General features: G+C 36.2%; 1 protein-coding gene across 6 annotated transcripts; it reads left to right on the top strand.

Annotated features, from left to right (window-relative positions):
- The first annotated feature begins 17,837 nt into the window (after positions 1 to 17,837).
- LOC149837334 (RAF-like serine/threonine-protein kinase 20) lies at positions 17,838 to 41,852 on the top strand. 6 transcript variants are annotated; one of them, XM_090005970.1, is made up of 10 exons: positions 17,838 to 18,033; positions 18,251 to 21,109; positions 21,217 to 21,303; positions 21,395 to 21,547; positions 31,620 to 31,783; positions 31,921 to 32,068; positions 38,015 to 38,137; positions 38,962 to 39,049; positions 40,928 to 41,389; positions 41,499 to 41,852. In XM_090005970.1, exons 2-9 carry the CDS (start codon positions 18,446 to 18,448, stop codon positions 41,092 to 41,094), a joined length of 3,594 nt encoding a protein of 1,197 aa, XP_089862096.1. In that variant the 5' UTR covers positions 17,838 to 18,033; positions 18,251 to 18,445; the 3' UTR covers positions 41,095 to 41,389; positions 41,499 to 41,852. The 6 variants fall into 6 exon arrangements, with proteins under 6 accessions (XP_089862096.1, XP_089862094.1, XP_089862093.1 ...); XM_090005968.1 differs by having other exon boundaries at positions 17,880 to 18,033; positions 18,254 to 21,109; positions 40,910 to 41,389; XM_090005967.1 differs by having other exon boundaries at positions 17,880 to 18,033; positions 40,910 to 41,389.
- Positions 41,853 to 72,089: the final 30,237 nt, after the last annotated feature.

Here is a 72,089-nt window from a genome sequence, read left to right as displayed (position 1 = left end):
ACAATTTTGGGGATAACGCATTGAAGTTGATGTTGTTCTCATTCTCTTTCAAGGACAAAGCCAAGCACTGACTGAAAGCCCTCGATACTATTCAGATTACCACTTGGGAACACATGTAGCGCGAGTTCCTTAAGAAATATTTTCCAATTGGTAAGATAAACTAGTTTCAAAAAGCCATTATCAGTTTCTCTCATATTGATGGAGAACAATTCTATGAGACCTGGGAGAGGATGAAAGATCTTCTCCAAAAGTGTCTCGTTAGCAACTGGTGCATTACTTTTATGATGGCCTGACCAAGAAAAGACAGACAAATGGTTGATTCTTTGTGTGGGGGCACGTTCATGCTCAAGAGCGAGGATGTGGCAGGGATATTTGATACAATGAGCAAAAATGACATGCATCATGCCCTGTCCCCGCGTACTGATAGGACCACACATGTTCCTAGTGGTCCTAAGAAGGGAGAGATTTTCGAAGTTGGGTCCGGACATGAGTTGCAAATCAAAGTGGACCAGTTGACCAGAAAAGTTGATCAATTACTGGCCAACCCAGCTTCGCTAAATCTAGTAGAAAAAGCGTGTGAGCTATGTGCTAGCCCTATACACTCAGTTTCTAAGTGTCCGACAACACCACTCTAGGAGCAAGTACATGCTGCCTAAGGTTTCTCCAGACCAGTGCATGATCCATATGCACCCACCTATAACTCGAGATGACAAAATCATCCTAACTTTGTGTGGAGAAATCCATAAGAGCCACCCCACATGCATCCTCAGATACAACACAAACAGGGTAACCTCCCACAAGGTTACCCGCGTCCCATATTTCCACAGGCTCATCCCCAGCTTAGCTTACCTTCTTCTCAGGAGCCTACATCGAGCATATATTTTCAAAAGAAGCTGCTCGAGGCCTTTTTTGACATTAAAGCCAACCTCAGTTCTCACACACAATCGATGATGAAGCTAGAGACTTAGATGAGACAGTTGGCTAAGGCCTTGATCAGGTGAAGCGAGGGAAGCCTCTCAAGTTAGTTTGTCATCAACCCGAAGGGTAAGGAACCCATATATCATGGCCTACACCTCACAGAGTCCCACCAAGAGCAGGTCAACGTTGTTATGACCCTTCAGAGTGAGAAGGCATTCCACCCTACTTAGGAGTTGTCTAGCGAGCCCACTGCCACACCTACCACTACAAGAAAAATGTCAATTAGCGACAAAAATTTGTGACAGAAATAATCCATCACAATTTTGTGACAGAAATAATCTGTCACAATTTTGCGACAGATTAGCGAGAGAAAATGAGTCATTCTTAAAATTTGATTTAGTTATGGGATTTGTGATGAAACAATTTCGTTGCCAAATTCATCGCTAAGTAGTGACAGAATTACATTCATCGCAAACTATGTCGCAACTTAGCGACAGAATAGCGACGACTTTTTCCCATCGCTACTTCATCGCTGATTAGCGACAGTGTTTGCGACAGAATGTTTCTGTCGTGAATTTGTCGCTAAGTAGCGTCGGTGTTGGCGACAAAATTATTTTGTTGTGAATCCATCGCTAATTTTCGATGTAAAATGCCCATCTAGGGCACGAAATTAACTCTGCTCTGTTCTCTCTCTCTCTCTCTCTCTCACACACACACACACACATGCTGCTCGCCCCGGCCACCTACCTCTTTTCGGCGACCGCCCCAACCACCTACCGCCCTCTAGCGACTGCCCCGCCCACCTCCCGCCATCTGGCGACCGCCCCAGGCCACCTCATCCTCCCTGTCTCCTCTCATTTCCCCAGCGGCCACCAACGACTAGAGTCGTCGACGACTGCGCCAACAATCTCCCCATCACCATCCCTCTCTGATCTCTCTCTCCAGAAGGCTCCCTCTGCCGACAACCTCTTTTTCTCGGTGACACCTCCCCCTTCGGCTCAGGTAACCCCTGACTCCCCTCTCTCTTTCTGTTGCATTGTCGGCCATTTCATTTTTCGCTAGGAAGGGGTTGAGCCTCTCTGTCTTATGGGATGCGAGGGAGAGGCTCGGCCCCCTCCCTGTGCTTTTTTTGTCGGGGAGGGGCCGAGCCCCCTCCTTGTCTCCTTGTCTTATGGGTTGCGCTGGAGAGGCTCGACCCCTCCCCTTTTTTCGCTAGGGAGGGGCTGAGCCTCCTCCCTGTTTTTTTTCGTCAGGGAGGGGCTGAGCCCCCTCCCTATCTCCCTGTCTTACGAGATGCGCGGGAGGGGATTGGCCCCCTCCCCTATTTTTTTTTTTTTGCCAGGGAGGGGTCGAGCCCTCTCCCTGTCTCCCTGTCTTACGGGATGCGAGGGAGTGACTCGGCCCCCTCCCATGTTTTTTTTTTGTCAGGGAGGAGCCGAGCCCCCTCTCTGTTATTTTTTTCACCTGGGAGGGGTTGTGCCCCCTCTCTGTCTCCCTGTCTTACGGAATGAGAGGGAGTGGCTGATCCCCCTCACTTTTTTTTTGCCAGAGAGGGGCTGAGCCCCCTCCCTGTCTTACAGATGCGAGGGAGGGACTCCGACCCCTCCCTGTTTCCTTTTTCGCCAGGGTGGGGTCGAGCCTCCTTCCTATATTGTTTTGTATATTTATGCTTTGCAGGTACGTTGCTGAGCTAATTACGCAATGCTTAGTGCTAAGCATCGCGTGCAGCTAAAAATGCAATGCAAAAAGAAATAAAAAAAATGCAAAGGCAAAAGCAATTCAAATTGGGTAAATACCTATGGTGAGTAAGTGATGCAAGCACATCACATGTTATTTAATTTCTTGGATGCAACATTTTTCTGTTCACACACTCACTTAGTTATGGATATTTAAGACTGCTTTGATAGAGTTTGGAGATCATGCTGAGCATGATTTTAATGTATGAAAATAGAAGTGTTTTTATTTTTGGAGTGCGGATTCCATACTAGGCATGATAATAGTTAGCAGGATATTGGAGTGTGTTTGCTGCAGGTACATGTTTGACATTGTTTTGATATGAATGTATTGCAATGTTTGATATGTCTGTATCCATGTTTGCACGAAGTTATTTTTCATTTGATTATGCCTTCCATATAAAATTGTATCATGAAAACATACTTCAAATGAATGTATCATTTTATGGAATGTGATTTCATATTTCTAAATATCCTCGTGATGTGTAGAAATATGATGTGATGGTGTTACACACAAAAATATTGAATTATCAATGCATGCATAATAGTTCATGGAATTGCATTTTATGTTAAACATGTTTGTGGTATAGAGGGGAAGAAAATTTATGCATTAATTGAAACAAAAAATTGCTCACAAACAATCACCAAACAAGAATTAATAGATAAATTAGATATTTTTTTCATCATAGCATTATTAAGATTCTCTTTTAACTAGTGATGATAATATCCATAACATTATAGGATAAACTGACTGCAAACCATGAATGGATGTACCATAGGATAGTTGATAATGAGGTATCGTATGAATATATGTATGATGTTGACAGTTTTATTGAATTCGTAACGGCAAGTGTCAGTACAGTGAATCCCACCGGTTGGATCAGATGCCTCTGCACGATGTGTAAGAGCAATCGATTTGTAGAACCACATGGCATTAGACATCACCTATAAAGGAAGGACTTTGTTAGTGGTTATCAGAATTAGATGCTTCATGGTGAAGAATTTTGGAATAATTTTGACGCACGGGTGGATGTAGTGCATGATAATCTATATGTGGATTTGATATTTGATGTCGCAGGACCAGAAATGGGTTCTGCTATGGGACATAGTGATGCACCAACTGGGTAGAGGAAGAAGCAATAAACGATACAGCTAGTAGATTTTATGACTTACTTAGAGATGTTGATGAGCCACTATGGAATGGTTGTGAGAGTCACACTATCTTGTCTGCAGTTCTTCAACTACTGAATTTGAAGTCAAAGTATAATTTGAGTCAATCATGTTTTGACCGTCTGTGCTCTATTGTATAGAGTATGTTGCCCAAAGATGAGAAATTGCCAAAAAATTTCTATGGTCAACTCTTTAGGTATGAGGTATCAAAAGATAGATGCTTGTCCAAATCACTGCATGTTGTATTTTAAAGATCAAGAAAATAGCAGATCATGTTCGTCATGTGGGCATCCTCGGTTCAAGCCAAAGACAAGGGGAAATGGTAGCACGAGGTCAAAAGAAGTGTCATATAAGTCACTCTGCTACTTCTCTCTCACCCCTAAATTGCAACGACTATATATGTCTTCGAGTATAGCTAAACAAATGATATGACATACAAATAAAGTTCAACATGATGAAGACAAGATCACACATCTTGTTGATGCGGAAGCTTGGAGGCACTTTGATCGTACTCATCAGAACTTTGCAATGGAAGTAAGAAATGTTAGGCTAGGTTTATGTACAGATGGATTTAATCCATTTGGGGGTAGATCAACTCCATACTCGTGTTGGTCGGTATTTGTCACCCCATACAACCTTCCTCCAAGCTTGTGTATGAAGCGTCAAAATTTTTTCTTGTCTCTATTGATCCATGGTCCGACTTCTCCGGGCCAAAATCTTGATGTATATTTAAGGCCATTGATTGACGAACTAAAAATAATGTGGGATGACAGTGTTTTCATGTACGATGCCCACAAAAAACAAAAATTCAATATGAAGGTTGTTGTTCTATAAACAATCAGTGACTTGCCTGCATATGGTATGTTATCTGGTTGAAGCACACATGGGAGGTTGGCATGTCCTTACTGCATAGAGGATACAAAATCTTTTAGATTGACGCATGGAAGGAAGCTGTGCTAGTTTGATTGTCATCGTTAATTTCTACCCAACGACCATCTATTCTGACGACAAAAGAATATGTTTCGAGCAGGTACAATTGAAATGGAAGGTCCACCCACAAGATTGTCTGGCATAGAGATTTTAAGAAGATTTTGATACTTTTCATGTGGACTTACAGATGCCCGTAGCCCGACGTCCTTTCTTGGATTTGAGAAGGATTACAATTGGACAAAGAAATTTATATTTTGGGAACTACCATATTGTTCGACCTTATTGATATAACATAATTTGGATGTGATGCATATGGAGAAAAATGTATTTGATAATGTGTTCAATACGATAATGAATGTGAAAGGAAAAATGAAGGATAATCTGAAGGCCCGTATGGATTTAAAAGTAATATGTAAAAGACCAGAATTGAGACTCAAAGAGTACAATGGCAAAATACTGAAACCAAAGGCAAGGTACGTGCTTTGACCAGATCAAGTAAAACAGGTATGTCAATGGTTGCGACAATTGAAATTTCCAGATGGATGCGTCTCTAACATTGCTCGGGCTATGAAGATAAACGATGGACAATTATATGGGTTGAAGAGCCATGATTGTCATGTCATTATGCAACAGTTGATACCCCTAGCATTCTATGATATGTTAGACAAACCTATGGGGGTATTGTCAGAGTTGAGTATATTTTTTAGAACATTGTGCGCATCTGAAGTTGTAGTATCTGAGGTAAAGAATCTCGAGGATTCTGTTGTCATTACTATTTGTCAGCTAGAGAAGATATTTCCGTCAACATTTTTTGATGTTATGGAACATGTGAAGAGAGTGATTACTATCAATCAGATGATATATATGACTTCTCTTATGGTCACGATGTCACATATGGTCTGTATGTCACATATCTATTATCCGATGGCATATGTATGAAAGAATATGATCCAAATGATATACCAAGTGGATAAGCACCCAATATAGAAGAAGATGAAGAGAACGAAGAGGAGGAGGAAGAAGAAGAATATGAAAGTGAAACAAGTGATGAGGAAGCATACTCGATCTAGTGAAATACATGTTTGAGTGTTATGAATGATTTGAATATATTGCCATATTTGATGAGGTAGTAGTTAGATGAATATTGAAGTGTGTTTGTTGCAGATACATGTCTGACATTAATATGCTATGAATGATTTGAATGTATTGCCACGTTTGATGTGACTATATCCATGCTTGCATGAAGTTATTTTCGGTTTGAATATATATCCATGAAATTGCACATCATGTAACTGATCTAAAAAACATTTTTATTTGTTAAAATATGGTTTGTGGAGGTCATAGTGGTCGAGGACCAAGTGGAGGCCATGGGACATCATTAGGTAAATGTCTTTATGTTATATTTAAATATAGGCATTCATTATGTTTTTGCTTATATGTTGATATAAACATTGTTACTTGTTAATCGTCTTTATAGGATCCCAGCTCAGTGATAGGCAGACTCAGCCTTCGTCTTCACACAATGCTTTGATAGGTATATCATTTAAATAATTATATATTTGATTAGTTTAAATATGCATTGTGTGAATTTCTAACTCATTGTTCTGTAGGTGATGTTTCGCCTACACATGACCCACCTACACCAACTACTCATACACATCACGAGACAACGTTGGATGCAGGGTTTTCTCAGTGTGACACATAATGACTCATTCAAATAGTATATATCGATAGTCGACCATAAGTATTTCATTGTCACTTGTCCAATATTTGTCTTATAAATAGTGTATATCGACATTCCATTGTTAATGTGTATCAATTCATGTGCAGTGCGAGGTTCGAGCAGCAAGAAGTAATACAAAAAATTAAGAATTCACTACTGTAGCATCTTCCAGGATCAGTCGCGCAATGGAAAGAGTACCCGACCGAGGTGTTGGACAAATTAATGTCCTTATTCATGGTATGCAATCATTTATCATAACTAATGTGTTTCATATTTAATTTTTTGTTATACTCATGTGTGCTAACTTTCTGAAAGTATTTGTAGGGTTCACATTGCTTTGCGACTGCAAACGAGGAGAAAGACGCCAGGGTAGTGTGGTAGAAGGTGGCTGCCAATCGATTTGCCGACATGCTGCACAATATGAAGACTGCAGCAAAAAAACAGTTGGTGGGATAGATGATCCACTGCAGTGGAAGGGCCATGAGCCTTCTACTATCAGGAGAGATTATTGGGAGGGCATGCGCGACAAGTAGGCGAGCAATGAATTTCGAAACTACTCAGCAAAGGCTGCACAAAACCGAACAAAAATGCCTGATGCTTATCTACACATAGGTGGATCTAGGACTTTTGGGAGCCACTAGAAGAAAATAGTAACTCATCAATATATATATATAGTCAAATTTGTAAGTATTTCTGCATACTTATTAATTGATTTTTTTATCATTTAACATTGCAGGAAGTAGAAAAAGAAGACATTGTGCCTTACAAGGATGTATTTGTTGAAACACATAAATATAAAAGCACGAAATATTTTATATCAAAGAAGGCGAGAGCGACATCAATATGTATTTATTGTATTAATAAACATTGTAATATATAAGTTGCAATGAATTATGTTATCATAAACATTATAATTCTTAATTATTAATTCATATTCTAATCGTTACTTTGTAAAAGTCATATGAGCAACAAATGGTAAAGCGATATGACGATGACTCCACTCAGCATCCGCCTTTTGATCCTACAGCATGGGTGATTGCAACTGATGAACCCAAAAAGGGTCGTGTGTTTGGGTTTGAGAGTAACATGAACACCACAGCAGTCGTTGCCTCCTGCAGCCATGGCTCTCAGAGTTCTCCTGCCAGTATCAACTCTCAACGTCCAATTGACCCTTCTATGTCTTGGGATGGTGTCTGACAGCGTCTTGAGGACAAAATACAGTATTTTTTAAATGAAGTTAGTCCCAACATTGTCCATAATGAGTTGTGTAACTTTTTTTGGGACAGAAGAACATCGTCTGTATTCAACATGAGCTTCAGTGCCCGTCAGGTATAAAGATTCATGTCATTTGTTTTATGTTGTTAAATTTCAAGCTAGTATATGCATGATTGAATACATATATGCATGATTGAATACATATATGCATGATTGCCTCACTATAAAATTGTTTAACACCTTTAGAACACATATATGCATGATTGATTCACTATAAAATTTTTATGACACCCTTATAACACATATACGCATGATTAAATCACTATGAAAGTTTTTTTATAACCTTACAACACATATATGCATGATTTCATCACTATAAAATTTTCTTAGTACCTTATAACACATATACGCATGATTGAATCACTATGAAAGTTTTTTGACAACCTTAGAACACATACACGCATGCTTTTATCACTATGACAACCTTAGAACACATATGAGCTTGATATTAGTATATATGAAAGTTTTTTAATGCCTTATAACACATATTTACATGATTGAATCACTATAAAAAATTTTGACTGCCTTAGAACATGATACACATGATTGAATCACATATAAAGTTTTTTGATTGCCTTAGAACACATATGAGCATGATTGAATCACTATGAAAGTTTTTTGACTGCCTTATAACACATATGAGCATGATATTAACATATATGATTTTTTTTTACTGCCTTATAACACATATATGCATGATTGAATCAATATGAAAGTTTTTTGACAACATTAGAACACATATAAACATGCTTTCATCACTATGAAATTGTTTTACTACCATAGAACACACATATGTATAATTGAATTACTATACAAAAATTTTTAGAACACATATATGCATGATTGAATCAATATGAAAGTTTTTTGACTGCCTTAGAATACATATGAGCATAATTGAATCACTATGAAAGTTTTTTTAAAATATTAGAACACATATAAGCATGATTTCATCACTATGGAAGTTTTTTGACTGTCTTGTAACACATATATGCATGATTGTGATACATAACACATTTATTTGATAGCCTTATAAACCATATATGCATCTGTGAATCACTGTGAATTTTTTTGACAACCTTGGAACACATATCTGCATGATTGAATCACTATAATTTTTTTTCCAATCTTAGAACACATATCTGAATTCTGTTAATGTCCTTCAGTTTATTGCTAGTCTATGTGTCATTCAACCATTTACTTTGTTGCATTAGATTAGGTGCATTGCATATAATTTATTTCATTATATTTTGTTTATAAATACTAACATTTTGGTTCTCTTATAGAATGTTGAAGATGATCAACGTAGAGGAGCTGATGGAGGCATGGAGGGAGGGGCAGATCGAGAAAATAAAGAGGATGATGCCCAAAATCTTGGCGAGAATTAGATTCATGTGTTTAATTTGTTTGACGTACCTATAACTAATTATAACTTGGCAATGCTTGTATTTGGTTGTTAAAGTTGTTTAACTTAAAACTTGTGTTAAATTTGTTTCACCTGTATATGTATTTTTTATGTGTACTTTGTTTTTTATAAGTAGGTTATTTGAATTGTATAACGAGAAATTTTTCTTGAGTTTTAGAATATTTAAAAAAAAATTATATTTTTTTTAAAATTAGCGACGGATTAGCTACTCCGTCGCCAATTTAAATTAGTCATTGATTTGCAACAGAATTTAAGTCGTCGCTAATGTCTATCGACAAATTGGCGATGGACATTAGTGACAGATACATATCCCTCGTTACAGATTAATGATGGATTAAATTTTGTCGCATAACCAAATCAGTCTCTATTTAGCGACAGACATGATCCGTCGCTAAGTAGCGGCGGATTGGCGACAGATAAATTCTGTCATAGTTTAGCGACTAGGGTTATGCGACAGACGTTATTCATCTCTAAGTCATCGCTAAACACATTAGCGATGGATTTTGCGATGGATTAGTGATGGATAGCGTCCGTCGCTAATATGCATTTTTCTTGTAGTATACTGACCAGTCAATCTCCTCCACCAGGCCCAAGGAAAGCGGGTAGGGCCCATGGCTTGTGCCCTCTCCTTCGTATATCCCTAAAGCTCATTTCCCTCAGACCTTGACCAAACCACATGATTTTGGAAAGCAGGGACGTGCATGCATGAGATGCATGACATGTTCAAGCAGGTTCACATGAATATCTCTCTACTTGAAGTCATCCAGCAAGTGCCTGCCTATGCAAAGTTCCTTAAAGAACTTTTCACACAAAAGAGAAAAGCAAGGTCATTGCCCAAGATGATCTTTTTGACTGAGCAGGTGAGCTCCGTGTTTCAGCACCAAGCCCCACCCAAGCTCAAGGATCTTTGGGCACCGATCATCTCTTGTGTCATAGGGAACAAGACCATTGAGAGTCCATTACTCGATCTTGGGGCCAGCATGAACATTTTGTCAGGTTTCCTGTATCACACTTTCAGGATTGGGGATCTGAAGCCCATGACTATTGTCTTGCATTTGGCTGACAGGTCTACCAACTGTCCGCGAGGAATCTTGGAAGATGTGTTAGTCAAGGTCAAGGACTTCTACTTCCCTATCGATTTTCATGTTCTGGATATGGAGGGCACTGATTATCACTCACCAGATCTCCATTATTTTGGGCAGACTATTCTTGGCCACTGCTTATGCTCGTATCGATTGTCATACTATGGAGATGGAGGTTTCTTCCGGTAACAGGCATTTACAATTACATATCTTTGATGTTACCAAGAGAGTGACATGACATGACGATTGTTTCCAAGTGACAGACGCCACAAGGAAGCAATCCAATCCATAGTTGGATGTGTGTCATGCTAGTCATTCAGTTTATGACTCACCATCATTTGAGCGTAGTCTTTACGTGGAAACTAAGCTCTTTCATCCCAAGTTCCAGAGTCATCGTAGGATACATAGGGGTAGAATTGAAGGAAATATAGTGCATAGTATCACAAATGACACTATTTTTCTTAGAACTCCTGATTGAGCATGACTTCACGTTCATTAATCTCACAGTCGTTGGAGGGTCACCAAAGATCAGTCTGGCTGAGGATGTAAAACTTAGCACTTTTTGGGAGGCAACCCATATTTATGATGTACTATTAGTAGTCTTAGTAGCTTTCTGTTTTTAGTTAGTTTTTTTTTTTCCATGAGTGTGAATGATAGAGCATGTATGTATTGCATTTTTGTATATTTTTATGAGTTGCAAACTGTGAAACAGGTAGAACCTCTGCAGAACCATTCACATGCCAGGTAAGGTTCCATAACATGGATCAAGTGACTTCTACTACTTCTCTCCCATTTATTTTCGTTCTCATATGCATTCACTCATTTTCGTGCAAGCATGAGAGAGTGCCACTGAAGACAATGTCATTTAAGCATAGGGGAGGGTGTAGTTTGCACACCCAAATTTTTTTTGTCCTTGTACTTGCACTTTTGATGACAACTCATAAAAATTTGGGCTTTTATGGAATGACTTTGACCTTATATGAATGATTTACATAATCTAATATTTTTAGAAAATTTTTAAGCCCACATAAAAAATTTTCGACACTAATCTAGGAAAACAAGGTTATTTATTCTTTAGATTTCAAAGAAATGATGATAGATGCATGTTAGAGTTTATTTTGAATTATAAGTATGAATATGCACAGTTTTATTTTTAAAAACTAAGCAAATGAACACAATTAAAAATAAGATCTCAAAATCTGAGAAAGAACATATGTTTAGTTGTTTGATGTCTTTGTATTCTCCAATAGCTGGGCTCAGACACAAGTTGAAGTGTTTGAGTTCAATGTCAAAAAAAATAACGAAGGAAGACACTTCTTTGTCTAAGTTGATATATGTGGCCTATTTTGTTTGAGCAAGTAGAGCCTGAGGGGTGTTTACACCTGGTGCCCTTAAGTCATCTGACTCGAGAGTCATCGACCTGAAAGCCCGTTACATGGACTTTATAGAGAGCCTAATAAATATTGACATTGCACATGATAGAGAAGTAGATTATATGTAAACTATGAAAAATGGAAGGTCGAGTGACTTGAGCAAGTAAGTCTGAGGGATACTTAGTATCTAGTGCCCTAAGGTCGTATGGCCTAGGAGTCACCGACCCAAAGCTCGTTACACAAGTCATGAAAACTAAAAATTTGATATAGTGCTCAACAAAAAAAGAAAGAAAAAGTATAAAAAATTAAAAAACAAAGAAAAAGAAAAAGAAAAGAAAAAAAAAGAAAAAGAAAAAGAAAAAGAATTAGAAAAGAGCGTAAAAGAAAAACAAAGTTTATTGCTTAGAAGCAAATATTAAGAAAACCTATGCATAAAATATATGAGTGATAATAAATAAATAATAACAGGTACATATTTGATTTTTTGAGAATAAAGCATAAATGATTATGATATTTAGAGAAGTAAACAAAAAAGTTTAATTTTGTGCTGGCCTATAAAAGACTCTAATCATGTTTTGATAATGTAATGACATGAAATATTTGTGAAAACAAACTCCTTAACTGCCTAATGTTTTTTGAAGTTGAATTCTATGCATATATGACAGAGATGTTTATGGGTAACATCACTGCAAACCCTCACAAGATCTTACTCGTCCACTAGGATAACCCAAGGGTTGAAAGAGCTTGTTGCATATGCTAAATACAATTATGATTCCTACGAAGGTGAGTTAGGTTTTTGCTTTGATTAATTTATTATTTTTGCTTTTTGCTTCAGTTTGCTCGAGGACTAGCAAATGATAAGCATAAGGAAATTTGATCATGCATAATATTTGCATTTTATTCATCTCTATTTATGCATAATCTATGACAAAATTACATTAAGAACCCATTGGTATCATTGTTTTTGAGGTTTTGTTTTAAATTGAATTTTAAAAGAAATTCATATTTTTTTGGTTTGGCCCTGTATTTTTCAGTATTTTTATTAGTTTTAGAATTTTATTAATTATAATTTAGTTAGATTAGGATTAAATTAATTGTTTTTTAATTAGTTTTAGGAAAAACACCTTTTTGGAAAACACGTTTTTGAGGAAGACCCTCTTTGGAAATTGCAAAAATACTTTGGACCTTTGAAAATTCATGTTTTGACCTACAATAGCTTATAAATAGTTCTTTTTCCAGCAAAGAAGCTGTTTTTCCTCTTGAGATCTGTGCCCCCCTTCTCTCTACCTCTTCTTCCTCTCCTTTTTCCCTTTTTTCTTCTCAAGTCGGTTATCTTCCCCGCTCTTCTTTCTTTTTTTTCTCCCTTTTTCTTTCTTCTAAACCCTGTTGTCGCCGATGTTTCTTGCCCCCATCGTTGAGGTGAGATTGGAGTTGCGTATGATTGCAACGAAAAAGCCACTTTCTTCTTCTCAACCCATCCGTCGAAGGTAAGTCGTCAGGTTTGCTTCTTCTCCCCCGTTTCACCATAGTTTTAGTTTTTGCATATCATAAATCATAGCATTGGGTATTATTTCATTTGATCATTGCATCATCCACATATTTAGTTTAAATTAGTTTCAGTTGGTCTGAAAATATAAAGAATATATATATATATATAGCTTAGTTAGTTTTAGTCGAGTTCATCAATTTGCGTGCTTAATAGTTTTTTTTCTGAGTCGGTGCATGTAGTTAGAGTCTTTTCATTAATCATGTTATCTTCAATACTATATTCATTTATTTAAGGTTTAATTAGTATGCTTGAGGTTTATAGTTATTTTAGAATTAGTTTTATTCAAGTAGTAGGGTACAATAGAATTATTGGTGGAATCAAGAGTTATAACTTGATTTTTTTTTATCCAGCCAAGTAGAGTAGTTTAATTTCTTTATTGTCAACTGTCAATGTCAAGTAAATTAAGTAGCTTAGATGAGAAAAAATCCAATTAGTTTAGTTCCAGATTTAATTCCTAGTTTAATGTTAGCCTAAATTGGGTTAGTTTTGATAAATATTAGCCACACTAATTGCTTCAGCCAATATCATTTTTTTTATAGAGTTATGTATCCCCACCAGTTGTAAAACATTAATATTTGACTCGGCCCATTTAACTTAGTTGAATGATTATTTCAAACTTGGTAGATTCATTAGCTTAAGAAAAATTAGTAGCAATAGCCTATTTTGTTCGATCTAGTCATTTAACACATTTCTGTTTAGCTAGTTGAGTATTCTGTTTTTTTTTTATTAATGAGTTTTGAAAATCCATACAACATGTTTCATCTTGAGTCATTTGGTTGTTAGTTTTTTCCTCTTGCATTTAGTTTAATAACTAGTTTGAATTGATTCAGGTTAGCCGATTAACATAGTTTACTCGTTAATTATCGTACTTAGTTCTTGTTAACTTTCATTAACTCGTTGATACTAGAGTAATTAATTACTTAATTTGCTATATTTAGCTGATTGCTTTCTTGATCTTTAGAGTTAATTAGTTTTTTTATTTCTTGAATTAGTTAATCATTAGCTTGTTAGTAATTAGTTTCTTGATTTGTTAATTAGTTAGTTTTGCTATTTTGTCATTTAGTGCTTTAGGTTGGTACAAGTTAGTTCATAGTTATATGTAGTTAGTTTAGTTTATGTTAATAAATTCATGTTTTTATGATTTTTTCTTATACTAACCTTTGATTTTCTTGTAGTTTCTTTTCTCTGTTTTGTGTTTTGTGTCTTGTAGGGAAGCAATCAGATGTGCGGTGAGCCCCTTTTCGTACCCCCGAAGTGCCCTTTGAGGTCCCTTCAGACCCTAAGAAGTGCCCTCAAAGAACCCTCAAAAGAAAGAAAAAAGCATAATTAGGAACAAAAGACTCGAAGCACTGAAGATTTTTCTTTTATTTTTAGATTAGAAATTTATTTATTTATTCATTTGGGTTTGTAATAAGGCACTTTATTTATTTGTTTAAGCCCTCTGTAGGGTCGGCACTCTCTTGTTTATTTAGTTATTTAATTCTTTTATTTTTCAAGACAATAAATAATAATTTAATTGTGTGCTTGAATACAAAGTATTTTTTGTTTCCTGAGTTTGACCTGGACTCCACCACTAGTGTGAGCAATTTTTTATGATTTGGTATTTGACTTTCACATAGTTTTCATTAAAAATATTGTTTTAAAAAATCATTTTCATAAAGCTCACATGAACCTCGTTGTTATTGGGGCACATATAATGAAGAATGATGTAGTGCAAGAGCTCGATGCATGACGAGACCATGATCGAAACATCCCTAACTACGTTTTAATCTTGGAACCAACCGTTATTTGTCTCATTCTGATGAAATATTTTATTAAACACTTTGATAATGTATAAACTTTGATAACTTGGTTTATTTAAAATGCATGAAATGATTTTAATTTCAATGAAACTCTATTTCAAATATATTTCTCATTTCTGTAACCCGTCGGAATCGTCTGACTCTTTTAAAACGCAAACTATTTTCGCTGTGCTATTTCAAAAAAAAAATAAGGTTAAAATTCTAAGTTTTTAAGTTATAAATTTTGGAGCGAGAGAGTTCTAAACAAATTTACCAAGGGCCTGTTTAGAATCCCAGTGCTAAGATGAGTGTTTATGCATTTGGTGTTCCCGAGGTAAAATCTTAGTCAAACACCCATGGTGATCTCGTTTGAAATCTCGATGCTAGGATGGGCGTTTATGCATTTGGGATGGAAGTGAGGCCCTTTTTCCTTTGTATGTACACTAAGGGATGGATTTGGCAAGCAGCTGCCACTTCCTCAAATGCATAAACTCCATAAACGCCCATCCCAGCTACCGATCCCAAACATGCCCCAAATGTTTTTTTGAAACAAAACAAAAATTTTAAAAGTTAAAACTCTAAATTATATTAATGGTTACTTAAAGTTAATTATAGATATTTTTAGAGTAACCACGGGAGAGAGAGAAGCCACCGGATCTAGGACCAGCTTATGAGTTGATTAGTTCCTATGTCTGTGATGATGTTATGTTTAAAGGTCCATTATTGGACATGTTATGTGCTTTTCTTTTTTTGAAATTGTAATAATTTGATGTGGAAAGACAAGCCACCAGGTTGGCTACCCTCTTAATTGGTTAATATAAATATATAAATTCTAGGTAAACCCCCGTTATTTAAAAAAAAAAAACCAAGAGAGGGAGAGAGCTTTTAAAGTTACCAAAATTTAAAACCCATGGGATTCATATGGATGGTTACACCCATGACAAAGAATGTGAGATTTAAAGTGATCCTACGATCACATTCTTGATTTGAATGAGGGTTTTTTTCTTATTTTTTATTGCCCGGTCAGTGAGGATGGGCCGTTGGTTGATATTAGGGGTGGCAATCGGGACAGGTTGGCGGGTCAGCATACCTCAACACGAACCCGACCTGTTTATTAAACGGGTCGGCTGTGGCAAACATGAACCCAACCCATTTATTAAACGGGTAACCCGACACGGGTTGGCGGGTTGGGTTCGGGTAAACGGGTTGACGAGCGAGTTGGCGGGTCGGGTATGAGTAAACGGGTTGGCGGGCAGGTCGAGGTCTGGTAAACGGGTTGGCAAGTCGGGTTCGGGTAAACGGGTTGATCCACCCGCCTAATCCGTTTATTAAACGGGTCAGCCAGGTTGGCAGGTTGGCATATCCCTAACATGAACCCGAGCCGTTTAATAAATGGGTTAGGCGGGTCAACCCGTTTACAACACGAACCCATTTAAGCCAAACCTGAATCTGGCTAAGAAGCGGGTTGGAGGGTCGTGTCAGATTTTGACACCCCTAGTTGATATAGTATTATGTGATGTAAAATATATATAAAGTATATTTATTACTAAAGGAGTTTATAGAAGTTAAGTCGAGCTAAACACTTATCATTTATGTTTGGCTTGCCCAGACTGTTTGACGTGTTTGACTGAGCCTTTTATGAACCAATTATGAATGGATCCACGAGCGGCTTGAAGCGTACCCGACCAGCACCCCTTAGTCGAGCTTGGTCCACCTAGACCCACTTTGGTCAAAGGCCAAAGCCAAGCATGTCTCACACTTTTTAAAATGCCCGAAAAGGACAAGATATTCTGGTGGCCGTTATAAACGGCCACAAAGTGATATTTTGAAGTCAAGTTTAGATGAAAACATCACAAGTTATGACTATCTTTACAATTATAACATGTTAAACTATTTTAGATTGATAGTTTTCACTTATTTTATTTTTCCTGCCGATAAAAATCGCTATAAAACAAAAAAAACTAAAATCCCTTTCAAAACGTTTCACCGTGCTGGCACGGAACTCTCCCGCACCATAACCGATCCAGTATACTCAACAATCCCTAATAACCGCCCTTCTCGGGTAACGCGTCGCCTCATTATTGGCCCCAATAAAGTGCAAACAAAAATTCCATCCCTCTTGCGCCACGTGGAGACCACGTGGCAGCTGGCAGTGTCTCCACAAGCAGCGAATAATCCTGAAAGATTCCTCCCTTCACCAAAATCCTAAACTTAGAAAAATAACTTCAAAAGTTAAAAGGGCAAATTATTCGCCATGACATCATTCGGAGAATATTACATTCTTTTTTTTGATATTTTTATTAAAATTCCAGCAAAACTGGAAAAATTCAAGTTAAATAATGGAAGAAAAACAAAAGCACATTTAAAATAAAAGCTCAACGATATTTTAACGACAATAGCGTACACATCTGAATAAAACCATGGCATTTTTATTTAAGCGATAAAAATCCTAAAGAATGTAAGATTTCATCTGGATTTTAACTTGTGCTACAAACCTGTTGTTAATGCTAACCTAATTTCCCTCTCGGACTCAAGCCTTTTTTTCTTTCGTATTAACTGATACCTAGATAAGATACAAAAGAAAATATTAAATACTTGCCTGACTTTCGTAGTCAGCCTGAAAAAAAGTTGTTAAAGATGGTTCTGACACGTGTAATCCGGAAACGTATTTTTCCCAGGGAACCTATCGTTCCATTTGTTTTCTCGTTTTTAGTGTAAACGTGGCGTAAATTTGGTAATTTGGCTTGACTTTTTGTTGTTATCTAGTGCTAGCGACCCAGAAGCCAACAAAGGTTGCGACCCAGATTTATCGGTACATAAGCGGGGAAGAAAATATAATATCGGGCACCAGAAATAATTAAAAAACCCATCAGTTATATTTTATTTTTTATTTTATTTTCATCCTCTGCTATTTTTTCGGTCTACGGTTTGCTGCAGAAGCGGAGGAGAACGAGGAAGATTTTCCGAAGGATTTTCGGGATCGGAGAATTAGGGTTTCTTTTTGCAATTTTTTTCCTATCTCTACCGATATCGCGTTCTCCGAGAGACAAACGCAGGAATCCGGTGTAATTTTCAGGTATTTGGATCAGTTTTCACTGATCAAATTTCCCCTTCTTTCAGGTGCTTTTGGTTTCCTCCAGCTCCCAGATTTAGGGTTAGGGTTAGTTTGTTTTTTCCTTGTTGGATTTGGTCATCTAAAGTGATTGGAATCGATTACCGGTTGTTCTGCTCAATCCTGCTGCTGGTTTTGATTCTGGTTTTGGTTTCGGATTTGTATGTATTGGTGATTGCAGCAGAATTGGTTGAGGCTTTCGGGTTTCGATCGAGACGGTGTCGAAGATTCAGTGAAGAAAGGTTTTTGATCGCGATTGACGGTGTTTGCAAAAATCGGATTCTGTATGAATTCATTCTCCACCGAGTTGGGAGTTTTTATGGATTGATAGAGGGTTGTTTTTAGGATTTTGATCTAAGGGGGCTTTGGAGCCCTCATGTGTAATCACAGGGACGGATCGTTAGGATCCTCACAATCTGAATCCGCGAGTAGCCAGAGCCAGGCCGTGAACGGGATGGAGAGTTCCGTGGTGACGGCCGATGACGTTCCTCGGGTGAAGTTTCTGTGTAGTTTTGGGGGCAGCATCCTGCCCAGGCCGCATGACGGGAAGCTCAGGTACGTGGGTGGAGAGACGCGGATCGTTAGCGTTCCTCGGGATATTGGCTTCGCGGAATTGATGGCGAGGATGAGGGAGTTGTTTGAGTCGGCTTCGCTGTTGAAGTACCAACAGCCCGACGAGGACCTCGATGCGCTGGTGTCCGTTGTGAATGACGACGATGTGATCAACATGATGGAGGAGTACGATAAGTTGGGCCAGGGCGATGGGTTCACTAGGCTCAGAATATTCTTGTTCTCGCATCCGGATGATGATGCCCCTCCGTTCGACGGAGATGAGAGGGAGACCCAGCGTAGGTATGTGGATGCATTGAACAGCCTGACCGATGTGTCAGATTTCAGTAGACAATCTGAGATCAGTGGGCAGAGCGAGAAGTTCCAACTCTCAGAGCAGTTCTTCAATTCGATGCAGTTTGATAGCATGAGGAACTGTGAAGTGGTGGTTCCACAGTACAATGCCCACCAATTGGGTACCCTTCATCAGCCGCTTCTTGGGCACTGTAACGTCCCAGTTGTTTACCAAGATCATGAGATGGGCTTTCCGGGCATGCCACAGATAAAACCACTGGGAGCTGCAACTGCACGAGAAGTGCAGCCGCAGTTGCGTACACCTAGATATAATGAGATGGATATGCCATGGAGTCCTGCTTACTATTCATCTGGGCATCAGCCTTCTCATGATTCAAGGCCAGTATCAGAATTCTGCTCTTCCCCTTCAACAGGCCGTTATCGTGTTGCATTTGATCTTCATGACAGGGCGTTTGACGAATGCGGTAATGGCCTCAACGTTGGTCCTTTCGCCACGGTGAATCATCAGGCAGCTTATGATCACCCTGGAACTCTTGTTGATAATTTAGCCCGCATGCAACAGGGCAATCCTGTGGCAGGTGAGTGCAACGGGATTCAGCTCCATATGAACAACCACCAACCTTTTTTGGAAGGAAATAACAAATGTGAGCAGTGCCATTATAATTTCTTACGTAATCAAGCCTTTTTAGAGTCACATTATCCAGATGCTCGCTGGAAACACGCACAGTCTCATCTGGATCAGCCAAATGAAATCAATAAATTCTCTTGTCATTGCAAGGAATGCTATTCACGGAAGGAGGCACTCCTGTTGAATACTGATGTGAAAGAGAATGGGGTTTTCCCCAAAGAACAGAATGAATCCGATCATACCCTTGGTGAATGTTATGGTCATGAGAGAGGGTGGAATGCACATTGCTTGAATCGCTGGCCAGATGAAACAAAAAATCATGTATCTGGAGCACAACTGACTAATGCGCGGCATGTTCCTTTCCCACACAACAACATGAACTACATCAATCAGGAGGATGCTCACCAAGTCAATGCCGCCAGTGAATTCAGTAGTGAAGGTTTTCGTGAAAGTTTAGGTACTGCACCTCATATTCATGCCCCAGCTCTTGATGATATTGGGATGAGGTATGGGAATTTCTCTGCTCCTTCTGGCAAAGATGATCATTTTCATGGTTCACCTGGACCTGCGTATGCATTGCAGAAGACTGGGCAGACTGTTGTTCATGGAGCCTCGTCATATGAGTTGTCAGGTTTTCCACAGACCAATGGTGCAGCCGCATCTGGGTTTTTGAGGGCCACACCAGTTGGAAGTCCCGGGATCTCTTGTATGCGGGCAGATGATGAAAATACTAGGATCTTGCAATGTGGAATTCCAAACAAGATTAACCCATTTGATGCTTCTTCAGCTGGTCATGCTCTAAATATGCCTGCAAATATTGCTAATGATCAAAACCAGGCCATGCTTCACCTTGTTGGGGACAAAGAACTGAATGCTGGTGGTGCTGGACTTCCTATGGAGGCGGTTGTGGATGCTGGATGCATTTATCCAGGTTGTCAGAGGCCTGTGAATTTCACTCATAATGACAGGAGCTCACATTTATTGGCTCCAATGTCTATCGAACCTCAAGGGGATTTGGTAGGTTTTATTGAAACTACAGAACCTCGACAGGTTGTATTATCACCTTCACTCCAAAAGTGTGATACAATGGGTGCTTCTCCTAGCTGTAACCCCATACTTAAGAAGAACTTGAATGTTGCTGCGGAAGAAAGATTGGTAGAACCAGAGGTTGCAAACAAAGAGGTGTATCAGTCAAATCACGCTGTGATACTGATGGAGCCTGATGCATGTGGTACTCATTCCCCAAACAGTGGTGGGGAACAAGAGGGTGTCCTAAAAAGCATGGTGCAAATTGGTGATGCTGCAAAACATGGACCAGAGGACACTCTGGGTACATCAAAAAACATGGAACTTTCCCCTGAATGCCTAAATTTCATACCTGAACTGATTGCATCAGTAAAGAAGGCAAAACTGGAAGGCATCCAACAGATTCAAGGGCAAGGAAATGATGATGCCCCTGACTTGTATGTCAAAAAACATGATCATCCAGGGGTATCACCCAATAATACTGACTCGAACAAATCGTCTCTGCATGAGATCGAGCCTGTGGTGAGTAGAATATCCTTGATTTAACTGTACTTCTCGGGTTTATATTATTTGCAGTTGTATCTGCAGCTTTTCTTCACTTATTTTAGTTTGTCCATCCATTGAAATAGGATGAAGATCCTAACAATGAGAATCCCAAACCATCTAAGATTGAGATGACTAGTGCAGAAGCAGAAGCACTAGAGAAAGGGTTGCAGGTATTTATGTGATGTTTTTGTTGATTGCTCTCCTCCACCCTTCCTTTTTTTGTGCCATGTTGCTCTTGTTTCAAATCCATTTACCTTGCAGACAATTAAAAATAGCGATCTGGAAGAGATCCGAGAGCTAGGATCTGGTACTTATGGAGCTGTCTATCATGGTAAATGGAAAGGTTCAGATGTTGCTATTAAACGACTTAAACCTAGCTGCTTTGCTGGAAGGCCATCTGAGCGTGAACGATTGGTAACTTTTCTATCAAAAGTTCATCTTTTTGTCATCCTTGTCATGATTAGCTGTTGAATGTAGCTTAGTCTGAAATATTTTAGTAACAACTGCAAAGGATCAGACCTACTGCCATAATTCCTACTTCCCACCATCTCTTTTGAGATGAGGACTTGGTTGCTTCTGCCGTCTTCTCTTCATTCTTCTTCCCAATTAGCCAGCTCTCTGCTTCCTCACCTGTTTCAGTTCATAACCAGGGTAAGGGTAAAGATATTTTGGTTGTACATTTGGAACATCTGGCGAATCTCTCGCGATGCATTCCATAACAGGGTAACTTAGAGAAATTTTGGTTCATTCTGGCATTATTAAAAGTAAATCCAAAGGAGCCTGGAAATTGGAACCTTTGATTGATAAAAGGAAATCTCTTTGGGTTGGAAGCAACTAATTGGGGTCACTTTATTGAATGCAAGCTACCACTCCCCAATATAAGACAGGATCTTACCATATGAGCATGGTTCTTATGATGCGGTTTAAGATGAATCATGTCCTGGCTGTATTATTGATGATTCTCCTAATTATTCATTACTATATTACTACCATTTGATGACCAATTGCTTTTCTATTAGGGATGCAATTTTATGATCAGTCACATCTACACAGCTAGATACAGGGGTATGGTCATTATGGCGATGTTTTTCATTGCAAGTAGTTCGTAAAGGGATAATGTGTGTGTGTAAAAATGGAGTGTCTATGTGACGTAGCTGTAAATGGATTGGGTAGTCCTGACCAGATTCAAGTAACTGTTTGGTGGACCCCCTTGGTTGTGTTGGATCTGATGCATGAGTGCTGTTTGTTCTTGAATATGCATTCTATCACTGTAGGATCTCTATAGTCCTAGATTAGTTGGATCTAACCAAAGGAAAACATAGAAAAAATGTGTATGTAATGTTAAAATAGCATGTATATATAATCTGTTTTTGAAGTCAGGGGTATTTTGGTCTTTTCCCCTTGTAATAGATACTGTTTATTAGGAACAATTTTTATATTTCTTATTTTTATTTTTTACGTTTATTATTTTTGGTCTTTCTTTTCACTGAGCATGGGCTCTATGGTCATTTAAATGTAGAGTCGTTGGGAGCTCACAATGACTCTTTTGGGAGCTCCCAAATGCCCTCTCTTGTGTGTTATAAATAAGGATGTCTGTCCCCTTTATTTGTCAATGCTTTTGCTTAAGCATATCTCAATAAAATATATATTTTATATTCTTGTGTTGCCATTGTTGACTTTTGTATTGTCCCATAGTGGACTTGTGCATATGCACTTGTGTTCGTGATCTTGTAAGATCTTGTTTTGCATTTCTGCATATTTCATTACATGGTATCAGAGCGAAAGGACCTTGAAGCAACTTGTTAGTGATGATCGAGGGAGTGTGTGCTTCTAAATGCTTGTGGTGGACGTGTGCTTGCCACCTTCTTTTTTATCTATCTATTATTCTCTCTCTTTTCTCATCTTCATTATGGAGAAAGATACAAAATTGACATATCCTTCAAGCTAAGTGGTTCCAACTATACGTGGGCCATCGTCATGGAAAATAACCTCAAGGAAAAAAAAAACTTTGGGGTTATGTGATGGGGATGGTTCCCAAACCGCAATTAAAGCTTACCAAGCTTGAAGGAGGTCTTGAAAAAGCTATTGAAGGAGTTTACCGTGCCAAAACAATTCTTGATCATTAAAACATGGTAGAAGATTGGGAGAGCAACCATGCAAAAATTCTTTCATGGTTTATGAATAATGCCGACATTAAGATTTGTGCCAACATTGCAAAATTTTGAAAAGCTAATGAAGCTTGGTTATTTATGAAGGGTATGTATACCCAAAAAGATATTGCAAGATAATATTTCTTGCAAGAAAAGATTAGAACTACAAAGCAATGGGACATGAGTGTCTCAGATTTTTTTATTGCCTTATCCTCTCTATGGGATGAGTTGGCACTTTTGGAGCCTAAGTGGATTGCCATCGAAGATGTGAAACTTAGGCATCAACAAATGAAAAGGGAACAATTTTTTTAATTCTTGCAGGGTCTTCGACCCAAATACGACAAGTTAGATATTCTTTTCTACATAGATCTACACCGCTTCTCCTAGAAGATGCGGTTGCCAAAATATGTCAAGAAGAAACTCGTCTTGGTATGATTAAAGGAAGAGATGAATTGTTGACGGTGCCCGGCAACTACGCGAAGACCCACAGACCTCCACACTTTGAGAGGCAAAATAACTATAGTGAAAATACAACAACAAAAAACAACAACAACAACAAACAACAACAACAACTACGCCTTCATCCCAAAACAATTGGGGTCAGCGATATGAACCAAAAAAGAAATTCATTTTGGGTCTTCCACATGAATCCTTTTCCTCCAATCATTTCTATCCAATGCCATGTCCTCGGTGAGGTTCAAAGCATTCGTATCCTTACCTATCATCTCCATCCAAGTCTTCCTAGGCCTACCCCGACCTCTTTTAACTAATATATTTTCCCATTTCTCCAACCTTCTAACTGGAGCATCATTAGGCCTTCGCCGAATATGTCCAAACCACCGTAAACGATTCTCTCGCATCTTATTTTCAATGGGTGCAACACCTACCTTCTTACGTATCTCCTCGTTCCGAATCTTATCTTTTAATGTATTTCCACACATCCATCTAAGCATCCGCATCTCAGCTACACTCATTTTTTGAATATGATGTCTCTTGGCAGCCCAACATTCCGTACCATATAGTAAAGCGGGTCTAATAGTCGTCCTATAAAACTTTCCCTTCAACCGCAATGGCATTCTACGATCGCACAACACTCCAGTTGCACTTTTCCATTTCATCCACCCAACCTTTATCCTATGATTTACATCTCCATCAATTTCTCCATACTTTTGAATGATGGATCCCAAATATTTGAAATAATCATTCACCGGTATTTCTTGCTCACCAAGCTTCACTACACTCCCATCACTACTTCGTTGCTTACTAAACCGACATTCCATATATTCAGTCTTACTCTTACTCAACTTAAAACCTCTAGCTTCCAATGTCTGTCTCCATAATTCTAACTTAGCATTAACCCCAGCTCTAGACTCATCAATCAAAACAATATCATCAGCAAACAACATACACCACGATACATTTTCTTGAATTGATCTCGTAAGCTCATCCATCACTATCACAAATAGGAAAGGGCTTAAAGTAGATCCTTGATGTAACCCAACCGTTATCGGAAAATTGGTTGTCACCCCTCCACAAGTGCGGACATTGGTTACTACTCCTTCATACATATCTTTAATTATACTAATGTACTTGAGAGAAACACCTTTCTTCATCATTGTCTACCAGAGAACGTCCCTAGGTACTCTATCGTATGCCTTCTCTAAATCAATAAAAACCATATGCAAATCTTTGTTCCTCTCTCTCTATCTTTCAATAAGTTGTCTAAGAAGATGTATAGCTTCCATAGTTGATCTTCCAGGCATAAAACCAAATTGATTCTCCGATATCATGACAACCTTCCTCAACCTAGACTCAATCACCCTCTCCCAAAGTTTCATAGTATGACTCATGAGTTTTATACCACGATAGTTTGTGCAATCTTGTATATCACCCTTATTCTTATATAAAGGCACCAAAGTACTCTTCCTCCACTCATTAGGCATCTTATTTGTTCGCCAAATCAAGTTAAAAAGATTTGTCAACCATTCTAAACCTTTCTCCCAAGCATTTTCAAGCCTCGATAGGTATATACCATCTGGGCCAACTGCCCTTCTTGATTTCATTTTCTTCAAAGCCTCTGCAATTTCTTTCTTTTGAATCTTGCGCATGAAGTCACGATTTATCTCATGAAAAGGAATGGAGAAGTCTCCAAGATCTTGAGCATGACTATCATTAAATAGCTTATCAAAATAATCTTTCCATCTCTCCTTAATCTCCTCATCTTTGACTAAAACCCTTTGCGTGTCATCTTTGATACATCTAACCATACCCAAATCCCTCGATTTCCTATCTCTCGTCTTTGCAAGCCTATAAATATCCTTCTCGCCTTCTTTGGTATCCAACTTGTCATAAACCTCCTTATATACCTTAGCCCTCGCGTTTCGAACTACTTTTTTAGCTTCCTTCTTTGCTATCATATACTTCTCCAAATTCTCATTATCACGACTCTTACTTAGATTTCTATAACACTCTCTTTTAACCTTAATAGCTAATTTGACATCCTCGTTCCACCATGATGTATCCTTACCTAGTGGTGTATCGCCTTTAGACTCACCAAATACCTCCTTAGCCACTTTTCTCATGCCACCCGCTATCTTATTCCACATTGATTATGAATCCTCCTCGAGACACCAATCAACTTCCTTAACTACCTGCTCTACAAACATTCCTTGTTTAGCTCCTTTCAGTGCCCACCACTTAATTCTAGGATCTATCCTATGTCTATCCTTTTTGCGGCATTGTCTAATTCTAAGATCTAAAATTAAGACTCTATGTTGTGTAGCTACACTTTCTCCCGATATAACCTTACAATCGATGCAACAACCCCTATCTCTCTTTCTAAGTAGGAAAAAATCTATCTGACTCGTATTAACCCCACTTTTAAAAGTTACTAGGTGAGACTCCCTCTTCCTAAACCAAGTGTTTGCTAAGATCATATCATAGGACAAACAAAAATCTAAAATCCTTTCTCCACTTTCATTTCTTTCTCCTATACCATAGCCTCCATGGATACTCTCAAAATAATAACTATAATTGTGGTAAAAAAATTGTTTGTCACTATTGTAATGAGTTGGGACACATCAAACCTATTTGTTCTAAGCTCGATGGTACTTTCAAATACAAGGTGGCTTCTGTTGAAGAATCCATTTTCAAAAAGGAAGAAGGAAAAAGTGGAGGTGACTTTAAAGATGCCATTGGTCAACTTAGTCAAATAACCATGATACATTAATAAATTCTCAAGGCATCATCTTCTACATTGCGTGTTATCATTGCCTCTTCTTCCTCTCCCGATACATATTCTTGGATTCTTGATTGTGAAGCTTCTTTTTATATGATCCCACATGAGAATGCCTTATCCGATATATGCACCAGCTCAAACTTGTCTTGTGTCTCTACCACTGATAGAACCTATGTCACATGGGTGCGGGTGCGATACGGGTGCGGTGCAATTTCAAAAATTTTGGACACGGGGACTCAGCTATATATATATATATATATAAGACTCGATCAAAGTTGTGCCCATTAGGGGACATGTGATGAGTTGTGAAGCCTACTTCAGGGTTTTTTACCTTACAGGATGGGGGGGTTCCCCCGGCGTGGGTCCCGCTGCGCGGGCGGGGGTCCGGGGGGACCACCCTTGGCGGGGGGTTATAGCCCCCCCCACCCAGTTTTTTTTTTAAATTCTGTAGCCCAGATTTTTTTTTAAAAAAAATCCAAAAAAATGGACCAAAATGACCCTGGGTTCGTTGGCCGCACCCAGGGTCGGGTTGACTGAGTCCGAGCAGCACCCGTGTCGGTGCGTGTCGACGCGGGTGCGTCGACCTTGGAGCCGAGTCCGTGTGACATAGAACCTATTTGAAAATAAAAAATATTGAAACATTAAACTCTTAAGATTTAAAAAAATTTCTTGTTCCCAAAGTAAGAGTTGTTCCCAAGTTAAATTTAAACCTCTTTCCGGTTTCTCAAATTTTTGATAATGAATGTGAAATCTTATTCTCATCTAAGGGTTGCTCCGTGCTCCGGTCTAGGAAGCAGATTGGGCAAGGCCATAGGAGGAGAGATCTCTATTTCATGGATTCTTTGTCTCTTTGTTTGAAATATTGTTGTAATTATGTCCAAGCTAAAGATGTTGAAACTTGACATAAAAGACTTGGACATCCAAGATATATAAAGATGTATCTTTTCCCTTTTGGGGATTTTTTTTGTAATGAAAAATATATTATTTACAAAGATTGCATTTGTGAAAAAATAAAATATATTCCGTTTTCCAAAAGAATTTTTATTTTCAAGAGACCTTTTAAGTTAGTGCATTCAGATGTATGAAGCCCTTCTTCGGTGATATCTAAAGGTGGTTATTCATATTATGTATGGATTTATATCCTTAATCTTAAATAAGAGGTTTTTTCTTTTTTTAATGAATTTCACGTGAAAATCAAAAATCAATTTCAAAGCAACATTTTCATACTTAGATCGGATTCGGGTGAAGAATATTTATCAAATGAATTTCAAATTTATTTAAAACAAAATGGTATTTGCCATAAAAAATCTTACACAAAAACTCCTCAACAAAATGGACCAGTGGAAAGAAAACAGACATATTGTAGAAACCTCTAGAACCCTACATATTTTAAAAAATATTCTCAAAAGTTTTTGATCCGATGCCGTTCTAACTTCAATTTATTTGATAAATAGAATATCCTCATATTCTATAAAAAATGTTTCTCCATATGAGAAACTATTTGAAATAACACCCGATTTCAAGCGTTTGTTGATTTTTAGTTGTAAATGCTTTGTGCTTTTACACGAGAGATAAGTTATCCCTAAAAGCCATTGAATGTATATTCATTGGATATCGAAAAAATAAAAAAGGATATAGATGTTTTGATTAAAAAAATAACAAACTTTATGTTTCTAAGAATGTGACTTTCTTAGATTCTTAGAAAATGAAATTGGATTTGATAAAGATGATAAAAAAGAGGAGGTAGACTATACTTTTTTGTTTGATCTCTCTCCAAGAAAAGATGAGTATATTTATGATAATTCTTTGAATAATAATGAAGCCATGGATGATAATGAACATGAATGCTCTAATGATTTGAATGTTGAGTCATCACCAAGTAGTGATGACGTTGTTGATAACTCTACTAAAATTATAAAAGTCTATACTCGGCGTGAGCAAAGAAACCCATCTACTACATTAAAAATATTCTCTAGAAGATCTAGCTGAGTATCTATTCCATCAAATAGGTTTGTATCCTATGGTTCCTTGTCCCCAAACTATAGAGCTTGCTTAATAACACTACATTCCTACTATGAACCGTCTCATTATAATGAAGCCAATTTTTTTCCATTTCATACAAGCTATGAATATGAAACTAGATGCTCTTAAAAAAGCCAAAACTGGGGAAGTCATTACATTATCATTAGAAAAGAAAACCATTGGGTGTAGATGGGTCTTTAAAGTGAAAACCAAAAGTGATGGAACTTTAGAAAGATATAAAGATAGGTTAGTGGCCAAAGGGTATTCCTAGGAATACAAAATTGATTATGAAGAAACTTTTGCACTCGTAGCTAAGATGACTAGCATTAAAACTCTAATAACAGTTGTCTCTTCTAAAAAATGTCTTATATATCAACTAGATGTTAAAATTGCATTTCTCAATAAAAAATTAAAATGATAAGTTTATATGGATCCTTCAAAGGGATTTGATATTGAAGAGGAAAAAATTCTTAGACTTAGAAAGACCTTGTATGGTCTTAAAAAAGCTCCTAAGACCTGGTGTGATAGATTCAGTAATGTTATGATTCATTTGGGTTTTCATTTTTGCTATACTGCCACTGCTATTTTTGTCAAAAGTACAGGTACTAATATTGTTATCCTTCTACTATATGTAGATGACATGATTGTTACCGGGAATGACAAGCTAGGAGTTAGCGATGTTAAAAATGTTTTAAAAGAAAATTTTATTGTCTGATTTAGGTTTCTTAAGATATTTTTTAGGTATTGGAGTAGCTGACTCTCCTATAGGGTACATTCCTTCTTAAATGAAACTTACTGCAAATATTTATGTTAAATCTGGCATTTCAGATGATAAGAAGGTGGAGACTCTTGAAGTGGTGAATGCTAAGTTAAAACTTGAAGATGAGATATTTCTTGAAGACCCCACACCTCGTAGACAACTAATTGGGTCTCTCACTTATCTGTCTATTACGGTATTACCAAACCAAATATAACTCATGCAGTTCATTCCGCTAATCAATTTCAGCATGCTTCAACCACCTTACACATGAGTGTTGTATTAAAGATTGCCAGATACATTGAAAATACTATAACTAAATGACTCTTCTTATTCTTATATTCATCTTTAGATTTACTTGCTTATACTGTTGCAGATTGAGAAGAAAGTTTCAATGATAGAATCTCAACTACTGGTTTTTGTATATTTTTAGGAGAGTCATTGATTGTTTGAAGATGCAAGAAGCATCAGAAAGTCTTATTATCATCTACTAAAGTTGAGTATAGGGCTACGAAAACGACAACTATAGAGCTTGTATGGCTAAAAAATCTTCTGAGAGATACAAGGGTTGTCTCCTCCAAACCTTCGAAGATGTGTTGCGATAATGAAAGTGCAATTTACATTGCCCATTACCACACTTTTCATGAGCACACTAAACACACTGAAATGAATTGTCATTATGTCCGTGATGAATTTTTGAGAACTATGGAGTTGCCATATGTCACATTAGAATTTCAGTTTGGAGACTTCTTCAACAAAGCTCTTGCTGCTTATTTTTTGTTTCTTTTCAACAAACTTTCGGTGTTTATACCGTAAGTTTGAGGGGAATGTTAAATTGACATATATATATATATATATATATATGTTTTTGAAATCAAGGATATTTTGGTCTTTTTTCCTTGTAATAGATGCTGTTCATTAGGAACAATTTTTATTTCTTGTTTTTATTTTTTACTTTTTATTATTTTGTCTTTCTTTTAACTTAGCATGGGCTCTATAGTCATTTGACTATAGAGTCGTTGGGGTCATCCCAATGGTCATAAATATGAACGTTGGGAACTCCCAACTACTCTTTTGTGAGCTCCCAAATGCCCTCTCTTGTGTGTTATAAATAGGGGTGTTTGTCCCCTTTATTTGTCAATGCTTTTGCTTAAGCATATCTCAATAAAAAATATTTTTTATATTCTTGTATTGCCATTGTTGGCTTTTGTATTGTCTTATAGTGGACTTGTGCATGTGGACTTGTGTTTGTGATCTTGTAAGCTCTTGTTTTGCATTTCTGCATATTTCATTACATGTAACTCCCTGTGAAACCTCCTCCAACTTAATTGTTCTACTGTTCCTATCTTTCATCTTCCTTCAGTTCCCCTCCTTAGCCATCAAGATGTCAAGCTCCTTTTATTGTACTTGGTGGTGTTGGCCTGAGCTACTGTGTGTGTGTGTGCGAATCCATGTGCATGCGAGCATATGCACCCGTGCGTGGGTTAAATCTGTCTGTTACTCCTGGACCAACTGATTGTCTGTTAAAATGTTTTTCTCAACTCTAGGAAGGATTTTTGGAATTCTCTTTTTCCGCAGAATAAAAGTGGTGAAAATCCTTCAATGCTTTCTTTAATTACAAAATCTTCCTAGATCAACCAAGCACACTTGGGTGTCTTTGAGCCTAGTTTTGCTATAATCTAAAGGGGTATTCTGCTGACATTTAAATCTCATCAAACAAGACATATTTATGCTGGATTATCTCTCCCTGATTCCATTATTGTCATAGAATGATCATAGCTAGTGTTCATGTGCTGGTAGAACATTTTGATATAAAAATAGCTCTAGTAATTGCTTAATTGGAGAGAGAGAGATTTGCATATATTTTTTTTAAAGTAAAAATTGAATCGATTACCCCGTTATTTGGAGGAAATTGTCCAGATGCCCCAAATAGTTGGAGAATTCACCACATATAATAAGAAATCTGTAAGGGCTTTTTCAAAGGGGCATGTTGTTGATTAGTTGGGATCGTCTTGCTTCTGCACTAATGACAATCATTTTTAGATGCTGCAAAATAAAAACTTACAGTTGAGAAAATGTTAGTCATCAATTAATTTGGAACTCATGCAACCATCATATTTCATGTACTTAGATTTGAAGAGTTTCTTTTTGAGGAAGTTCCAAAAAAGACTCATTCACATAATATCTGGCATTCCTTCTTTTTCTTTGTTTTGGTTTCTCTAAAGATTTTTATATGATAATTCTATTTATATTCTTGTAAATTCTTTTCTTATTTGACTGATAGAATTATAACTTTATATTCTTTTTGTTATGCTTTAGATTGCAGACTTTTGGAAAGAGGCTCTGATATTGAGTTCCTTGCATCATCCAAATGTTGTATCATTTTATGGTGTTGTCCGTGATGGTTCTGAAGGATCGTTGGCTACTGTCACAGAGTTTATGGTTAATGGATCCCTAAAACAAGTCCTACAGAAGAAAGACAGGTTAGTCGTTTATCATCAAAATACCCTTCTTTTCCATAGAGTGGCTTCCGTTACATCAGATAAAATTGCTCGCAGATTTGTTAAGCATGCCACCTAGTGTTTCACTATATCGTGGGCTAACCTCTTTAATTGGACAGAACAATTGATCGTCGGAAGCGATTAATCATTGCAATGGATGCATCATTTGGGATGGAATATTTGCATGGAAAAAATATCGTTCATTTTGATCTGAAGTGTGAAAACCTATTGGTGAACATGAAGGATCCTCACAGGCCTGTATGTAAGGTATGATGAAGCTCTTTCTATTCTGGATATGTAATTAACACTTGTGCAGTTATTCTAGAGGAGCTATTCTTGGTTCAAGCCTTCTGATACTTCTGTCATACAATCCTGTACCATGTTGGTTAGAATCATGCAAAGTGTTGCACACATATTTCCATGGAGGGTCTGCATGTTGACTTATCTATCTGTGTTCTTTGATATGTACCTATGATCAGATCTGTTTCCATGTGATTTTTTTCAGCTGTATAATTATCTCTTTGTCACCCATAATAGTCACTTTTCCATATGTTATAGGAGCGTCCTCTAAGCTTGGCACAATATTTAACTGCCTGTGGATCTTACCTCTGACCATTGGGGAGCTCTATTTTGGATGCTGCTGAAGCGTTTTATCTTGTATTTTAGTTTTTCTTTTACCACGCGGATGTAGAGTTGTTCTTGGAAGCTTGTCTAAGAAAAGGAGTCAGTTTTGAGGCTGTTTTTCAACAGAATATTGGTGGCTTCCTTCGCCTGCACACAAGAAATCAGTTCTTTGCCATCCCAGCATTTGTTTGGACATTAAGACACCACATTTACTCAATTATTGTACACACTATGAAAATGTCATTGTCGTAAATATTTAATAGGTAAAAAAGGTGCTGAAGCTTGCTTTATCTTGGCTCTTACTAACAAATCCATGTGATACAAGTTATCATGTACTAAATTCTTGAACGTGGAAGTTCATTTACCTGACCAACATTGTGGTTGCCCATTATAGTGGATCAACTGAAGCGAAAAAAAAACCTGCTTGTAAAATCAGCATTAGATCAAGCAACTACATCACATGGATATGGATGTGGGAGTGGACGTGATGTGGATACACTTGGTAGAACAGATATATATACCAAATTATTATACCAGACATCTCTACTCAGTAGTTCCTTACCTTCATTAGTACCAAATATTTACCCCATGTATAAATGCATGCATACATACATATATACATATATGTATGTATGTATGTATATATGTATGTATGTATGTATATATGTATGTATACATGTATGCATATATGTGAAAAGTAAATATCTCTGTTTGGGAGAAGGGATTTGTTGGCCATGATGGAAGTAGTGTGGTATTTTCTAATGCTCAATCCTCAAACCATGGGATAGGGGTGGTATAACCAGTGGATACGCTGGCCACTCTTCTTGCTGGTCTTTAAATTCTTGCCGACCATTCCAATTATTTTATCATTGCACCTTCCTAAGAAGCTGTAGGTACGACCTAGTCCATGAACCATATCCGATTTTCCTGTAATCAGAAAACAGGTTGGTTATGATTTACGAACCCATTGGTCAAATACAGTTCTAACATCAATCAACAATATTATGGAGCCTTGAACTCTATAATGTTGGATGTGAACCCAATTGAGATCCAAATCACTTGAATATGTGAGCCCTAATCCAGATCAAACATGAGTTGATCCAAACAGACCCGACTAAACATCACCCACTTGAACCAAATCCTGCGAAACCCAGCCAAATTTGCCAAGTCCTACTTGTGATAATCCACAAGATAACTTTCCCCATCTAACTCTAATTGAACCAAATTAACCAAGCTTAGCAAAATGCTCATTACTCAATGTGGGGTTGTAAATGGGTCGGTTCATGTTGTGTTTCATTAGGCTGATGCTTTACAAGTTTTGAAAAATTTGGAAAAATGGACCTGAATTCAGACTTATTTGATCCAAGTTCAGGTTTGATTCTGGTCTAACTATTTATTTTAGACTCAAGTGGGTTATCAGTATGTGTATAAAGATACTAAAATAGGTATATAACTGCCTAAATAGTCAAAAGTGCTAGTCGGCACCTAGGCGTAAGCCCCCTAAAAGGCCTAGGCGGTGCCTAGGCAGGAGTAGTTGGCAGGTGGAACAAAAAGAGAACAAATTAAAAATTAAAATCTACAACAAATTCTTAAAAATAATAGAAAGTAAATATTTAACATAGTTTATGAAGCCAAACAACTAAAACTTAAAAAAACCCATGAATGAATTTAAATAATTAAAACCTAATTACATTTTTAACATTTAATTTCATCTAAACAAATATTCGTTTTGCTGCATCAACTGGAGATGCACAAAAAATAAAATTATTTAAAATAAACATATAAAAACATGAAAACAAGACAAAATACTGAAAATAAATACTTAAAGGCATGTTTATAATGTTTTAAATAGTATACAAACAAATGTAAAATACCAACCTTGGTGCTCCTTCCCCAACTTAGGTACTTGCCTAGGCACTTAGGCAGTAGACTTGCGCCTAGGCGGGATTTTAACTACATAGATGCCTGCTAAATCCACGTTCTCAATTGGTAGCTATCAATCAGGATGCCCCAAACAGGTAAGTAGAAATTTCTAAATCCATAAATCAATGGAGCATCTATAGATTCCATAACAGCATCTCCAACAGCGAGTTTCCAAATGGAGCCTAAATTTTTTCAAGAATGTTGAAGAGAAGCTATCCAACTAATATCTGAATCTTTCAATTTGCTTTGAACAAACATGAGCTATTGTGATGTACATGTAACAGGATTGTACTATGTTTGTTTCATTTGTTCAAAGATGCTTATCACTTCCAAATCAACCTCCATTTTCCCTGCTTTCCCAAATCTAAGGTGTCATATTGGCCCACCACCACCACAACAACAACAACAACGCCTTCATCCCGAACAATTGGGGTCGGCGATATGAACCAAAAAGAAAGTCATATTGGCCCACCATAATGAATAAATGTTCCTTTCGTCAAATGTCCAATCTGGCCAAGTGAGAAGCAATAGTTTCCTCTGTAAGGTGCAAGATTAGAAGTATGAGGTGTTATTTTGACCTGCCACAATGAGTAAATGTTCCTTCCATCAAATGTCCAATCTGGCCATGTGAGAAGCAGTAATCTCCTGAGAAAAGTGCAAGATTAGAACAAGTGTTGCAAGGTGTTCTTCTTGCACCCAACATAGATGACATTGACTGACGAGATGCAGCTCTCTATTTTTTAGATTAATTTGTTGGAACATGAACCACAGAAACCGTCCACATAAAAAAGTAGCACAAAGGCTTTCACCCATAGCCACTAGAAGCTTTTACTTATACTGGAAAACTCGTTTTTTAGAAAGCTGCTTTGGAAGTTGGAAACTAAGGGCTGTGGAACTTTTAAGCTAATTCAGGAGGCTCATTTGTTGGGAAGCTGGAAAGCACCTTGGAAGCCCCGTTCCTTATCATAGGGAAGGATGCCCAGTGACCAGATTTTTAACATGATAATTGAACCTTTACTATGTTGGAACATGATCCACAGAAAACAAGCCGCATAAAAGAGTAGCCTGAAGGCTTGGACACATGGCCACTAGAAGTTTCCACGTATTCTGGGAAGCTCATTTCTTGGAAAGTCACTTTGGAAGTAGAAAACTAAGTGCTGCGGAAGTTTTTAGCTATTTTGAAGGGCCCATTTATTGGGAAGTTGCTTCGGAAGCTGGAAACAAAGCACTTTCGAAACTTGGTTCCCTTATCATAGGGAAGGATGCTTTCAATGATATCAGATTTTTAAAATGAGACATTTACTAAAAACCAACACTTAGATAATGAATTAAAATTTATAACCAGCACTACAATTCACCTATGGTAATTAGGCTGAAAAATAAATAATCTTTGTAGTTTCCTAGAATGCAAACTTTTCTATTTTTATTGAAAACAAAGGTGGTATTTTAGGTTATTCATTTAGGAAAATAAATCAAAGAACAAATATTCAAAGCTTCGCATGGCCACTGAAAGCTTTTACGTATTTTGAAAAGCTGGTTTCTTGGGAACCCATTTCAAGTTGGAAACTAAGGGCTTTGGAAGTTTTTAGCTATTTTGAAAAACTCATTTCTTGGGAAGCTGCTTTGGGAGCTGGAAACTCAGCACTTTCGATACTCTGTTCTCTTGTCATGGTAAAGGATGCTCCCAATGATATCAGATTTTTAACATGAGAATTAAACTTTAACTAAAAAACACTTACATAAAGAGCTGAAATTTATATCCACACCATAGTTCACAGATAGTAATTTGGTTGAACAATAAATTTAAATGGCAATACATTTTCTGTAATTTCTTATATTGCAAACTTTCTATTTTAATTGAACTCAAAGGTGTTTTAGGTTATTCACATGGGAAAATAAATCAAAAAACAAATGTTCAAAACTTTCTTCTTATTATAGGAACTGTACGCTATTGTCCACTCTCTTGTATATGATTTTGTTTTATGTTTGTTACATGTATAGTAAACTAATTATTTCCAATAACATATACTTTATGTTTTAAAGGCAACAAATTTAATTAATAAATCTTAGATGAATTAGTAGGGTCATATAATATAAGAATTCCAACTCTTCTTGTTTATGCATTCTAAAGGACTTCTTAATTCACTTTTAACTGCTTCCCAGTCACTTCTCACTTCCCACTTCACAACTGAAATATGAACATCTTGTTTTTCACTTTTGCATCTTGCATCACTTCTCGATTCCATTTTCCTCTTTGGTAACCTTTCCTGGTCCCCAAGTTACTTTCTTAAAAAGAACTTACAAGACTAAACTAGGAAATATAACTGGATTTAATAGAAAATTGCTCATATTTTCAGCACTTTCCCAATTACTTTATCCATCCCCATAGAAGTTGACTTATCTACCAGTGCACTTATTAAACAAGTCCAAAGGCTAAGGTCTTGTAAGGTTAGATTTTTGTTAGAATAATGTAAAACATAATATATATATATATATATATATATATATATATATATATATATATGGCGAGAGAGAGAGTTTTGACTTGCATGGTCTATGGTGGATGTTAACAAGTTCACCAAATCTTTTCTCGATTACAGTACTGAGGGATGTAATTTTTCTTATTGAACTTTACCTTTTAAGCCTATGTTTTTTACCTGAAAGAGAAGTTCTTGCATGCTTGTAAATTTAAGATAGCCTTGGCTATGGTGCTGGAACAAATCGATACCATCACATTTGGAATTTTGTTTAGCGAAATAAAAATTTGTGAAACTTGTTAATGTCCAACAGTCCATAAACGATGTTAACAGTGCTGGTATTATTGTGCAGACAATGGACATTAATATCTCTGTGATTTTAAAGTGCTGCGGGATCATCAGGACATTTTAATAAAATAAGTTATTCTATCGTGCTTTTTGAATTATAGCATATTTTTTCAATTATGATATTATCTTAAGAATTTTTAGTTTTTTAACTGAATAAATTCATTATGTCGAAGAGATTTAAATCTTTAAAATATTCTTATCTATGTCACAGAGACTCGGCAAACTGGGTGCCGCACCTGTGTCGACGCGACGCGACGCGACGCGGGTGCGCATGCGGTCAACCTAACCCTGGGTGCGTTGACCGTGCCCAGGGTCATTTATGTCCAACTTTTGGACTTTATATATATATATATATCCCGCACCCAAGTTTTTTGAAAGTGCCGCACCCACACCCGCACCTATGTGACATAGATTCTTATGCTTTGTAAACTTTAAATGGTTTGCACTTTCTTATTATGGTTACATTTTTGTATATTAATTAAAAGGCACCAGTAGAATCATTTGCTTTTTTCTCCTTTCTGTTTTTTTATTCATTCAAAATTATCAAGTTGTTCTGAAGAAGAAACATATTTATAGATTATTGCTAGAAATATTCTCATGGCGTCAGATAAGCTTCCCTGTCTAGATAGAATTACACTATCTTAATCATCTTTAGCTTTTTAAACTGACATTTTCTGGATTTTTTGCTCGTAAGTTTCTGTTTATCAGGTAGCTGGCACTTTAGAGACAAACTGTTTCATGCCTTTTCAGCGTTCCTTGTCACTTGATTTTGAGCTTGTGTTCTAGATGCATGGTTCCACAAATTGTTTTTGATGTCATTACTTCTGTGAAAAATAATCAGATTGGAGACTTGGGCTTATCAAAGGTACGACAACATACTTTAGTTTCAGGAGGGATTCGTGGAACTTTACCGTGGATGGCACCTGAGCTTCTGAGCGGAAAGAAGAACATGGTGACAGAAAAAGTAAATTAATCATTTCTGAAATGAATGTTTTTTCTGAGTAGTTATTGGGGTTATTGCAAAAACAAACCAAGATTCTGTTATGGTTTGAATTCATTTCACAATAAATGCTATAATTAAGAACCATATACAGCTTTCTCATTAATTGTCCAAATACAGACCCTTCATATCCTATCATTAATTTAAAGATGGTTGGTGATTGATTAATATAAAATTTAGCCAATTGATCCTCATTAAACTTCTTTTTCTCTCACTCTCATATGGACATGAGGAAAAAATTATTTAAAATTTCACAAGGTTTAAGTGAGAAGTATTTAAAATTAATGACACATCCTCTGATGTACTGAAAAATCCTTGAAAATGGAATGTTTTCTTTCTGTATGAACTTGCTTTCTTTTCTGAGAGAGAGAGAGAGAGAGAGAGAGAGAGAGAGAGAGAGAGAGAGAGAGAGAGAGAGAGAGAGAGAGAGAGAGAGAGAGCAGCCTTCCATTTCTTTTGAAGAAGAAAGATGGGTAAATTTAGGAGAGAAAAAGGGAAAGGGATGGGTGAAAGAGGAAAAGAGATGTATACTTAATTAGGAAGACTTGTTATTTTTATTGATTTAAGGATGATGCAAAGACTTTTAAGGGAAAGAAAAACTATTATGCAACAATTTGGCTAAGCATGGTTTTAGTTAGCCATATAGAAAATTGCAGCATGCTTTCGTAATATAAAATTTCTAGGGTATGAATTGAACTATAAAAAAAAACTGGGTATACTTTTTGCAAATAACCCTATTTGTTATTGGTCTTATCTTTATAACTAACTTTATGGTTAATATGATTTAGATTGATGTATACTCATTCGGCATTGTCATGTGGGAACTACTTACTGGAGAAGAACCTTATGCAGATATGCATTGTGCCTCAATAATCGGTAGGTCTTGTACATTCTGGATCACAAACTTGCTCTTTCTGGTAATTTTTTTGTTAAAAGCTTTTTGTTTACTATGATTTTCTTGATTCTCTCTCTCTCTCCCCTCTATGTATATATAGTTATATACATATATCAGTCACAAATGTTGTTCTCGGCGATAGACCATTTTCATGGGAAAACCTGATGCAACGACCAAGCTCCGCTTCCAGTCTGTCTTTTTTAGCAAAGCAGATTCTCTCTGCAAAGCACCTGACGCATGAGTACTTCGTACCCCGTCTTTTTGTCGCACCCAAACAAAAAACAGAATAAAAAATGTGACACTAATTAAGGAAGAATCTTTGAATCTGAAGAGAGTCCAATGCTTAACTAGTCATTTTTTCCTCTGACAAGAAAGGCTTTGATGACGATTGCCACTCCTTGAGGTTGATTAATGAACTTCGGAACTTGACTCCACAGGGCGGCTCTTCCCACTATTGAGACAAAAGTACATGTCTCTATAGATTTTGAATTTTTTTGAAAATTCTCGAGGAAATATCTGTCTACTAAGAAAATATTATAAATAAATATATAATATAAAATAATATAAATGATTATGACTGTTTTATAAGATTTTAGAATAATATGAACACAAATGCAAAGCACTAGTCTCATATTGAGGAGGAGAGGGACTAGTGTTTTTATAGATTGTTTATAAGGTATTAATATAGTTTACAATGTAAAGGGACAAAAAATAGTCCCATATCGAAGAGTAGGGGGAAAAACCTTCCTTCCCACCTCTATTTAAGAGGCTCCTTCCCTCTCTCTTTGGTGCATTTAAGAATGGCAGCTATTCACGTGGGTGGAAGTCCACTCAGCAGCTTTTCTAATATTTTTTAAGTGGGGTTTAAATTCTTTTGCTTTAAATAAAGTTGTTTTGTTATTTTGGTTGTTAGCTTCAATAAATATGCGATATTATCACAAGATATTTAAAGTGATTAAGATTTTGAAATTCTCTCGAAATTATCAGGATTATGATGTTTGGTGATTACATCTCGATAATGTCATGAGATTTTCAAAATCTCGACAATATTTCTTACTATGACACATGCGTTGAGGCATAGCGAAGCACTCCACCAAAAATGAAGCAAGGCATAAAGCGTAAACCTCAAAAATATATTTTTGAAAACTTAAAAAAAAGTTAAAAAAATATCTAAACATACAAATAAATAAAAGAAATGCTTTATTAATGAAGCAACAACCAATGAGAAATATAAAATCTCAAATAAATACCGAAGAATATGAGATTAACATATAAAAGTAACATTAATGCAATGAATGAAATAACTAACACCAATGTACAAGATGCATAGTCACGGAAGCAGGGCTATCCATCTATCTAAAGCCATGAATGAAAACTGAAGAAAACAAAGTGGAACAGAGAAAAATAACAGGATCTCATTATACATGTGAAGTCATGGTTTCATTCATCCGTCGTATGCAGAAAGGTGATAGATAAACACACAATGGTACCTACAATTTCACATCACATCGTGGTGCTAATACAACAACCAATGGTTATGGGAGTAGAGAGAGAGAGAGAGAGAGAGAGAGAGAGAGAGAGAGAGAGAGAGAGAGAGAGAGAGAGAGAGAGAGAGAGATGTTACTGGTATTGGTAGTAGACCATGTTTTTGTTTCAAGTAAAATGTTATGTCTCCGAGTCATGGAGTTATGTGAAATTAATTTCTGAATGGGGGTGCAGATATGTAAGTTGAGGAATTTTTAAGAATTCTAATCAGTTACAGTCTTCTCGCTGAAAAACTTTGCATATATTGTACTATGTTTCTTTTCAATTATATTTGAATTCTTTCACTGTGGTGTTAGCGTCTTGTCATTCTTCAGGTGGGATTGTGAATAATTCATTGCGCCCACAAATACCTCCTTGGTGTGATCCTGAATGGAGATCTTTGATGGAGAGCTGCTGGTCATCAGATCCAGGAGAGAGGCCATCCTTTGCAGAAGTTTCTCAGGCATTGAGGAAAATGTTTGCAGCGCTCAATGGAAAGTGATGAGTCAACCTTGAGGATACAAATTCTAGAAGCATATAGTCTCTTGTTCTCCTCTTTCCTCTCTATGTACATCCACATTTTCTTTTCAGAAAACCTTAGGCTTGTGTATTAAGGTCATCATTGTCACAAGATATGCATATTCAGGTTTGTAGGGATGCACCATGTTAAGTGTGGAGTATATATCCATCTGCATGGTGTTGTTTCATAGGGTATATGGGCAATTACATGCCCCTATAGTGCAGTTCTCTTGTAAGATACAGTTATCAATCAGGAGAGATGAATGCTGGTTTTCAATGTAAGTTGCTTTATTACTCTTTCGCATGCATTTGCTGATCTTCCATTGAATTTATGTTGTTGACATTTGTATGTGAAGTTGGTTGACTCTTTCAGGATGATACTTGCAGGAAATTGTCATTGTCGCTTTGCATGGTGGATTTGTATAGACCTTTTGCAGTTTTCTAAAATCCAGGGTATCATGTGGCATACTTTGATTCAGGTGGAAGCTGTTTGAGGATGTAAATCAATTTTGTGTTCTATTGACTGTGATCAGCCATGCTGAGAATGATGCCCTGCATCATGTTAGGACTGGACCTGGAAGTTGTGGATCCAAATTTTGTATAAAGCTGCTTTTGCAATGTATCCAGATCTTTAACAGTTTCATTTTTTCAAATAAATTTTCCAGTCAGATGTATAAAGTTTATACATACAATATAGTTTTTACATTCTTGAAGTTATAATTCATTACCAGTTATACTTTAGGTTGTTCTTGATTCTTCTTGCTGTGGATGAGTTTGATCTTCTAAAATGTTTTGGTACTGAGTGCCTTCTAAGATGTTTCTTGGTACGTCTTTTCTTTTCCCATATATTAAGACATTTTTATAGAATTATTGGAATTCAAACTTATTTTAACTGATTGCAAGTTTAGGCCTCATTTTGAATAAGTGCTGATTTTTGGTAAATTAGGTCTTGCTTATCTGCTGAAATTTCATTGAACTATTTATGTAATTAATTAAAATTTGGAATTTATGTTGTAAAGTATGTATTACCATGGTCCCATGGGCAGCATTCTAATAACTGTCATGATGATTTCATTTTCTATTGCCTATTGAGAGATGTCTAACCAATATCATTGTAGTACTGCTTAATCTTGGAATCTTACAAGTAATCCTGGATGAGCCAGAGAATTGTATGTATTAACTTATTATTCTTCTACTTTCTCCTTTATCCTTATTTGTTTTCTTGTTATGGCATAGGACGTGAATTTGGACTGATGAACTTGTATGTTCTCTTGTGTGATTTTTGTACTTAATTTTGCATTTATATTGAACTGAAACATGAGATGTTGTATGATCTTTGATTTTCTTCTGTATACTGGGTATTTTTGACTGCTTGTGAAGAAGCTGATTTGTAGTTTTACTTTGTTGGCATGAGCAGAATTTACAATGCTTTTCTGGCATCAGCAGAATTTAGAATCACATTCATAAATTATATACTGCATGTGCGTTGAGGTGCTTCTTATACTGATTTGGAAGCATCAATGTGGTAGACATCTCAAACATTCATTTTGTCATGAATTCATTCCGTTGTTACTCATTTGGCATCTGACTAATTTGAAAGTTTTATTATGTTACTGTGGGACATATAATCATGATGTAAGATGCCTTTCAGAGAAAAGGTATTCCATAAAACATTACACCAGATATGCTGTAATGCTTTTGTGCGGCCTTTAATGTCTGTTTAATTGAATCTATGGTGAGTCAAAATATGCCATCATGGTGATTTCACAAGTATTGCATTTTGAACTTGTGTTTTATATTCCATGCTGTACAATCAAATGTTAATCCTGCTTGGGGAGCCAAACATGCAGCACGATGTGCAACAATGCATACACTTGGAGAGACATGGGTGCTCATTCATACACACATACACAAGAAGAGATAAAAACTACATTAGTTTTTGGCTTGTTTCATTAACCTCTCTTTTTTGAATGCCAAACGCCTTCATTGTTTGCTGTTATTCTGAAATGCCACTTAGAACATTTTCTTTTGATAACATAATGGTTATATACATGTAACTTGTAGTAACACAAGTTACCAAAATGCCCTTGTATTTAAGTATCACATCATCATCATTATCATCTTCGGTACTAACTCTCATATCTACATCTTCTCAACCTCAACTTTTTTTTCCTCTTATAGTTTTTTTTAAATGTAAAAAGTAAAATGGATAAAATGAGATGAAATTATAGGGCAGTGTCTCACAGAGATCAGCTAGAGGATATGGCGTATTTGTTGCAGACTTCTCTGATTAGAATAGTTATGCGTGGAGTGACATAATTACAAAGGAGGTGGTGGTCTTGCTGGTGTTATAGAGGACGTTTTCACTGGTTTTTGATTAAAGCAGGGGTAAAAATTGTTCTGCATCTATGTTGACAGTTTCCGTGGCTTGAATGATATGGGTAGAATCTTATTCTGGAAGCTTTCTGAAAACTTTGAAAAATATAAGTGGGCTTTTGGAATTTAGAAAAAGAAGACTGGTTTTAAACATGCACATATGCACGTATGCACGTATGCAATTCTTGTAGAGACTAGGAAAATGTTTGCTAGAGGAGGAAGTAACCGGATTTATCACCCTAAATTAGCCTCCATGGAAATGAATGACAAACCATGTGATATATGCCAGTTATTTATTCTTTTTTTTTTGGTGGTTTGAATTTGCAGATCGGAGCAGTGACCCATATCACCAATTTTTTCATCCTAAAGACATCTTAGTAATGGTGTTATTGTAAATGTTAAGACCTTGAACCTATGTCACATGGGTGCGGGTGTGGGCGCGGGTGCGGGCGCGGGGATTCAGCACTTCCAAAAAATCCGGGTGCGGGGGTGCGGCAGGGGCAAAAATGTAATATATATATATATATATATATATATATATATATATATATATATATATATATATATATATATATATATATATATATATATATATATATATATATATATATATATATATATATATATATATATATATATATAAGGGGGTCCCGGGGTTCCCCCGACGCGGGTTTTTTCAAATTTCATTTTATATACAGCTGCACGATAGCGCACCCATCTCGTCAGGAGAACAGTGAATACTAACAGCCAGCAAGGCTACCACCATCATTATCATTTATTATGGAGAGAGAAAATCCTTTACGAAAAAGAAGGATCAGCAAGGCTACCACCATCATTATCATTTATTATGGAGAGAGAAAATCCTTTACGAAAAAGAAGGATCAGGATTGAAAAGGCAGGAGCAGCAGCAGCTGTCAGCAGAATTTTTTTTTAAAACATTCCGCAGCCCATTTCATAGGGAATTTTTTTTTTTAAAAAAATCCAAAAAAAAGGACCTAAATGATCCTGGGTGCGGTCAACGCACCCAGGATCGGGTTGACTGCACCCGGTGCCGCACCCGCACCCGCGTCGAGTCGCGTCGACGCGGGTGCGGCACCCTGCTAGCCGAATCCCTGTGACATAGCCTTGAACAAATGTAGAGACTTGCATGCCTCTTTTTCTTGAAACTAATCATTTTTTGGTATCTGTTTCGGTAAGCTATTTTGTAGATAACGGGATTTTGGAAGTATTGTCACTGAAAAGCTATCTTAGAGTTTAATCAAGGGCATGCAGTTTATTTTTTTATTATTTATATATGATATTTGTAATTCATAGAATGACTAAGTTATCCTAGTCGTCCTGAGTATTGGCAGGTTGCCTGTTCAGAGAACAGACAATTGGCAAATAACCAAGGGCATTATGATCTATGAAAATGAAGAAGAAACTATCAGGTTTAAGCAGCATTTCTGTAGTTCATTATAAGTTCAGGTGAATTTAATTTGAAAATTTCATCTTATGGAAAGTCTCATTGTTGCATTTCATTCTTTGTTAGTATAAGGTCGATTAATTATCAAGGCACTCTTTTGTTATTCAGTTATATTCATGCTTGATCACATAAAAAGTGTTGAAATGACATTCTCGTAATCTGGGAAGGAAGGAAAATAAGGATTGCACAGTGACGTGTGCCAAGTTCATCAGATTCTTCTCCTTGAGCACCATATGCATGTTGGCACTTCTTCACACAAGTATGATACTTTCAGTGATATGTGAGGATTTCTCTTCGGCACTCTTTATGATACATTCTTTGACATTTGAGGATTTCTCTTTGGTATTCTCTCTCTGTTTTCATGGTACATTTTATAGGGATATAGGTATCAGCTATAAGGTTTTTCAATAAAAATAAGAGGCTAAAAATTGAAAACATGTCTAAATAGAGATTTCATTTCCCAAGTCTTATAGAATCCGAAGCCATCTACTGATTTCCAAACACTGATGCCTCCACTTGTTAGCTCAAGGTAACTCTCATTTCTTCGGGGGTTTTTCGATTCAGCTCTTAATATAATTGTACTAGGGATAATTCATTTATATAGATCCTACCTGGGTGCATATGTGAAAATGATATTTGCAGAAATTGACAAGCAATACATTTGTACACCTTGAAACTAACTTGAGGTGGTGGATTGGGAGCTTTATTTCATGTCATCTTCTGTAAATTTTAGGTAGCAATCCATGGAACTTACCTCTGCACAACCTATTTAAGTCAAAATTCCTGAAACTGTTGGGTGCTGTCTTGGTGTGAAATGCAATGCAATTTTGGTAGTCCAACATTGACCTTACCTTTGCATGTCCTATACAAGATCAACATCTCCTACTAGGCAAGCTTGCATCTTATGCTTTCAATATGTGTTATTGAAGAATCATGTCCAGGATGTCTATTATTTATCTTTCTCTTAAATTCAACAATTTAAAAATATCAAGTCATTTTTACTTGTGGCAAGTTATACGATATGTATTAAGTTGATGAAAAAAAAGGTTCTTCATTTTTCTTTACCTGGATTATTAAACATCCTCCCAGATTCGTGGTGGACCATGGTTACTGGGAGGGTCCGGAGGGACTGTATTAGAACATGGTTCTTCATTTTGGTTTTCTATTTTCAAAACTGATAAAAGAATGTTCTTGATTGGTTCATGAAGCTTAAAATATCCAAAAGTTTTTATCATCAAGTTCTTTATTTTTCCCCTTTCATATTCTACCATACTTTTGTTGACTTGGTGGACTATTATTTGTTGATACCTAGAGGGATATGACTGTTATTATTCATTTTTGGAGCATGGTTCTTCATTATGGTTCACTATATTTCGCAGTTGACAAAAGCATGTTCTCTCTGTGATTAGTGTCTGAGGATGTCTAGAAGTTAAGCTCATCCAATTAGTTTAGTTATAACTGAAATATATCACCAGAATTCACTGTCATCATCTTAGGTTAGTGAACCACCGGATTAATTCTGGCAGTAATTATCAGTAAGGTGGTCATATAGATAACTGGATATATTGGATCATTTATGTGGTTGCCAGAACAATGCTGATTTTGTCAACCAGAATCTCTTGAAAAAGTCTAATAAATTTGCCATATATATTTATCAACTTGATATTTTATGAGAAGTGCATACTGTCATTAACATCCATCAGTGTCAAAACAATTGGCTATTTTGGCATTTTCTTATCTCCTAGGGTATCTTTTCATTCCTTGTGGATAGGCACTCAAATTTAACACTTTTATCCCTAGAAGCTTGCTTACAGAATTATGCCATTTCGAGAATTTTCCGATACATAATTTCAAAGTCTTGTTTTATTGTTCTAGTTAATGCATATGTGGTTTTCCTCCAAATGTTTCCGGGCACTAAATGGCAAATGGAGTTCCATTTGTATCATGAGATGTGAGCAGTTTGACATGCTTCAAGTGAGATTTGAAGATATATGTTTGGTTACAGGAGCTTGGAGGAATGCTACAAAATAGCGGAAAGGTAATTTCCATGTTAATTTTATGGTGCACTTTGAAAAAAAGTTGGTTATCTGGATCATATGCCATCATTCAAATCATCAAATCACATGGAGTCATGTATGAACCACAACGTGAATAAGGTTTGGTCGGTTTTGCATTATATGAAGAAGCCTGTTATATTATCACATTTCAATATTATAGATTGATTATTGGTCGTATATATATGAGTGCATGTGCTAGTTTTCCATCTCTGTCTCCAGATGGTTGAAGCGCTTACAATTGTGTACATCTGTGGTTTTCTTCATGGTTCTCATTTCTGAAGCATCTGGTGTGGATGTTTCCCATGCAAGGCTTAGTATATGCAGATCACTCTGTCTTTGCATGAAACTCCGGAAGAATGTTGAAAATAAAGAGGCGATTTCTCAGTTTTTTATTATAGGTCCTTATTGATGCAAAACATGAGTTCTTGATAAATGTTTCGTGTGATTCACCTTGCATCCTGAGCTAAAGCATATAACCTTCATTTTTCATGGAGAGCACACAAAATCTACGCAGTTTGATTCCTGGACTTTTGATTGTACTAGTTTGTGCAGTTGATTCTGAAAGCCTTCAATGCCATTATAAGTTTCTCAATATCGTGGTTGTTAATGTGATGTACTTTTGGGATCCATTAATTGGAAAACATTGTTGATGTTCTTCAAACTCGTCCTCGGAAATTCATCGGGAATTGGCCTCTTCTGCAAATTGTGATTAATCAGGATAGAAATTTGTCAACCTCTGCATAGCAACTCCTCGCCAAATCGTGATTAATTGGTGAAATCGTAAATCATGATTTAATTGTCCAAAACATGCATACATGTTAATAACTATATGCAGCTTTAATAAAAATAAATAAAAGCTATCCAAAAAATTATATGCCGTTAAATTTAAAGCATACAAATAAGTAAAAGCTCATCTATGCATTTATTGAATCCTTTATTTGAATAAACAACAAAATTGTAAATAATTTGAAATTCACATTATTGAATTTGTTAAATCAATATTTACTTTATAATTAGTTGGTTGTGCATGAAACATTTTCAACGTTTTACATTTTGTTTTTTAATCTATAACTTATTAATACTTTTTATTACTGAACTATAAATAACTTTGAATTTTTACTATGTTATAAATTTTTGTCACAGAGAGACCCCCCCCCCCCCCCCCCCCCCCCTGTCGTTAATGATAACCCCCCAAATTAATGCTTTCTCTATCAGAAACACACCCCTCGTCATTAATGATCCCCCAATTAATGCTCTATTTCTATGTATTGCCGTGTAAAACGCCCGTTTAATGAGCGGCTTGGTGAAATTTGTGGTCGGCTATTTCATGGGAGGGGGGGGGGGATTAGTTCATGTCACCTTGTGTTGAGACGTTGCTAGTTCGAATCCCAATTGTATATGGTTGTATAACTGGTAAAGTCTGCCTAACCCCAGCTTTTTCTGTCCAAAAAAACATTTCCCAACTCAGTTTTCCCATGAAAGTCCTTACATTTGGAGGAAGGTATGAAAATGGATTTATACATGAAAAGAAGAAGGCGGTGGGGAAAACTGGGGCCCACTTCTGCCAGCATGGCATATTCCACATGCTTGGATGTTTGTTTCTCGTATGGTGGGAAAGGGATGCCAGCCAATTTCCCATGGCTCTTTTAGTGTGGAATATATCAAAATTTTACTTATCTATTGTTGCAAGTGGTGCATTTAGTTTCACTGCATCTTTTTCCTACCAAAGTGATTACACGTAATTTTTGTTGCCTTCTTTCCCTCACCAAATTTGCATTGCGCCCTGTTTGAGCAACATTTTTCTTGAACATTTAGCTGGATTGGTAACAGAGACGTTATGTATTCGGGATGCAAGGTGGCCGCTATTTGTCTAAATGGAGGCCAACCCCTACCAATGAGATAAAGGGAGATAGAGAGAGCAATGTGGATCAGAGTTCCTGTTGGATATGAATCCTAAAATAAAATCTGGACACATTTCCAAATAGAAATCAGACTTGCCTGGTTGACCTCCTTTAAGATTCAGGTTGATATTTGGATCGATATTTTCCGTTCGATACATATTCTAATTTAGATCAAAATCTGATCTTCATGTAGTGGTTGCATGTAAAAATGTCTGTTTTTGCCTAATTTTGTCAATAGTGTATTGTGGACACGAAAGACGTGCAAACACACTGTTCAATGAAAGAACAAGAAAACAATGAAGCACACAAGACACTGAATTTACGTGGTTTGGAAAAACTGCCGATGTTCACAGAGAGACTATGAGAGAAATCAGAGACTATGAGAGAAATCTTTATTGAAACTGGCCAGTACACCATGTTACAGGGCTCTAAAACACAAAAAAAAAAATTACACTAATATACAACTAATGCACATTATCTCAATCTAACAAGTCAAAACCGAAATCTATACCAACTTCTTTCTTCTTGTTGCAATATGAACAAGCTGCCATTTACCCTTGTGAACAACAACCCTTAAAGACCTCTTGAAATATTACACCTTGGAACCACCCTTTATACCTCTTATATAGAGATCTAATACTTAGTTTCCAAAACAAAGAGAGAAACCATAAATACATTGGGGTTTCTTTAGTAACATAGGAGTCCCAGGTCTTACGTGACATGGAAAACCCACATATTACCCCAACATTTAGGTTGTTGCATGTAGATTTTCTCTTCTAGGTCTATGTGAAGGAATGCAGTTTTCACATCAAGCAACTCTAACTCAAGATCACACATGACAACCATCACCAACAACACCTGAATTGATGTGTATTTCACAATCGATGAGAAGACTTCATTATAATCGATGCATTCTCTTTGCAATAATTTCTTTGCTACCAATAGAGCCTTAAACTTTTTACTATCTTTTTCTGATAAAGCCTCTTTCTTTTTGAACACCCACTTGCACCATATAGCTTTTCTTGCCCTTTGATATGTAATGCTCCAAACTTTTAACACAAATTTTTAGGCATCGAGGTTTTGTCTAAGGCATTGCCTTACTTGAATCAACCTCTAAAAAGTCAACCTATGCAATCACCAATGTTTAATAGCCTATTAGAACAAAATTCGAGATAAGACCAAAGACAAATCTGAAATACATTGTTCTATTAAACTAGGTTCTAAGGAGTCAGCTTGCGTGCAAGCGCTCTTTCTAGCCAAGAAGAGCCTCGTAAAACCTAGTGCATGTAAGGAACTACCTTAACCAATTAAATTGGCAAAAAACAATGAAAGATCTTTTCTTTTGAAGAAATGTTACAAATCTTGAGCGAGTTACAGGTAATAAAAATATGCATGAAAATAGATCTTCATCTCTTGGACTTGGATCCACAGCCCAACTCAGAATCTAGTTTCAACTCGAAGAACCTGAATGGTAACTACTACGAAATCATGCCATGTGCCAAACCATTCAACATTTAAGTAAACTAAGTAATTAAATGTAAGGTTTACACCTATCAAATGTTTAATGCTTTTAAAATCTCAAATCTAAAACTACGACTGATATGGGCCCTGCTAAGGGCTTAGTTCAATGACATCCTATATTCACACCCCACCACCGTAGCTACCCCTCGTCTGCAGAGTTGTTAAATAGAGGGGTAAGACTCATCGAGTTTGGTAGAAGTATAATCACCTCACATGTTTATAAAGAATAAAAACATACAACAACACATAATCATTTGAATCATATAATTAAATGAACATGATATATATATATATATATATATATATATATATATATATATATATATATATATATATATATATATATATGCAAACACATATAATCATGCGTTAAATCACATAAGTCATGCTTTACATCACATAAACTTACTAACATCTATAATCATGTTTTATATCATAATATTATGCTTTACAAAACATACTCAGATGATAGGCATGCTACCACATTCCATACATAAGCAATTACATAATGCTAATCAAAACATATCGTGTGATTTTTTTTCTTCTTTTGTTTTTTTTCGTGTTTGTTTCTTTAAAGAGTCATTCCCTAATAACTGGTATTAGAGCCCCAGTTTGGAAGAAAGAGTGTGAGCGATAGTGGCGGAAAAAGGAAATGTGAAGATTGATAGGTTTGATGGCAATAAATTCCTTTTTTAGAAGATGCAAATCGAAGATTATTTGTATCAAAAGAAGTTGCATCAACCCTTTCTTGAAAGCAAGTCAATGGATATGCAGTAGACAGATTGGGATCTGTTAGACAGACAAAATTTAAAAATTTGAATAATTAGGGCATATGTTCATCACAATTATGTTAAATAAGATCCTTGTTTTTCTTATTACTATGCTCACAGGTACACATGAACATTAGTGATACAAAAGAGAATACTACATGTATTTATTATGCTATCTTTTGGATTCTTTGTAGGGTTATAATTGCTCATGACAACTAAAGCATGTAGTGCTTGACAGAGAAAAAACCCCACAATGACAGATAACTGAATGCATCTGCTAACTACTGCAGTAAGCGTGAGATTTACCACTTAAGGTACATTGGCAGTCTTGGTCCCCTACCTCCCAAGGATTAAGGACCAGTGAGATGCCCATGCTCTCACAAATAATCAAACATAGATATACAACCAGCATCTATATGTATCTTGGTCACTAGAGGCTTACCAACTACCCTCTCCAAGGTAAATTAAGTAAATGAATGAGTTATTAAGTATATTTAATTAATGGTTTACCATGTTCTATAACATATCCACGAGTGCTCTGGTGCTTTTAAATCAACCTTTGAGCATCTTGCCTGTGAAGGCAATTGAACAAGTTTTGTGTATATGTGTTCATCATGGTATTTTTTTCGCACCCCATGGGTCTATTAACCCTTAAAGCTCATTCTCAAGCTATCACATGTACATGGTTGAGCTTCTTCAGAAATTTCAGCAGCACTTTCTCTCTTTGACAGAGAAAGTATGTGTTTCTTTTAAGATCGATGAGCATCTTTTTAAAAATTTCAGCAACATTTCCTATCTTTGAAAGAAAAAGCTCTACGCTTTAACTTAGAGATGGATGTGCACTGTTGTGCGTACTTTGAATCCATTGAGATTCATTGAAACCTTGAGCCATAGCCATGCCATGCGCAAGTGACTTAGGTTTTTACGAAAAATCAATTTTGTGCAAAAGCAAAGCCTTTCCAATAGGGGTTTTATTCGTCAAGCAGAATCATATTGGCGATTTAGAGTTGATATCCATTTGAACACTCATTTATGTGCACTATATATGATATAAGCAAGATCCTGTGCTTTATAATGCGATAATGTAAATGAGTGCATATTTAATGTTCGGCAGAAAAAAACAAACTAAATAACTTACAGAAAGCAAATACATATATATTTGCAGAAAGGAAATACATATATATTTGCAGAAAGTAGGAGCCTTGGCATCATTCGACGCGATGACAATCTTAAAAGCATAACTTAAATTACAGAAAGCAAGAGCCTTGGCATCGTTCGACGAGATGACAATCTTAAAAGTATAAGAAAATACATATATATGTAATATGCAGAAAATAAAAGCCTTGGCATCATTCGACGTGATGACAATCTCAAATACATATATATTATAATACACATGAGCTTTTATTGTAAATATCTTATGATAGTCGCAAGAAGATGCGCGTGAACATCAAAGTGTCCCAGAGGGCGTACAACCTAGGAGTAGGGTTAGATACTACTTCAGAATGTATAGGATATATATATATATATTACTACACATATGAGCAAATACTTGAGAGAGAGTGATCGACAAATCAAACTTACCCTCAAATCGATGAAGAACTGCTCCGGTGTGATCGGTCTACTTTAAACTGGGTTTGAACCTTCATTTGAGAGGTCAAACTAGGTCAGATGAGTTCGACCTAGTTGAGAAAGAGGAAGAGCAGGTCAAGCTGCTAAACCCAAGTGGTTTGGACAAAACTAGGTTTAGTCCAAGTCAACTGGGTCAGGTAGGTTCAAACTTAGCTCAAGTAGGCTAGGTCTAGGTTAGGTAAACTAAAATTGGGTTAGGACCAAAAGAGACTTTGACTTTTACTAGACCCAACTGGGCTCAAGCCAAGTCAAGTGGGTTCAGACTAGGTTAGGTAGGCTCAGACCAGGTCAGGAAAGCTCAAAAGGGCTAGGCTAGGTAGGGGAGGTTTTAGAGAGAGAAGAAAGGAGGAGAGAGAGGAGTTCACAATTTTTAAGGAGAGGGGGTCTCTCCTATGTATAACCCAAGGAAGCCAAAGCTTCCTTGGCTTTTTAAAGGACAAGCCTTATCCTTTTAAAGGATAAGACTTACCTCATTTACTAAATTGCCCTTTGCATTAAAATAAAGACAAGAGGTTCCTTTGGTGTGGGGCCCACATAAAAATTTCATGAGATATTTTGTGGGTCCTACAAGGTATTTTCTGAGGAATATTTTTATGGGTCCCACCAACATTTTTGTGGGTCCCACAAAAATTTTGGGTTTTCGATGTTTTTTTTTTTCAAAAAATTCTGAGTACGTCATTCTCTTCATATTGACGTAACTAAGAAAATTGGCTCGTACAAATCTTTTATTTTTTCTTAGAAAGAAAGTTATGGCTCCCTGACTCTTTGAGCATATATTCACGAAGATACGAATATCCTAAGTATAACTGGTTCATAAAAATTGATTTGATTCGTATTTCAGGTTCATATGCTATATTTACATGAAAATGCCTCATGGATTTATTCAGAACTTTTGCTGAAAAATTGTGGGTCTTACAGTAAGATCCATAAATTTGTAATTAAAATAAAGAGAATTTTTGTATGGCAAATTCGATTTATAAAAATATTGATCAATTAGGTGATAGTATTTATTCTGGCTAATTAGGATTAATTAACACTTGTTGAAATAAATATTAAGCATTTAATTATTAAGTATAATTAATTAGTGTTTATTTGTTAATTAACAAACAATTAATTATAAACTATGCTTAATTAATATTAAGTGGATTATTACACTTGATTTATCCATTAAATTGAGAATTTAAGTTAAGTAGAATTTGTTAAATATTAAAAAGGTTTTAATATTCTTTTTGAAGTTTGGATCTAGCTTTGATTTAGACTGAATTAAATTGGAGTCGGATCCAATTAAAAGACCCAATGTAGAAATTTCATAATTTGGAGTTTCTATAATAACAAATAAAATAAAAACTTTTGAATAAATTATTATTATTTTTAAAAAGTAACTAGTAGTTAGACTTAGTTGGAAATGAACCAACTAAGCCAACCAAGGAGTTTGAGGGGTGAGAACCATGATAGCTCCTCACATAGATCCTAAGGTAGAATCTCTACAATTCTTAGGAAAAACAAAAATGGTAAAACATGAAATGATAGCATATTGTAGCTTACTAAATATGTGAAAGTTTTCACATGAATAGAGAGGAGCAAGGGTCAATCTTGGGAACATTTTTTTGGGGAGGAGGGTTAGATTCCATCTTAACCCTTCATCTCCCTTCATGTAAGCTCAACCACACAATTCACCTACACATGAGCTTTGCCTATAAATACTTCTCAAAAAGTAAAAGAGAAGCATTCTTAAGCTCTCTTTCTCCTCTAGCATTTTGGGGTTTTCATCTTCTTTTCACTCAAGTGTAGTATGGGGTACCTTAGAAAGATTTCATTCTGCATAAGTTATGGTAGAGGAACACATTTTTGGTAAGACCGAGCATCACTACAAAAAAAATGTAAGTTAATCTTTCATCCATTATACTTTAAATTTTATTTTAAAACTCTTCTCCTTTTCAATCCATAAAAACATGCATTCTTATAATGCATGTGGGTATAAAGAAGGATTCTCATGGATAAAACCATGAATATATATTTTATACGATTTTTCTTATGTTAAGCATATGTTTGATATAAATACATGGTTGATGGAGATGTATATCAACATTAATGGCGTTTCATCATTTCGACCCATGGTTCATTTTAGAAACATGGTTCATATGTGGTTCTTGTTGTTTTATCATGTTGCAAGTCTTGTTTATGCATATGTATGGTGTTATTTTTTTGAAACACATTCATGGTTAAAAATCTTGCTTATGCCTTATGTATGGTGTGTTATCATTTTTGAAACACATTCATGGTTAAAAATCTTGCTTAAGCCTTATGTATGGTGTATTATCATTTTTAAACACATTCATGGTTAAAAATATTGCTTGTGTGTTATCATTTTTTAAAATACATTCATGGTTAAAAGCCTTGTTTATGCATTATGTATGGTGTGTTATCATTTTTAAAACACATTCATGGTTAAAAATCTTGCTTATGCCTTATGTATAATGTGTTATAATTTTTGAAATACATTCATAGTTAAAACCCTTATGTATACATTATGCATGGTGTGTTATCATTTTTGAAATACATTCGGAGTTTAAGGATTGTTTATGTATTATGTATGGTCTATTTTTTTAAACACATTCATGGTTATAATCTTGGTGTATGCATGATGTATGATGTGTTATGATTTTTAAAACACATTCATGGTTAAAACCCTTGTGTATGCAAGATGTATAGTGTGTTCTCATTTTTTAAACACATTCATGATTAAATACCTTGTTTATGCATCATTTTTGAAACCCATTCATGGTTCGAAACTTGATTCATACATGAGTTGTCATTTTTGAAACCCATTTATGATTCAAAAACTTGATTCATACATAAGTTATGATTTTTGAAACCCATTTAATTATATGTTATGATTTTTGAAATCATTTCTCAAAACAAGATCATGATGATGATTTAGTGGCAGAACTTTTAAAAGAAATAAAAAAATATATAAATTTTTAAAACATAAAGCAAGGGATTTACCTTGCTGGCCAGTCCGACCTGAATCGTATCATGGTTCAGACATGGTATGTACCAACCAGACCTAACCGGGTCTGAACTAGGCATGATTCAGACTTAGTCACTCAAGGATCAGGCCATACCGGCCTGGACTGAGTTCCTCAGTTCAGGCCTAGTCTATGCCTAATCGGTAATCGGGTCAGACCGGCTTGAACTGAGAAACTCAGTTCAGTCCAGGTCTGAACCTAGTCACACAGACTGGCCTGTCCTAGACCAGGCTGGTGTTGGCTAGGGTAGACCGACCCGTTAGCCATACCACCTGTAGAAAAAAAGAGAGTTAAAACAACTATGAATAAAAATGTTTATGAAAACACATATGCATTCAAGTAATTTCAGTCTATGCAACCATGAAAAAAAATGTTTAGGAAAATGCATATCATATGCATATGCATTCAAGTGATTTCATCCTATGCAAACTGTGAACAAAATGCTTATGAAAATGCAAAAGTATATATATAATATGCATATATGTTCATGTGATTTTTAATCTATGCAAATCATGAAGAAAAATAATTGTGAAAACATATATATATATATATGTATGTATATATATATATATGTATGTATGTATATATATATATATATATGTATGTATATATATATATATCACATGCATATGTATTCAAGTGATGTTGTCCTATGTGAACCATAAATGAGTATGCTTTAATGCATAAGTGCATACATAATATGCATATGGGTAAATCAATGTTTCAAACATGCATTTAAAACAAAAATGAGTTGTGAGATGCCATTCAAAGAAAAATAAATCGTGAAATGCCTTTGTGTGTGAGTGCATATACTCATGCATTCATAATAGAAATGAGATGCATATGACCAAAATTATTCATCTTCATGAAATATCTATGTGAGCATGTTTATGCCAAAATGCATATGAGGCAAGATACATATGAAATGTATAGATGTGTCTGTCTTAGAATTTGCACATAATGAATGAATGCCATATGATGCATGTCTCCATAAGAAAAACATGAAATGATGTTCCTTGATGATGCAAAAAATGCTATAAAATGCCATGATTGTCATGTATATGATTTCAAATGCCACACAAATTCACCACGTACATGAATGAAACATAGAGCATGTAGAGATGTATGATGCAATGATGAACATCATGAAATTAACTAGCTACAATCATATGACTTGTGCTATGCTATGAGTTGTTAGAAAGTAATCTTAGCAAAGTAAATGTTTTAGAAGCATTCACTCAAATGACATAACCTGAGAATAATGCCACTCAACTGCCTTGTGCCCAAACCTTCAATTCAATAATTGGTGGTGTGTCAACGCACTTTACCCATGTCATAAGAGTCAAACCCACCCATTCTAAAAATATAACGGTCAACAGGGAAAACCCTTTCCCACTTGCACTAAAAGTGGCAACAAAATTTATGTCATGAAGTTGGTCATGGTCCAAATGAAGGCTAGCCCAAGTAATTGAACCTTAGGAAGGGGTTTGGTATTCGGAACGTGCTAGAAAAATTCTGGGTTCATATACGCTTATCCGAGTCTATAGGAAACCATTCCTGATCAGCTGAACGAATCCACTCTTCTACTATAATGTCATACCCCTTTGGTGTAACCATTTTGATGAAAGTTTTCGGCAAATCTGTCATGGTAGATAATACAGCATGGTTCATTTGAATGGAAATCGACTATTGAATCATGTTTTTTAATAAAAAATATGATTTTTAAAAATAAAGATATGATATTTTTATAACCATTGAGCTTTTAATCGACCAAAATCCTGCACACAGGTCTGATTATAGACATTAATATGCCAATCTGCACTAAACATATATATATATATATATCTATATATATATATATAACATTCACAGATTTGATGAAAACAACTTGCAACAATAAAATCTCACCAGTGACATGACATTTCGGTATAAACCTTTTCTCTTACAACTAAAATGGGTTGGAAAGTGTGAGCCGAGATATGGCCAACAGCTGAGTCAAAGCCTATGCCTTACTCAGGAGTCAATCTTTTGAAATCCAATACTCTTGGGGTGTTCTTGTCATTTCCCTATACAAGGAAGAGCAAGTAAAAATCTCTTCGTAGACAATACAAGTTGGACAGGCTACATGCTGAAGAAAACCAGCCCTTTTGTTAGGATGGAAAAGTGAAAATGTTCCAAAGATAAAATAAAATTTCATTTCAGTGCTTAAGAAAGTTTTTCTCTGCTCCGTGGAACTATATCTCTAGTTGCAATTGTGCCATCTTGGTGCTATCCTATGACGCTCTTCTGCTTGGGCGATACTCTAGATCCTTTGTTCCCCTTTTCTTTATCGTCAGTGTTTTGTATGTAGCTTCATTAAGACTATTATCATTTGATAAAAGTGAGGCCCACTTGCCTGTATTTTATTTTCATTCAGGGAGAGAGAGAGAGAGAGCTACGCAACCTAGCCATGTCCAAGTGGAGCTGCTCAAACTTTTGAGTTGGCTGAGACATAATTTATTGCCACTTGTCCCGTCCATTTGGATTATTCCTTGCAGCTAGGCACTGGCTTATCAAGCTTTGCCTTAGCCTGACCATAATGAATCCTCTTATATTAATGAACCCAAATTTAGGAGGCTTAGTTCATTGTTCGTTCATCAGGTGCAATGTGATTGCACACGTTAGTGCTATGCACTGGCGCAGATCCACATCAACGCCAATGCTATGTACTATCATTGATTTCATGACTTGGACCAGATCTGTTCCCAAATCAATCCATGTGGCCCACATCCATTTGGATCGGCGCTAGTGCTGATCTATATATGTTAGAACCCAAACTGATACGATCCAGATCAAGATCCAAACGATATCAAGGACTGACACCAATCTGTTTGGGTTTGAACTGGATCCAGATCCGACCAAAGTTGGGACTGATCAGCGCCAGTCTTCACAACTAGCAACAATCCTCTGGATCTAGATTGAATTTGGACCCGATCTGTATATAAAACCCCTGGGCCTCATTTTACACAGATTTTGATATTGAGTGAGCTCCTCCACTTGAGATCTTTGGTCCTTGTCGAGAATTGAGAGTGTCCACCTACTAATTTCCTTTCCTTCACGTCATGGGGCAACCCCATCTAGGTAATTTCCTATTTTTTTTCTTAGGATATGCAGTTTTCTCTAGTTAGCTTAGTTCTCCTAGGCTAGCTTTCCCTTGATGAGGTCACTTTTTTTTTTGTCCAAAAGCACACCACGTGCGGCCTAGACTCCCCAAATCCAAGAGAACCTAGCAACGCCTAACAGCCAATGACTTGTTATGGAGCACAACTTACAAGGCACCACACTTGCAAACTCCACTACTGGGCAAAGACTACAAAGCACACACAATTGCACAATCTTAGACAAGTGCTCACAACCCGTTTTATTTCATTCACTTAAACTTGGATTACACTTCTTGCTACCAGAAGGGACTAGAGTCCATTTATATACACTTTACACAACCATTCACACACTAGGAGTGCAATCCTTCATGCACAGGGGTTGCACCCTTTTATGCATTAGGGGACACAAGACAAGCAGTTATGAGCATTTTCCAACATCTCCTCTCGTCCACTTACCATCTTGATCGCTGCTGGTCACTTCCCATGCACTGAAGGAGCCACTTCAGGCGGTGTGAGAGGTTGCTGGCCGGTGGCCAACTCAAAGGGACTTGCTTCCGGTGCACTACTCTTGTATGAGTTATAGCATAATTGGGCTATATCTAGTAGGAAACACCTAATTCTTTTGGTTTGCCGTTACATAATGTTGCAGGTACTCCTCCAAAATAGCATTCACCTGTTATGTCTATTCATCATTTTGCAGATGATTGCTTGTGGAGAAGTTCAACTTGGTGCCCATCATTTTGAACAAGCAGGATGGGCAACTTTGTGGTCTTGGGGAAATGATCTCATACTTGGAAAACCGATCGACTATTACCAAGATGCAGGCCATGCATCTACTTTAGGTAAGCCTATTATAAAGTCCATGGAGACACTTTCCCATGGATACTCAGGAATAGGGAGAGGATCCAACAAGCTTCCTGGCTTTCTCAGCTCTACCTTGTCCTGCTGGCACACCAAGCAAGTACATAGTGTACCATATTTTTCTCCATTTGGGCAAATAATAGTCACGTAACACTAGAGCCAATGTTCGCTCCTTGTTGGTTAATGCTCAAGGACGTGGGCAAGAGAATCCAAAGCCCACGTATGGCTTGGTGCTCAAGGTAGAAGAAGTGGGTAGAGTATCCAATGCCCACGTTTGACTTGTAGAGCACTCAAAGCCCATGTAATTTCAGTTTCCTAGTTTATAGGATTTGCTTTTTGTTAGTGGAGTCTCAAAAGTTGAGTTACATGTGGTTTCTTTCCTACCTTTTAGCTCAAGTTTCTATTTTCATGTAAAGGCTTTTGCCTTCTATAAATAGTGGTACTTCTCATGTTAAAAGTAGAGTGTGTAGAGAGGAATGAAAATTCGTGAATCACAATATTTGAGGTTTTTACTTTTCAAGTCTTGTATTTGTGCTATTTCATGTGTTGCTCTTTTTGCCCTTTATCCTCTATTTCCCTCAATTCTTGGTATCAAAGCACAGGTTCGAATCAGAGCTGGGCGTTCGAGAAAAACACAATAGGAGCATTGCCGAAGCAAGGAGTTCCTATAGATTCGAAATTTCTTTTGAAGGATAATTGTTGAGTAAGTTCGGTATGGCAAATAATTCTAACTCTCTCAATTTGTCACAATCATTAGTGCCAATTTTTAATGGTGAAAATTATAAATTCTGGAATATTAAGATGAAAACTTTCTTTATCTCACAAGACCTCTGGGAGTTGGTCGAAAATGGTTATGCAGATGTTGAAGGATCAAAGGCAGTAGAAAAAATCGATGTCAAAGAAGCTCGAAAGAGAGATGCAAAGGCATTGTTAGTACTACAACAGGCTATGTCTGAAACCATTTTTCCAACTATTGCCGGTGCTACTAAGTCAAAAGAAGCCTGGCAACTTCTGAAGCAAAAATTTCATGGTGATAAGAAGATCACAACGGTTAAACTTCAAACTTTAAGAAGAGAGTTTGAAACATTTTCTATGAAAACCAGTGAGTCAATTCAAACCTTCTTTTCTAGACTCTCTACTATTGTAAATCAAATGAAGACCTTTGGTGAAATTTTAGATGATCAAAAAATAGTAGTAAAAGTTTTAAGGTGTCTACCTTCTAAATTTGATCATGTTGTTATTGCAATTGAAGAGTCTAAGGATTTATCTGTGTATTCTATTGATGAACTAATGGGGTCTCTTTTATCCCATGAGCATCGCATAAACAGGTCTTCAGAAAAAACATTAGAACAAGCCTTTCAATCGAAAGTTGAAATTTCAAAAGAAAAGAATACTCAGTTTGATCAAAAGGGTGAAGGTAGAGGTCGAGGACGAAGTGGTTTTAGAGGATCCTTTCGTGGACGTGGAAGAGGTCGAAGAAGGTTTTATGATTCTTCTCAAAGGAATGATGGAACAGAAAAAGGTAATCAAAATCTGTTCTTTAGAGGGAAAAAATGTCATTTTTGTAAGAAATTTGGTCATATTGAAGCCCGATGTTTTGAAAAGGCAAAGCAACAAGCAAATTTTGCAGATGAAAATGAAAATTTGTTTCTTGCAAGCATGAATACTAATAGTTGCAAAAGTGAAATGTGGTTCGTAGACAGTGGTTGCAGAAATCATATGACCGGTGATAGAAGTCTTTTTAAGAATATTGATGAGACTGTGAAGTTGAATGTGTGGCTTGGGGACAACAATAAAGTAGATGTCAATGGCAAAGAAACAGTTGCAATCAAGACAAAATCAGGTAATGAACGATACATTCAAGATGTGTATTATGTTCCTGGTTTGGCTCAAAATTTATTGAGTGTAGGACAATTGGTTAAAAAGGGTTACACTCTTTTATTTGAAAATGACATTTGTGAGATTAAAAACAAGAATGGTACAGTTCTTGTAAAAATAGATATGGTTCAAAATAAAATGTTTCCACTTGAAATGATCAAGATAGATGATTGTGCCTTTATGGCAAATGGTCTTGATCAATCCAAACTGTGGCATTTGAGGTTTGGGCATCTTTATTTTAATGGTTTGAAACTCTTGCATAAAAAAAATATGGTAGTTGGTTCGCCAGCCATTAATTGTACAAATGAGATATGTGAAGGGTGTGTTTATGGTAAACAACACCAATTATCATTCCCAGTTGGAAAAGCATGGAGAGCTAAAGAACCTCTTGAATTAGTTCATGCTGATATATGCGGGCCCATGAGAACTCCTTCATTAAACAATAGCAAATACTTTTTGCTTTTAACTGACGATTTTACTAGAATGAGTTGAGTGTACTTTCTTTCTCATAAATCTCATGCATTTGATAGATTTAAGGAATTTAAGTTCCTTGTTGAAAATGAGAGAAGAAAAACTATAAAAATATTGCGCACAGATAGAGGAGGAGAATTTTTATCTGATGAGTTTGGTTTGTTTTGCAAAGATCATGGTATTCGTAGGCAACTGACAGTAAGAAAGACACCACAACAGAACGGAGTGGCAGAAAGGAAAAATCGTACAGTGGTAGAAACGGCACGCAACATGCTAAGTGAAAAGAAGGTGCCAAATGAGTTTTGGGCAGAAGCCGTTAACACTGCAGTTCATATCTTGAATATTTCTCCAACAAAGGCAGTTCGAAACAAAACACCTTATGAGGCTTGGTGGAATTGAAAGCCAAATGTAAGTATGTTGAAGGTATTTGGCAGTATAGCATATGCTTTGATTGACTCTTTAGAAAGAACCAAGTTAGATAAGAAAAGTGAAAAGTGTATCTTTGTTGGTTATAGTAATGAAACTAAGGGATATCGTCTTTATAATCCTTCTTCTAAAAAATTGATTATAAGAAGGGATGTTATTTTTGATGAAAAAGCATGTTGGGAATGGACCAACAATGAAAGTGTGAAGTTTCAAATTGATGAAGTGGCATCACAATCAAATCATACTACTGAAGCATTATCTCTAGAAACGTCAAGTATGGGAGATGAATTCACAGAAAATATTGAGTCCACACTTGATGTGGACACTCCTCCGAAAAAGGTACGGTCTCTAGAGGATATTTATAAATGTGATTTTGCTTTTGTTGTTCTAGAACCATCATCATATGATGAAGCATGCGCAGATAAGAAATGGATAAATGCAATGAAAGAAGAAATGGAGGTCATTAAGAAGAATGACACATGGGAGCTTTCCAACTTGCCACCTGGAAAGAAATGAATTGGAGTAAAGTGAGTTTATAAGGTAAAGTATGATGCTGGTGGAAATGTGAAAAAATATAAGGGAAGGTTAGTTGCTAAAGGGTTCGTGCAAAAGTATGGAATTGATTTTACTGAAACGTTTTCACCTGTTGCAAGATTTGAAACTGTGAGAATGATCCTTGCGATTGCAGCTCAATTCAAATGGAAAGTTTATCAATTTGACGTTAAGGCTGTATTTTTAAATGGTTTTCTAAATGAAGTCATGTATGTTTATCAACCACCTGGATTTGTTGTTAAAGGAAAGGAAGAAAAAGTTTATAAGTTAAAAAAGGCATTATACGGGTTAAAACAAGCCCCGCGTGCATGGTATAGTTGCCTTGATAAATTCTTCCACCAAAATGGTTTTTAAAGAAGTGATAGTGAACCTACACTCTATGTCAAAGTAAATGGGAATGAATTGCTCATTGTAAGTGTCTATGTAGATGATATTATCTACACTGGTTCTTCATTTAAGCTTATTGCAGAATTTAAACATAGTATGATGAAGGAATTTAAAATGTCAGATTTGGGGATGCTATGTTTTTTTCTTGGTCTTCATGTTGTGCAATTTGAAGAAGGGATTTTCGTGTCTCAAGAAAAGTATGCTTTGGAACTGCTCAAAAAATCAAAGATGTTGAATTGCAAAGTTTGTGAAACTCCGATGAATGCGAATGAAAAATTGAGTTTGGAAGATGGAATGGCAAGAGCAAATGAAAGATGTTTTAGAAGCTTGGTCGGTGGATTAATGTATTTGACTCACACTCGACCAGATATTGTATTCTCAGTCAGTATGATTTCAAGGTTTATGCACAATCCATCTGTGCAACATCTAGGCGCAACAAAAAGGATTCTCCGCTATATACGGGCAACAATCAATTATGGAATTTTTTATAATCATGTTACTGACTTTAATTTGATTGGATTTACTGACAGTGATTGGGCAGATTCAATGGATGATCGAAAAAGCACAAGCGGGTTTGCTTTCAGTTTTGGTTCAGGGATTGTGTCGTGGTGTTCAAAGAAACAAAATTCAATAGCGCTATCATCTTCAGAAGCGGAATATATTGCGGCTACATCTGCTACCTGTCAAGCAATCTGGATGAGGCGTGTTATGAAGGACCTGCATATAGAGCAAAATCTCCCAACTAAGCTCTATTGTGATAATCAGTCTATAATTTCTATTGCTAAAAATCCTACTTTTCATGGTAGGACAAAGCACATTGAGCTTAGATATCATTTTATAAGGGATGCGGTGGAAAAAGGTGAAGTAGTGCTGAAGCATTGCTCTACAAATTATCAAGTTGCTGATGGTTTCACAAAAGCCTTGTCATCTAAAAAATTTTTGATGTTCAGAGAATCCATAGGCGTGCAAGGCCTTTCACATTAAGGGGGAAAATGTTGGTTAATGCTCAAGGACGTGGGCAAGAGAATCCAAAGCCCACGTATGGCTTGGTGCTCAAGGTAGAAGAAGTGGGTAGAGTATCCAATGCCCACGTTTGACTTGTAGAGCACTCAAAGCCCATGTAATTTCAGTTTCCTAGTTTATAGGATTTGCTTTTTGTTAGTGGAGTCTCAAAAGTTGAGTTACGTGTGGTTTCTTTCCTACCTTTTAGCTCAAGTTTCTATTTTCATGTAAAGGCTTTTGCCTTCTATAAATAGTGGTACTTCTCATGTTAAAAGTAGAGTGTGTAGAAAGAGGAATGAAAATTCGTGAATAGCAATATTTGAGGTTTTTACTTTTCAAGTCTTGTATTTGTGCTATTTCATGTGTTGCTCTTTTTGCCCTTTATCCTCTATTTCCCTCACTCCTAACTGGAATGTCCAGCCCATTCTGTATCATGCATTTCTTGCAATAATTCCCTTTGCAAGCCACCTAAATGGAGTACGTACACCGTATTTCCTTTGGCATACAACACCCCCTCTTGGACCCAAAATCTTCGGCAAAAACCCTCTTGTACTAGCTGCTTTAACTGACTGGTCATTGGGTCATTGGCAGTCATCTCCTTTATGCGTTGCAGCAAGTCTCTTGCTATGCACATGACTACATTCAAGTAAGCCACACGACTGAGTGTGTTGGCAGCGACATTCAACTTGCTTGCCATATGCACTATGCTGAAGTCAAACTCGACAAAGAAATCCTACCATTGAGCTTGCTTCAGTGTGAGTCGTTTATGTGTGGCAAAGTAATTGTTCACCACGTTGTCTGTTCACACTACAAAGGGCCTTCTCAACAAGTAGTGTCATCACAACCTCAAACAATGAACCACTGCTGTCATTTCCTTTTCATGAACAATGTAGCACCATTCAATATCACTTAGCTTATAACTATCGTGAGTTACTAGGTGCCCTTTTGGCAATAACTTGAACACCTCAAAATTTTGGGCAATAACTTTAACACCTCAAAAAAAATTTTGAAGTTTTTTTTTAACACAAACACAACAGAACAGTATATTTAAAAACCGATGCAACTTTGGGCAGGTTATAATAATACAACTACACACACCATTGAGTTTTAAGAACTTAATTAAGGAAATTATTGCAAACCAATACTCAATTAAATTCAAAGTTTATATGTCTTAGCAAAATTTAACTTAATCAAATATATCCCCAAAAGAATTTGGATTCCTTGAAAAAGTAGAATGATGATGATCCGACTGACGCCATCGAGCAACCCACCATCATACTTATGCATTATCTGAAAAATGTTAAAGCATGGAGCATTAATCCACAACCCTAGTAGGATACACCCAAACACATAAACATGGATATAATTAAATAACAAGAGACAAGCATTGATACATTTTAAATAAACAACTAAAGCATGTAACACATGTCAATATAAGACCAATGCATATATACACAACCAAACATGCTTGCAATCAAATTTCAGGACAATTATCCTACAATACATAAATTCAAAAGTAAACAAACAATTCATCTTAAATTCTACAATCATGCACAAATTGCAGTAATGTCAGTGATTCAGTACTTAATGTTTTGTTTCTCGTTTCTCTCCCTGAAGGATACACACTCAAGGTTCCTAACTTTGATTCAACCAATCCAATAGGGTGTTTGTTATGCTATGTAATTTATTAACCCCATTGATTAGAAGAATCTGCTAACTCCTTTTAGAGTTTCTCACTAAAGTGGTTCGTGATCAAGAGAACTTTCAATGGTTCATATAAAATTGATTCTTACACTGTAGAGATTCAAGACATACCATCTAGGTCACATGGTAGTCCACCCCCTACGACCGATGACTGGGGACCAACAAAGATGCTTAGCTCTCCAAAAGCAATAACGATCATCCGGTCGAGTGTACTACCATTCTCTCCAAGGTGGTCTTGGGTTTGAATGAGTCATTAGGTGTTATTTAACATTAAGCTCATAAATTAATTTTAAGTGCTCTTAGCACACAGGCCCACTAGCCCGAGATCCACTCGAGTAGTTTCCATAATACAAGACTGTTTTAACCCATTCAAACTACTTACAGTTCAAATTTGATCTCTGGGTGACCTTGAGCTCGGCCTCTTTGAGGTAATTATATAATTATGTGTATGTATGTCTACTCTTTTAATTCCTTGGTGATTCATAACCACTTGTATGTCCCCACCAAACTCAGGCTCACTCATGAGACATATTCATGCTCATACCACACATCATTATTATCATGCATACACCGTATCATATGCCCACATGCATGCATAAAGGCTGCGTACATAATCCAGTCATGTTTATGCTTCATTAAAAAAAACAACATGCATTTATTTATTTTTCACTAATTATGCCTTATGATGCATAATGCACATTAACATATATGACATGTGAATTATTTTCATTCATGATTTAGCATGAAAAACATTAAGTTAACATGCCTATCAGACAATAAATCAAGTTTTAAGCATTATTCACCATATTAAATAATGTAGGAACAAACTAGACACAAATACATGTCAATTGTGCAATTCAGATCCTTGTTAACCTGATTTTGGAAAAGCCACCAAGAATCACATGAATAAGTTTTAGTTCTCAAAATTTAATTGAGGTTTCCCTAACATGTCAAGAACATAACTCAATAAATAGAAATTCAAAATCATTTGTAACAAAATTCTAAAAATCTTGTAATTGAACCCTATTATGAAAAACTATAAGACAGATCCTGTTAGTTGTAGAAATTTATCTCGACTTGGGGAATTTTTTGTGATTTTTTATGAACTCTTTTGACAAAATCTTTTTTATAAAATTGTTTTATATGTAATATCTTCTACTCATATTTTTTATTATTTATTTCGAATAGTTTTGATTAGGTTTATAGACTTTTTAAAACAACTCGTTGAAACAGTTTTGCTGGCAGGGCAAAAAACCTATGCTTTATTGCAATGAATGTTTTGCCCTCAAAACTGATCAAACGGGATAAAAAAAGATTCTAAAATCAAATACTAGATGTGTAGAACACTCTAGTATTTTTAGTCTTATTTATTGAATTTGTATTCTCAAAGATATAGATTTGTTTGTGAAACTGTTAAGGTAAAAAAAATGGAAACAACATAACAATGAATTCAAAACTCACAATATATTACATAATCAAAATCAATGATGATATCAAAATGTGATCAACTATAATTGTAGATAATCTAAACCTATCTATAGCATATTATAACAATTATTTAAGCATTTTCATGCTAGCAACAATCATAACATTATCATGCATCATCCCTAAATCATGTTTCTATCATGGATCTATCCAAATAGACATGCATCTATCCATTAATCAAATAGAAACTAATCGAGACATCAAGGCATGGTTTTACAAATATACTAACATGCTAATTAATAATTTTAACTTGAAATCAACTAATTAACATGATACTACTAACTCATTTTTAGCATACAATAAAAAACCCAAACCGATTTTTGACTAAATCCCTTTATAAAACACCATACTTGATTTAAACTAAGATTTATGCCCAAAAAAATTTCAGAACTCATGAATCATGCTTATAACACATAAACACATTATTTATATACTAAATACACTATAAATAATTGAGATCCAACACTCAATCATAGATCTAATCCCCTCCAAAACCGATCTTTATTTAAAGGCTTCAAAACTTTTTTTTTTGTCAAATCGGTTTGCAAAAGTTGAATATGGTGACATGGTTTTACCAAAACTGATTTTAAAAACTAAAAACAAATCCATTTTGGTTGTTCCAAGGTGTGATTCATCCTTTATTTAGATCTTGGAATAATCTATACGCATATCCCATGTATTTAGATTGACCTAAGCCTACGTGTTTGATGCACCTACCTCGTTTGTAGTTTTGAACCGGTGAAACCCTTCATCTCCCATCTTCAAATACGAAAGCAATACCTCTAACCTTGGCTGCAACTCCAATAACTTCTCTCAACCAAGAAAGAAGGAGAAGAGAAAAAAGATAGAAGAATATGAAATTAAGAAAAAGAGACATATGTGAAGGAAATAAGAAATTGAGAGACTTAGAAAATTCTAAAGAGATCAAGAGGGGTGTGTGGGCATGAGCCTTTCCTAATTCCTCAAGTTCTAGCCCAAACTTACCAATTTTCAAAAACACTTAGCCTAATACGTTGTTCATTAGATTTCATAAAGTTGCCAAGGTGTTAGTTAACCCAAAGAACATTACACAGAACTCATACAAGCCATACTACGTGATGCAGATTGTCTTAGGCTCATCTCCTTTAAAAATGCAAACTTGATAATACCTTGATTGCAAATCCAACTTGGTGAAGATGGTTGTTGCACCTATCAATCAAAGATCTGCAATGCAAGGTAAAGAATATTTGTTTTTAACTATTAGTTTGTTTAATGCCCTATAATCCACACACATACGAAGGCTCCCATCCTTCTTGTGTTGAAACAACACCGGGTCACCATATGGGGCTTTAGACGACTGAATAAATCCATCTTTCAATAGCTCATCCAATTGCTTTTGAAGTTCTGCCAATTCAAGAGGGGACATTGGATATGGGGCTTATGTAGGAGGCCACAGTCCCAGAACCATCTCGATGGAGTGATCGACATCATGTTGCAGGGGCAACTCCCTAGGCATTTCCATAGTCAATACATCATCATATTCCTTCAATACCTCTTGCGCCAAGTTTGGCACCCAACCCTCTGTGTTTTCTTCCTTGACTTCCTGCAAGGTTGCAATGCATGTCTACCTTTTCACAATCCATCTCTTAGTATAGGGTAAACACTAAGTGTAACTCTGAAGGTCCAACAAACATTGTTGGAACCATACAAGGGGCTTTCTCATTGGATATCACTATTGCCTTCAAGTGATGGAACACAACCACCTTTTCCCGTTTAAAGAAGTTGATACCAAAGATGATAACAAAGTCACTAAGCTCAACCACAATCAAGTCACATGACTCCATCCAGCTACCTATCTGGCTGGATACCATCCGCGCCACTCCATGAACTTCGAATGGTTGTATGTTGATGGTCTACAAACAACCATCACTCCATAACAGGGTGAGTCCCAACCTAGCCACTTCCCTCGTGGCCACAAAATTGTGAGTCACCTTGTAACTTTCCAATTTTTGAAACCAAAATTTTAGATTTTTTTTTAAAATTCCTTTAAACGATTGTTAAGAAAACAACAAAAACTCTTTTTAAGCAAGGTTCAAACCTTGGGCGGGTTACAGTTACAAGTCATATGTGTAAGACTAGAAATAACTGAATCAAATTGTCATTTGCATTAAAATAAATCCATACTAGTCTCATAAATATCAGAGTTTACAAGACTTAATAAAATAATCACATAATAAAATATATCAAGTCCTCTCAATAGCCTAAAGAAGTGTGACCCTCTTGGCACCACCCTGAGTCTCCTGTCATCACCCTCTAGCTTACTCGTTACTTGAAATAATAAAAGTAGAGACATTAATGCACAACCTTAGTAGGTTATACCAAATCACATGAACACATATATAACCCAATCACAAAAGATAAGTATTAGCATATTTTGAGACAAACAACTAAATCATTAAACACAACATATCAAAATAAACATAATTTACAATTACACAATCAATCGTGTTTGCTTTCAGATTTTCAGAACAAATATGCTACAATACATCATGCCAAAGTGATAACAATTTATGCAAAAACTAAAATAATGCAATGATTTCATTCTTGATCTTTTGTTTATCTTTTTCTGCCCTAAAGGTACACTCTCAGGTTCCTAACTTCGATTCAACCAATTCAATGTGGTGTCTGTTATGCCATGTATTTTATTAGCCTCATAAATTAAAAGAATCTACAAACTCCCACGGAGTTTTCACTAGAGCGGTCTGCGACTCAGAGAATCTCCAAGTGGTCCATATGAAACCGATTTCTACTTTGTAGAGCTTCAGGACATACCACCCAAGACACGCAGTAGTCCAACCCCCTACAACTAGAGATCGGGAACCAACGAAGATGTTGCGCTCTCCAAAAGCAGCAATGGTTAATCACTCATGTGTACCACCACTCTCTTTAAAGTGGTCTCGAGTTTGAATGGGTCATGGGTGTTATTTATTTATTAATCTCATCAATTCCATGTGCTCAGCATACACACCCGGGCTCACTAGCCCAATCGCCACACGAGGAGATTACATAACACAAGTTTTTTCTAACCCTTTTAAACATCTCACAGTTCACACCCCATCACTGGGTGACCATAAGCACGACCCCCTCGACTCAATTATGTGATTATGTGCATAGATATTCAATCTTTTCTTTTCTTAATGCTCCATAAACACCCATAGATTTCACCAAACCCAGACTCACTCTTGAGCTACATACATGCTCATATCACACATCTTTATTATCATGCATACAACTATCATATACTCACATGCATACATAAAGGTTGCACATACATGCAATTATGATCATGCTTCAATAAGTAAAACAACAAGTGTAACCAATTATTTTTCAGTGATCATGCCTAATGATTCATAATGCTCATTAACATACTTGTTATATGAATGGTTATCAATGAAAATTTTACATGAAATGCATTCAGTTAACATGCTTATTAAACTAAATTCTAATTTAAGCATTAATAATTGGTGTAAGTTTTATGAAATAGATTTTTAAAAAATATTTTTTGATAAAAACGTTTATGAAAGCCAGACACCAAATAATAATAACCGGCTCACACTAGGATGAGATCCGGGTCGAACTCAAGGAACAACAGAAGAAACTTTGTATTCCACAGAATGACAAGCTTTATTGCCTTTAAAAATAAATAAATAAAAGTAACTAGCTATTACAATGTGTTACCCTCATGCAGAGGGATAAAAAAAAATAATAAATAATTTTATTACAAACCCAAATTAATAAATTAATTAAACCTAAGCTAAAAGAAAAGAGAAAAATGGTCTTCAGTGCTTGAGCTTTGGTCCCTTTAATCTTCACTGCTTCCCTTTGACCTTAGGATGCTATAAAAGGCTTTTAGTGTTTTACTCTTAAAAGGTTTTAATCAATCTGAGGGCTCTTCTGAGGGCTTGAAAGGCCTTTTGAGGGGTTCTTTTGGGGACCTCATAGGGCTCTTTAGGGACACTTTTGAGAGCCTATCACATGTCCAACCGCTTCTTTGCAAAATAAAAACACAAAATGAGTAGAACAAAGCAAAGAAATAATCTCAAAATCTAATATTTTAAGCAAGAAAGGCAAAAAACTAATCTAACAAACTATAACAACTTGTAACAAATAACTAACATGTAACCAATAACTAACTAAATAACAAACTATGTACTACTATGAAACAAACTAACTACTTTGAAACAAATTAAAAATAACTAACTAATTTTGAAACAAACTAAAACAACTAACTAAATTAAAACAAGAAGAAACTAACTAATCAACAAAACATGAATCCAAGCTA

This window comes from Nuphar pumila, chromosome 5 (genome assembly GCF_984573655.1).
Source record: "Nuphar pumila chromosome 5, dmNupPumi1.hap1.1, whole genome shotgun sequence".
NCBI lineage: Eukaryota > Viridiplantae > Streptophyta > Magnoliopsida > Nymphaeales > Nymphaeaceae > Nuphar > Nuphar pumila.
The sequence above is the reverse complement of the archived record's forward strand: the minus strand, read 5'-3'. Positions and strand labels throughout refer to the sequence as shown.

What these genes read in the sequence shown, in the direction of transcription:
- LOC149837334 (XM_090005968.1), top strand. Translation starts at nt 18,446, where the DNA reads ATGTGTAATCACAGGGACGGATCGTTAGGATCCTCACAATCTGAATCC. An exon ending in CTCACAGGCCTGTATGTAAG is followed by an intron (nt 32,069 to 38,014) that starts GTATGATGAAGC and finishes AAAAATAATCAG; the next exon opens with ATTGGAGACTTGGGCTTATC. An exon ending in GCATTGTGCCTCAATAATCG is followed by an intron (nt 39,050 to 40,909) that starts GTAGGTCTTGTA and finishes CTGTGGTGTTAG; the next exon opens with CGTCTTGTCATTCTTCAGGT.